The sequence below is a fragment of the Caloenas nicobarica genome, chromosome 12, assembly GCF_036013445.1.
Source record: "Caloenas nicobarica isolate bCalNic1 chromosome 12, bCalNic1.hap1, whole genome shotgun sequence".
Lineage (NCBI taxonomy): Eukaryota > Metazoa > Chordata > Aves > Columbiformes > Columbidae > Caloenas > Caloenas nicobarica.
In genome coordinates this window covers 11,924,423-11,995,852 of record NC_088256.1, presented here as the reverse complement: position 1 = coordinate 11,995,852, position 71,430 = coordinate 11,924,423, and the positions used below count along the sequence as shown (strand labels likewise).

Here is a 71,430-nt window from a genome sequence, read left to right as displayed (position 1 = left end):
CCCCAGCACATCGTCACATTCCGCACAGCAGAGTATAAAACCATCCTGCCCTTAGCAAAGCCAGTTATTCCATCACAGTCGATAAGCTGCACTTCAAGCAGTATAATTACAACTGCATTTGGCGCTTCCACTTCTGTCTGTATCACATCTCTTCACCACCCTTACCCACTGGCAAAATTCTCCAGTGAAGACTTGACCCGAATGAAAAGGCTGATATAAATACATCCGTAGGGTTCTGCCAGCAATTAGGAATAAGGGCGGGGGGAAATCCCTCTGAGGAATCTAACAAAGCCAGGAAATCTTTTTAAGCAGAACCAGCCTATCAGAATGACAGAGTTGACATTTAAGGTTGGACGGACAATAGCGACATGAAAAGTGTTAAATGACCTGTTCATCTCAACGGCATATTCATTAGGCTAGTTAGGGGGCTGTTTCAAAAGCCTGCAGTTTGGACCTAGCTTCTCCCATCACTGACCTTCTGTGTTAACATGCAATAGAGACAAAGAGGCTCAATTAACTCTTCTCTAACTGGTATAGTCAAAAGCTGTTTGCAAAGTTTTGATTTACAAGTACAAGATTTTTTTTTTTTTTTTTTTTTTTAAATCAAGAGTTTGGGTTCAGTAAACATGAGGAGGAATCCCTCCATATGAAACCCTACCAATCTTAAAACACGTGGAGTTTCCACGCATGGATTTCTGATGCCCACGGCCTGAGGCTGAATTCCAAGTCCTGTAACTATAGTGAAATATTTGTAATTGCTCACTGTGATCTCAGCCAGTGCATATATTTCCTCTTTAGCCTATGAAACAAAAAGAGTTATCTTAAATACGTGCTGAAAGTAGAAAATAAAATTAGCAATGTTGTTTAAGGAGCTTGCCGGCATGCAAGGTCAGAGAGACAGAGGTTAATCTGATACCAATTCAACTGTGGGAAACCTAATGCTGCAACAATTAAAATATTAGTCCAGATGAACAGGACACCCCCCAAAACACCTAATGGGGTGGCACAGGCTGTTATCTCCTGGAGCCATATCCCATTAAGCTGGCACCTCTGCAGGAGTAGGATACACTCCCAGTTGCATACACAAAATTAATTATTGTCAAATGCACTTCATGGAGACTGAGGTGAGAAATGCAAGTTGAAGTAATTGACAGTCATATTAGGCAGCAGTTCAAAACCTCCTTGCAGTATAACCACAGACAAGATCAACAGAAACTCATGATTACCTTCACAGGTGGGCTCCCCCTGCTTCTTGTCACGCTGTCCCTGCTCCTCTTGGCTTTCTTTTTTTCCTCCTTTCTCTCTCTTCTCCTCCTCCTGTTTTTGCTCCCCTTCACACTTTGGCCCAGCTCTTTCCCAGCACATGCTGCCGAGCTGCCCGGGGGGTTGCAGGCAGGAGGTCGCCCCTGCACACCTGCTCCAAGAGATTTGCCACCACCAGGTAGCACCTCCTACGCTGCCAGGCTCCTGGAAAATGCATGTCCCGTGCATACTGCCTCCTTTCATTTTCATCTCGTCTCTGCTCCCTCTTCTAACACAGCCTTCCTACCACAGCACACTTTCTTCAGGCATCTCCCTCCATGCTCAGCTACCACAGAACCATCTGCTTCCACGTATCTTCATTCTAAAGAGGCACTATCCCAAACCTTGTAACCTGCAAGCAACCTGGTGCATGAGAAATGAGCAAAACTCAGCTTCAGAAGGGCACTTCTGCTTCCGTTTTGCATGCAAAGAACCCCAGTCAAAAAAATTAAAGGTATTGAAGAAAAAAAAAAAAAGCATTTATCTAGCTACCCCACCAAGCTAAATATTATACTAGAAGTAGGAAGACAGGACAACAGGAAACAGTCTCTGCAAGTTTCCCATATCCTTCAGAGGAAATGGAATCTAGATGCAATTTTAAAGGAGAAGATTGTAAGTGTTTTCCTTGCACTTTAATTGGCAAGTAATCAAGACCACATTCAATGCAACACAAGTTCTTGCAATCACGCTGTGACAGCAGACCTAGAAACTCTATTAGGAATCCAATGCAATTACAACGCAACAGCAGTCCTGCAAAGGACTAGATAGAAAGGGAGGCATGGCCCCACATTAGACAGAAGCTGGTGATGACACAGCCAAGGTGTACTTCAGACACCACTGAAGTGACAGTAACGGAAGCAATCAGAAGAGCTGGCACTGGGGCAAGAAAGCTACCATTGGATATTGATTTCACAGTCCTGAAGTGTTGCTGTAGCCAGAGGTGCTTTCAGATCATTCAACAGCTGTCTCCAAAACTGTGAATACCCCTGTCCCACACTCAGCAATATCTGCACATGAGAGTGTATCTTTTTCTGTTTGGCCATCCTGCCTCTGTCCATGCTTCAAAACAGGACTAGGGCAGCACAGGGCACACAGACAAGAGGATACATGAAAACCACTCATGTTCAAATGAATAGAAGAGGAGAATGTTCTCCAAGAAGCATAATCGTGGTTCTACACTATCTCACAACATGTTTCTGAATGTGGCTTTGGGTCTGGCCATGGTTTTTCACTTTTAAAGACAGGCTGCCTGTCTCCAGATGCCCGTGTCACTGCTGAGATGGGGAGTGATGTACAAAGTCCCTGGCTAGAGAGAAGGAGGAGCAAGTTTCCACCACAAGAGCTGTGAACCGAGCACTCGGTATCTCCCGTGCCTGGTCAGGCTGCCAGGATGATCAGCTGTGGGAGGGCATCGTGCAGACCAGCAGTTCCACTGGCATCTTGGCTAGGTTGGAGGTCTGGGTGTAAGAAAACAAGGAGAGAGTTGGGTGTTTCCAGCCTGATGGGGAAACACGCTGTTAGCACAAGAGGGCTTTAAAAGAGCTAAAAATGTAGTTGTCAGAAAAGACATAAACAATATAGGTCCTACAAAGGCAGAAACTGAAGCAAGTTTTCTTAAGCTGTGACCAGCACTATGCTGCTGGGACATAAGGTTCCCAAAGCTGACTGTAAATCTGGGAAATGAATAGACCACCCATATGCATATAGACTCCCCAAAAGCAAAGGAAAAATGAAAATTGAAGTTATAAGTATTTATTGTTTAGGAGAACATTTAAATGGCTGAAAAAAAAAAAACCAACCAAACAAAAAAAAAAAAAAACAAAAAAAAAACACCCACACAAAACAACACCAGGGTGACACTGCACCAGATGATTCTTGGATTGTCCTCCATGGGTTAGGCAGACCTTCAGTTAAAGGGAAGCAAGAAACACTGGCTCAGGAAAGCCCTCAAAGTCCCTTAAGCTTCTGCCCCTCCATAACCTCTCTGTCTCCTATACTTTTTTTCTTCTCACAAATATGTTCAGAAAATATCATTTCCTTTTTGGTATCAGTTTGGTGCTATCACTTCACCATAGCAACAGCCAGCAAACAGCAGCTCCAACAACTGGAAGCTGTTGGCTGACTCAGGTAGGCTCTCCTGCAGCAGCAGGCTCGAGAGACTCCCTGCTTTTGAAAAATGATCAGTTCCATAATTCTAGATTTGATTCCACTGAAAGAGAATATACACAACTAACTAAATGCCGCCAATTAAACTATCAAGAAGGCAGGAATATTTTCAGTCACTGTGCTTTGTATGCAGCTACGCTGTAATTAAGGTATGACAGCAGATCCTGCAGACACACCAAGCTACTTTTAAAGTAACTGCCTCAAGTTCTGGAGACAGACATGGACAATGATCCTCACTGGGACAGCGGGGTCCATCCCAGGCAGTTCTCATGCATGCCCCTCTCTGCTGGCACGGGCCAAACTGCCTGAGCTACCAGAGCCTGGGACTGAGATTTTGTGAAAGACCACAAATCCAGGTGACTCCCAAGCAGTGCCCAGTGGTGAGGATGTATCTGAGCCAAGACACCAGAATGCGAACTGAAGCAGATGAGGGTCAGTCCCACTGCTAGACCATGGAGGTGTTACACTCAGAAGGATAGCAGGGAAATAAAGAAGTCAACAGGATGATGAAGCAATGAAGGAGAGGAAGTGGAGAGTTGCAATGCACAGTTGGGACTTAGAGGAATGTCTTAAAATTACTGAAAAGCATAGGAGAGTTGTAGACTCTCAAGGTATCCAGCTCAGGTTGGTGATGTAGATGGAATAATTTATTTGAAGGGAAATTTAATAATAAAGGGTGTAGATTTCTGCTAAGTGCTCCTGAGTCTTTCTTGCTTTACATTCATTAAACATCTGCTTTGTTAACATATTTAAGCCCTGTTTTGCATAGAACTGTAGGAACATTACAATGGGTGAATAGAAAATATATTTACAGTGAAATTGTTTTAAAAATTGTGTAACATGTGTGTGTACACATTCTTTATAAAGACACACATACATATACATACAAACATTAAGAGTCACTTTACAATTAAGTGAAGGTGAGCTTCCCACCAGAAATTTGCAACTATTTCAATTTTATTTTATGTTTCTTAACCCTTTTCAGGTTTAAAAGACATTGTCTATTGAGATCAGGGTGTGTATTGTATACATATCAAAGATTCCACCGAAGTCAATTTTTTTTTTAAATTACAAGTTCTCATATCAAGACAAAAGTGTTTGATAAAATTCCCCCAAAATGTCTCAGTTTTGTGCTTTTCCCTAGCTAAAAGTAGACACATTTCAAAGAAAAACAGCTTCAATCACAAAAGACAGACAAACATACTGAAAAGATTAAAACAAAATAAAAATCAAAAACCTGCCAACCTTCCTTCACTGTATCCTCAGAGACAGCACATTTTCAGGATATCAGCAGCAGCTCAGTATATCTGGCATTTAAAAATATCCAAATAACTCAGACGCTGCACAGCTCTTGTTGTTCTTTAATTTATAAACTAGTGACCAAATCCTGATCTCCAGTTACAAAACCCCACTGAATTCACTGGAATTTCATAGATTAAATTCCGGACAGAATTATACTTTTTGTTGCTTAATTTGCCCATAGTATATTGGTTGCTGGGAGATGATTTATTTCCCACCACTGCATAAACTGATGAGATAAAAATTTAGTAACTAAAAATGGTTTTCAGAATCCCATTTTCTTGGGAAAAAAGGTGTAATTATATGGAAATGGCAAAGTTATTTGGTCTCACTGTGAACATGGTGACTGTGGTCCCTAGGTCATCTTGTGCTCTTTCTGTCTTTCCATCAGCTCATTTGTTTTCCATGTGGCTGCTTGTATATACACAATTGTCTTTGGTTATCATATGCTGAACACGATTGTTACGTGCTCAGATTTATTCCCACATGAAAATTATTTGAAAACGGGTGGAATGAGGGGGAGAAACACAGCCATCATTTGAGGAACTCACACAGTAGAGCACTCAAGAGCTTCCTTTCAGATTTGCCTTCCCTGCCAAGAAAAGGCATTGTTGCAGTGACAGCCAAGAGGCGTGTGTTACAACAGGGAAATCATATGGGATGCAAAATTAAAATCTCAATCACAGGTGAAAAATCAAGGCAGTGGAGGAGCGTGTGTGCAGCGTTGCTCTTTTCTTCCTGCCTCCTGGAAAAAATTGCAAATGTCTTGTCCTTCCTGATGTGACACTGTAAAATGGCCAATGCCTAAAGCAGGACAGATGAGTGCCCTCCCAGCACTGCGTCCTTTCCCAGCACGGTGTGGCCTTGGGCTCTGCTTAGAGCAGGAGAACAGTGACTCTCCAGTCACTGGTTACCTCCAGTGCCTGCACTCCACCAGCCTGGGTCCCTGGTCCTGTCAGGTCTGCAACTCCAGACACCTGGCGTGTTTGTCACCGCTCAGAAGGAGCAGGGACTGCATTCGCAGCAGGGGCAGCAAGTGGAGCGCTACAGGTTCGGGGAAGAGTGGCTGGAAAGCTGCCTGCCAGAGAGGGATCCGGGGGTGTTGATTGATATCCAGCTGAATATGAGCCAGCAGTGTGCCCAGGTGGCCAAGAAGGCCAACAGCATCCTGGCTTGTATCAGGAACAGTGTGGCCAGCAGGACTAGAGAAGTGATTGTACCACTGTACTTGGTGCTGGCGAGGCTGCACCTTGAACACTGTGTTCAGTTTTGGGCCCCTCATCGTAAGGAGGACATTGAGGAACTAGAGAGAGTGTAGAGGATGTGACGAAGCTGGTGAGGGGGCTGGAGCACAAGTCTGATGAGGAGCGGCTGAGGCAACTGGGGCTGTTCAGCCCAGAGAACAGGAGGCTGAGAGGAGACCTTATCGCTGTCTGCAACTGCCTGAAAGGAGGGTGTAGCATGGAGGGGGTTGGTCTCTCCTCCCAAGTAACAAGTGATAGGACAAGAGGAAATGGCCTCAAGTTGCACCAGGGGAGGTTTAGACTGGATATTAGGAAAAAATTATTCACGGAAAGGGTTGTCTGGCATTGGAACAGGCTGCCCAGGGAAGTGGTGGAGTCACCATCCCTGAAGGGGTTTAAAAGGTGTTTAGACGAGGTTCTCAGGGACATGGTTTAGTGCTAGAGTTAGGTTAGGTTATGGTTTGACTCAATGATCCTGAGAGTCTCTTCCAATCGAAATGATTCCATGATTCTATGATTCTAGGTCACCTCTTCCACCATCATAGCAGCCCATGGCCCCTTCCAGTTACGGCAGACCTCTGGCAGCACAGCCAGACCTGCGAGAGGTCCTTATCAGCCCATCCCACCAAAGGAAGAGTGCGATTCCCCAATGCCCCAAGCCAGCGTGGCCACACTGGCAGCACCCTGCAGGACGGCTCGAGTGCCAGAGTGACTTGTACATCTTGTCACGGTCTCCACAGAGGAGTGCAGGGGCTAACACTGATGCTCAGCTGAGGATTCACATCATGCCCGATGACAATTTAAGACAAACCTGTCAAGCCAACACAGATCCAGATAGAAACCAGGTGAGTTTTCTCCACACACAGACCACTGTATTTCTCAATGGCAGATTATGCTCCTCAGATTCTTCTACTCTCAGCTACTCAGCATTTCTTCCCCATTGTACTAATTCTGGCCGACAACTCTCACTACTACTTACCCTCTTTGGATAATCACACCCTTACAGTACCTCTCACAGCCTAATGTTTTACAATGAAATCTGAGAAGGTCTGAATAATCCTAATAGCAGTTCGGCAGCAGCACTCGCACAATTATTATATTAAAGGTAAGTGTGCTCCTACCAGCCCTCCATTTAAATTTATAGTTATTGGTGCCATACAGCAACATGGTAAATGAAAGAAATCCCCCAGCCTTCATTTAAGAGGTTTATAGTAAATAAAAAGTGCCAAGGGCTGTGTGTTGGCCCCCAGTCTGTCAGCTCTCTGTGCAGGAGGGGGATTCAGGCCCCCTTTCCCAGGCACGTGTAAAATGCTGGGTGATATACAGCTCTGCTCTGCCAGGAGCACGGCTGCAGAGAAAGCCAGAGGAACTCAGGCCACCGGTCCTAATGAAACCTTCTCTGCAAATCCGGGCTGGCAAGGCTGAGGCAGAAGTCACCCATGGTCTCCTGCAGCCTGCTTTCCCAGTGACACCACAACATCTTGTCAGGGATTGGCGATTTCCCGGGTGCAAGGTAACATGGAGTTGAAATGGAGCTGAATCCCTGATTCATTCGGTACACAGCACCCTCACTGTATTGAACAAAGGCTGGCAACTCTGACAGATGTGACAAGTATCATCTGAATTATTTTTTCCACAAGGAGCACAGAGACTGAAGGCCACTCCGTTGTTTTGAATTTAGACTGCAGAGAAGACAGGTCTTCACTTCTGAGGTTTTAATTTCAGTAGCTGCACAAGTAACTTTAGAAAACACACCTTGGGTCTGACCCCAACTTTTACTGAAGTTAAAGGCCAAGATCCTGTGCAAGTTAACAGGAAGAAAGGTGTGATTCTGCTACGTAAAGCCAAGTATGTGGAGGATACTCAGCCCTATCCTGCTGCAAGGTTCATTGCTCCTGGGTGAAAACACCAAGGTGCCTGGTGCTTCTAGATGAAGCCACCTTGGCAACCTGCAGGTCCCCTTCTGCCCCTCGCCACAAGCCTCAGGGGGAAGAACAGCCAGTACAAGCCACACTGTCCCCAATTCATTGCATATGTGGAAGGCTTTGGAAGTACTGATCTGTGAGAACTGCTCATGGCTGCCCTTCCCAGACCAGATCTGAGAAGGGTCCTGCTGCTGAATCGATCAGCACAGGCACCAGAGAGGTCTCAGTCACCTTTACATTCCCTACATCACCTTGAGATTGCCCGCGTCATCTTTACGCTGCCCAGACCTACCTTCCTTCCTTGCCATGAGCCATGTCTCACCATCTCTACTCCTGACAGGGAAGGATGGGTGGATCCTTCAGTTTTTCATGTGAATGCACCTTTACTGAGCTGCTTCTCTGATGGCAATCACCCTTGCACTGCTACAGCATCTTGACTAAGAACACTTCCCACAGGCTCTACCACCCAGCCTGGCTGCAGCTGCTGGAAGGAATGTCTCAGAAACTGCCCTTACAAAGAGTTTGGCCACCAGGACCTGCTCAGCAGAGCCCCTGGCCCACATGGGAGCTCAGGAGCAGGTGAGCAGATGGTGAAATCAGCCAAGGGGAACTTGCTCGTTGTCATCAGGGAAGAAGATTCTGAGGATTCTCTCCCCCAAGATGTCCCATGCTGTTGCAGAGCAGCACGTGGGCCAACGAGGTCTGGCTCAGTGACAAGGAGCCAGAGGTGGGTTGAGGAGTCCATCAGTACTGGCTGAGAGAGAGAACCAGTGTGTCTGATCCCAGGAAGCTCAGTTTTACCACTAGTTTAGCAACTGCAGGAGGCCCCATACCCCTTGTTTTTGTCTGAAGCTGCTCCTGACCACGGCAGGTCAGGAGAGATGCTGGCCTCTCTTCACCACATCTCTGAGATGGTGTGACCAAGAGGACTAAGAGCCATCACGCACCCTGGGGCCAGTCTCTCCAGAGCAGTGGGGTTACTGGGACACCCTCAGGCTCTGCTGCAGCCCTCCCGTGATAGCTGGCACAATGAATACACACAAGTGGATACATTGCATTGGTGTGGGATGAATCATTCCAGCCGAGAGTAGGCACCCTAACAAAGAGGAATGAGTCTCTCCTGTTTTCCCCTCACATTCCCCCCCATCTGTTTCCTCCTTAAAATAAACAAACAAACAAGTGCATTGCTGGATGAACCTTGACCCTAAACAGCCCATATCCCTCACGGGTCTCTGCTGCTGTCCGACAAGACGTGTCTCCCCAGAGTTGTCTGACATGGCGCTCTGACCTGCCTCCCTAACCCCGGTGCATCTTTCCCCCTCACATCCCACACAGAGGATTTTGTCTGTTCCCCTAATTTGTTGGGATTTCACAGCAAGAAATGGATGTCGGTGTTTCTACGAAGGGGAAAAGAGTCACCAGCCATGCAACATCCAGTGACAGCTGCCAGCACAGCCAGCTGTAGCCGGCATCTCCCTGACAGATCACTCAATGTATTTCAAGACTTGTCCCATACTCAGAGAAACTCCCCCCTTCCTAAAAGGAGGCATGAAGCAAAACTGGCCAGCATCTCCCAAGGCATACTGGGGGTCAGTAGTGAATCTGCATGCAGGAAAGGGTCTGAAAAACTGCACTTGTAAATCCTTCAGTGGGAGAAGTTATAGTCCTCCCTCCCGCTGCTTACAGTGTCTTGAACGTCAGGGGCTTTACACTCCAGCAGCATGTTCCCAGTGTGCCTTGCATATCTGCTGAACTAAGGTAAAACCGGACACTGCAGAGCTGTGATTTATGTCACCAGGGTAAGGCGCTGCTGGAGAGGTCCCTCCCTGCTGCAGAAGGAATACGCACTCACTTCTTTCTCTCCTCACACACCCTGCCCTTGCGATCAATGCACAGTTGCAGAGGGGAAGCCTGTTATGAGATTGTCGCTGCTACTCCTCCTTTTGCAGTCTCCAGAAATGCCAAGGCACATGGCTACTCTGCTGCTCTGCAAAGGCGCTGGGGAGAAGAAAGGTCCTGGCCTCCCTACCGCATGGTGCCCCTGGACCTCCGTGCTTTGGAGCAGCACAGGCAGCTTCACCTTTCACAAGTGCTAACTGGATGCTTGAAGGGCTCCACCAGAGCTGGCCAGCTAGCCTGGCTACAAGAAGAGTTAACTCAGTGGAAGAAGGCAGAGGAATAAAAGGCATTCCTTTCTCCGTTTGTCAGGCAACAGGTCACACATGCTTGCAGATAGATCCCAAAGCCTGTCTCTATTCTCACATTTCCTTTCTTCCTTTTCCTGACACATCTTCTTGTGCACTTTGCTCAGCTTTCGAAGTAACACTCCTCCCTGCATGTTCTCCTTCCCACTCCTTGTCGCTGGAGTCCTGCTGCTGTCATCACACTCCCATCAGACTTCTCCTTTCAACTGTGCGTTTCCACGCTGTCTCTCCCAACTGTCACGTATGCTTCTAGTTCAAACATCTGTTCCTCCCCCTCCCAGGGAAGTTACTCCAAAACATGCTGCTTTCCGTCTGAATGGCAGGAAGGACGGATTTGGTTGTACACGCGGCGCTACACAACCATCCGTGCTGCAGAGTGAAAGCCTCCTCTTTCATGATTTGGTCACATCAATTCTCAGGGATGCAGGCTCACTCCCTACTTATTCTGCCAGGTTGAAAAGCAAGAAGCCTGTTTCTTGCATCCTACAGCCCAGTTGCTCAGAGCTGACATCCGCTGCTGGGCAGGGAAATGAAGGAGAGGGATACTTGCTCCCCTGCCCAGAAGGAAGGTCCACACAATCATTTTCTGTAATGGGGTAAATGGATATCCCTGCAAGAATGGCTCGACTCAGTGCTGATACAGGGAGGCCACATGTTTCGCAGTGCCAGCAAGGGACGTTTACAGGAGCAACGTGACTACCCAGCACCTAATAGCTAGTGATGCTCGATGGCCTCAACGGGCTTACACCATTGCATGGTGAAACTGAGACCGGTGCCGAATACAGACACAGGGGTTAACCCAGGCAGTATGCCCAGCAATATGTCCTGCACAGTCTGCGAGCATCTCGGGGCTCAGAAACAGAGCATGTTTCCAGGTTTCTGCAGCAGGTCACAGCAGCCCTACTGCCTGTGTGCCCAGCTCTGCTGGCAGCCCTTGAGCTGCCCAGCCTCCCTGGCACTGGGGAGGCCGTGAGGCAATCACTGGGGGGAAAAACAACTGGTCTCTGGCGTCCTCCTTGCTCTGTTCCCATGCACTAGCTGGAGGCAAGGCCCTGGTGCAGGAGCAGCATGCCTGAGCAGCATTGCTTTGTCTTTATGCTTGGACAGACAGAAACACCAAAATCTAGTTCTGCATAAATCCTCAGGGTAGAAAACAACATTCCAGTCTTTGGGTCCTTCCGTCTTTCTCCAAGTCATTTGGTGTCACTCAGCAGAGACAGCAACAGGAACTGTGAGGGGTCTCTGGTCACACCTCACCTAGCGATCCTCTTCCAGGTGAAGGGAGGACTGCAAGCCCATGTTGTACATCCACCATCCCACCAGCAACGGCTCCTTCAACACCTCAGCCATCCCTGTGAGGTGAGTATCAGTTGCAAGCATGTTCTTATTCAAGCGCACCACACACACAGCACGAGGCTGCTCACACCTCGGCAAGCCTCTGAGCAAGTGATACAGCTGGTCACGAGCCACTTGAGTCAAGGCAGGTGACGCGGTCGGTTCCACTATCAGTGCGGTCACTGAGAATCCCTCCCTTCATAGGGAAAACTGGTCTTTCGTGGGCTTCAGGCTCATCCCCAAACCAGGTGTCAGAACTTACAGAAGAAGGTTCAGAGGCTTTTTGCTACTGGTTGTTAAGTTCTGCCCATAGCTGCAACCCCAGTGAAGAAACTGAAATGTAGTTTCTACTCTATTCCCTGTTCAGCTGCTTATAAGTTTCTCAAACAGATTCCTATTCAGGGTGAAATGTTCAGTGCTTGGTCTCAGCTCAGAGATGATTTCCTTTATTTCCCCCTGCAGGAACTGTGAGCAAAATACTAAATGCATAGACTTGGAGTTTGGGGAGCACAAGCAATCAGATATTTCCCCCTTGTTCCCTCTGATACCATATGTTCCAATTGGAAATTTTACACTTGCATACTGGTAACTCGTAAATGTTGGAGATGATAGACTTCAAATGTTCTCCTTGAGAGGCAGAAAACAAACCCAGGTTTAACAAAATAATTGGTTCAATACTGTTAAGATGAATTTAAAGAATTCTGAAAATGCTTTTTCCTTCCCTGGTATCCCAGGAGGGACAAGTACACACGTTTTATTTTAATCTATGTGCTATGATTTTAAAGATAGCTGACACAAGGTGGTCTTTGTTAAGATGTATCTATTTGCTTTGAAATCCAAAGAAGTTCAGCACTTACAGGCTGCCAGAAATCACAGACCTATTATTCAAGGAACTTTTGAGCTCCACTATCAAAACCATCAGAAGTTTGTAAACAGAACATCTCCAGTTCAATGCATTTTTGTGCTCATTTGCAAACTCTGTGGTGGGATTGCTTGGAGCCTTATTCCCCTCAACCCCAAACTCACTCAAAACTAAAGGCAGAGAACCAGTGTTTGGAAATCCAGCCTTCCAGAAGCAATGGCACCCTAACCATCCTCACCCACAAGGTCAGCTAGGTCACCTTGCATGTCACACGCTTAGGTGTTTTCACTTCAAAGTCAGCCCTAGAAGCACCATGCAAGCTTTGGATAACCTATTTATACCCTACATGTTGGTATAAATACGTGGGTTGTGAGACACAGTCAATTACCTTTAAGCACAGGTACTTCCTGATCACAAGTGCTCCATCATCATTAAATTCATGGATGTACATAAATTGTTATATACATTTTTTTTCCAGGGGTAGATTTACTAAAGGAGTGTCAGGGGCAATATCCCTCTGTCCCATCTCCTGTTACCACCGCATGGCACAGATGTCCTTTTGCATGTGGCTGGCAAGTTCCTGAAGAGCTGCCCAGCCCATCTTAATTCCCCCACTCCATTCATAGTCCTGGTTACAGACAAGAGTCACTACGGACAGCTTACATGCATTTAACAGCTTGAGCAGCAGATCACTACCAAAACAGACCAGCACACCGTGGCATAATAAAACAGCATCTAAAATCACCCTGTCTGGGCAAGGAAGTCTCAAGACCTGAAACTCACCAAACACAAGGGCTGGCACACCATGCAGGGAGCAGACGATGGCTCTCTTCCAGTCCCGCTGACCAAAGCGACCCAGCAGCCACTTGGAACACAGCAAGAGACGAAACCTCTTTGGCAAGCAGCTCCCAGCCCGTTCTCTGACTCCACAGCACCTGGCATGGGCTGGCTTCACATCTAGAGCGCCTGAGTACTTTGATCCCTCAGATAGTTATGTACCTTAATGATTCATGATTGTTACTCAAGTCCCACCTGCAAGCCAGGAAGCCTCCCCACCAGCCTGCCAATGCTGCAGGACAGCTGTGGGCTCCCTTCCCTGGCCGGCAGGAGCTGCTTCCTTACACCAGTCTCACAACAGTGCTATGGAATTAATCTTGATTTATGGCAGTGGGAGGGAGAGAATAATCAAGTCCTGTGTCCTCACCTTCTGAGCTACTGGCACTGCTCTGATCTTCTTCATACTTTGAAGTGCTTTATTCTGCTCAGGTTTGTAGAATTACTTCTGTATCCTTAAGTGCTGGTCATTCTTTGCTGTAATTCCTTGCAGCGGCTTCTGGAAAGGTGTTTTTCTCCCTCCACTCCCCACAATAAATGAGTTTGTCACTTGAAATATACTACCAATGTGTTACACGTCCCACAGTGTTTGTGGTTATATCACAAGTGTTTGTTTATAGCACCATAATTCAGCAATACCTTGATTACAGGAGAGATGGTGTTGTAACTCACTGTGGCTAGAGAGAATATTATTTTTCTTTTCCTTTAATATAAATTGTTGATTTTCAGTCAATACGCTGCAAGAAAAAAAGTGCAGTTGTTGCCCTAGTAACCAGCTGCTTTGTAAACGATAAGATATTAGGAGCACAAGGTGTTAATTGTTCCAAGTGTTGCTCATGGTCAGGGATAAAAGCTAGAATGGGTGAGATCATGAGAAACATCTAGGAAGATAAGGTCAGCTGGTCTCTGCTTGGAGAAAGCCTAGACAACAGCAAGCAGAGAGGCAAAGCAAGAAGAAGTAATGCTGCCACCAGAGGAGCAGAATGATCTGAATTGTGGCTGTGTGTGAAAGCATCCCTGAGTGAAACCTCCAAGAACAACAATGAGAACACCACCACAGTTCTGGGAACCTGGCAGGTTTTACCAGACACGCTCAAAGTTCAGCATCTCCACCACCAGATGTAGCAGCTTTTCCTACAACTGCTCATTCCCATCTCCATTTCTCCTTCTGCTCCGTGTCCTGGCGTTCCATGTGCTGTGCTCCGGGAGACTCCTTTCCATATGCTTGCTATTCAGCATGAATTAAGGAGGTCTATCCTGCAGAAGGTGCCTCCACCTCTCTGCAGAGCATTTCCTCTGCCAGAGCAGGCCAGGATGGAGCACCCTTCCCTGTCACATACCCACCTGTGTTGCAACACAACTTCATTGCCCTGCTGAGCAGCCCTGGCTCTCAAGCTCCTTGCACAGCACACAACACAACACCTCCCTGGCTGCTCCTGCTCGCACTCGTCCTGGCCACGCTGTCTGCTGAGAGGCGGGAGCACCCGATTGCCTGGAGGGCAGACTGAACTCCACAAAGCATCTGTGTGTCTGCCCCAGCCTCCTGCGAGACAGAGCCCCTCAACTCCAGCAGGCTGCACGCCGGGGCTGGCAAAGCAGCACCAGAAGGGCTGCTTCTGCAGGAGGCCTCTAAGGGAGAAAGACTGCGTGAGGGCTTCTCCCCCACGTCTCTCCTCTCTCGAAGATAAAAACAAGCTGGCGAGACAGCAGCCTCATGCTCTGCAGCATCTGCCACCTCTCCCTTCCCTCCGCCCCCTCCCCAGTGCCTGCAAACATGAAGACTGCTAGATCTAAAAGAAAGTTTTCTACTTTAGCCCTTTTTAGTCATTTACCTGCTCTGGATGCCCACTGCAACCTGCCAGTATCTGCATTCCCTTAGGAAATAAAGGCAAGGAGCACAGAAAAAGCAACATATAAGCCAAGCCCCACCCAGGGGCAGGGTTATGCTAATCAGGGAGCCTGTGTCCCGGCACGGTACATGGATTACATATAGACGATAGCAACATATGGAGAGGAGGGCTCATGTCCAGCACGCCACTGCCCTCCCTGGCACACCCGGCCGGAGGGTTTCACGCCGTGCGTTAGCCGCGGGCGCTCAAGAACAGAGAAGTGAGGCCAAGCTCCTGCTTTGACCTGAACAGGAAAAGGATGGGATGCCAGGGTTGGTGCCCTCACGGGCTCCAGTTTCCAGGGCTACATTCCTGATGTCTCATTAACTTCTGGGGAGGGCTCTTCCCCCTGTTGTTTTTGTTTACTGACTCTTGGCATTTGTACCTGGTAATAAAGCCATAGACCACAGTAAGCCACACCACTAAGCCCTGTATACAATCTAGTGATGCTTTGTCACACTGACGATGAAGGCTACATCTAGCTACACAAACTTCACATAAAATTAGAGGTTTATTTTCTTTATCTTTCTCCCCAGAGCAGCTGCCCGTGACAATGCAGCCCTCGCTGCCCCAGCACAGCCTAACATAGATTTCTGCCACTGACCAGGGCTGGGATTTCTGCCATGCATCCTTTACAGTAAGAAAACACAGTCTGAGTGAATAAAGCTGAGAAACCATGACTTTTTCCAAGTGGAGATTGCCTGGGCAACACTTCACATAGCAGAGCTGCATTTAAATGGGGTCTGCGGGTAAGAGTGAAAAATAAAGATTAATGAGTTTGCTCGGGTAATTAGATAATAAAATTGAAGGCTCTGGAGTTTAGCCCAGGAATATAATCCAGTATATGTGCCTGGTCAGCCTGTTCCCTCTCCTACTGCTAGCACCACCGTCTTAGCCTAGCAAGGGGACCGGCCCTTCACATGGAGTCCAAGGACAGAAATGCATTTGGGTAGCACAGCCTGTGTACTAGCATAGGGTCGGAGGCCCTGGATCGCTCCTGCCCTCTGTCACTCTCCCTGCAGCTGGTTTGGGCCCCCAGGTGCAGGCAGGGCTGCAGGGAGGTGCTGCAGCTCCAGCAGAACAAACCCCATCCCAGGGAGGGTTTGCAGGAGGCTTTATGCTTGGTAGGAGAACAGGACAGGTGTTTAGGGGCCAGGAACCTGACTGACAGCTTGGGGGCTCTGCAGGGCTCATTTGGGCACAGGGCAAGTCATCCCATGGGTGGGTGTCAGAGAGACCTCTGCTCAGGGCCCACCGAGGCAGAGCTGGCTCAGGCTCAGACGTGTTTGGACAGAGCTGGGGCTACCTCACCTCGTCATGCCAGTAAATACTAACACGGCTATGTAGAGGGTGCTGCCTAAGGGTGGAAAGGGCAGCACAGCCAGTCTAAAAGAAAAGCTGAGGTTGGTTTTGCTTTCTGGAGCGACTGCTTTCCTACATTCAGCTTTCGAATTGATGCAGAACTGAAAAGTAAAGCAGAGGCAAGTTCTTTTGACTTGGAAAATCCTTCAAAAATAAAGCAAATCCATTTTGAAAGGCAGACTTTGTCAGCTGCCCTATTTTTAGGATTGACTCCTACAGGTCCTTCCTTCAATGATAGCAGTTTTGCCTGAGCAATGACTAGGGACTGCAGGATTTAGGCTTTTAATAAAGCAATTGTGTAATTAAAAATAAATGGGTCTCTAGTGTCACTATTTAAAAAAAAAAAAAAAAAAGAAAACTTAGATCAAATAAGGCATTTCTTTTTGGTTTAGCCTGCTTGGATCATGCAGAGCTTTAATGACGCAGTCACAAATGTTGTATTTAAAAGGCCTCTTAGTTGCTGAGAGGAGCCCCAGGAGAGGGCTATTAACTGCCCAAATTAGGCTATTTATTTTTGTGAGTTTTGCAAGTTTGAAAAAGAGAGGCACATTTTCACTTAGGAGAGTGATATTTCAAATAGGTCACAGGAAACTCTGGCAGGCGGGGAGCAAAGCAGAGCGTCGGTAGGAAAACATTAACCAGAGACATTTTGCAAGTGCAAGTCGACATTTGGATTCCTAATGACTTCTGAAGTCCATTCAAAAATCTTTCAGTGGATGTAACATAGGGGCAAGGTATGACAGCTGTGCAGGAGCCCTGGCCTAATCCTGAAAGCCCTTAAAACTGCAGAGCTGTGTCTGTGGGTGCTGCTGCGAGAGAACCCGGTGCTGTCAGCACAGCCGACAAGCTCGGCAGTAAGTGTTTGAAGGAGGTGGACTCTGCCTGTTGGCTAGGAGATAGCTGGTGCTTGCACAGATGACTGGTCAGGCCTGAAATTTCACTGCACCTTTGCCTCCTCCAGCTTTGATTTTGATTCTTCATCCAGAATTATCATTTTCCTCTAACATAATCGCAGCCCAGAGCAAATCAGGAGCGACTTCACTAAAGCCTGCAAAGCAAGCTGCATGCACACCTTGAGTCAGGCCCAATCCTTTTTACATGCATGAGGCTGGATGGGAAAGGTCCCTCCACACCACCTCAGTGGGCATGGTACATGCTCGCCAATAGCACGTCATTTCCTCCTTTCCATATGTGCAAACAGAAACAATTAACCTAAAGTCCGCTCAGAAATTGTTCACAATAAGTTACTTTGAAGGACTGGGACATCTCCCATTGACTTCAGCAGCTCAGGATGAAGCCACCCAGGAGCTAAAGAAGTCTTTGGGGCAACATTGGGCTGTTGCTGGGTCCTGCCCCTGCTCCAGCAGAGCCAGGGTCCCTTGAGCTGCTGCCACACAAGCCACAAGAGCACCACTGCATCTACACATGACGGAAAGGCTTTGCAGGATCCAGATCAAGATGAGAAAATAAGTTATATAAGATAATAAAAAGTGGTGTTCTTAGAAAGGAATGTCTAAGGGGTTCCCCTTGATGGATTGTAAATCCACCAGTCATAAAAGTCATAAACCAAAACCAACTAAAGAAAAAGTAACCACCCACCTATTAGGGCAATCTTTCTCTTCCTCAGCTGTCTTTTTTTCTTCCTATGTAAACCAGTTAATGGAGGACTCAGAGCACTGGTACGTCTGAGGCTGTGACTGTTGTCACGTCAGTGCTTTGGTCAGTGAATAACAAACCTCTGTCAGAACACCTTTCCATGACAATGCTGGGCTGGGCTGTCAGTACTATGTTCTCCTCCTCTGGCTGGGAAACCTGTGGAATTGCAGGTCTTTTCTGCCCAAGACTTCCACAGCACTGCAGATTTTTATGATGCAGAGAACCCGGCAATTTTTTGGATGAGAAGGAGGGAGCTGGCGCTGGAGTGAAGGGAGCTGAGAGGGAAATATGAATCATTCAACTTCACTGAAAACTTTGTCAGTCGATACACAAAAAGTCAAAAGTCAAACAGATCTATCCCTAACTTTATTCTTACCATAATTATTGTAGTCTGTCCTACTAACAGAAAACAACCCATCCCACCTTGCGCAAATCCTGACCAAAGCCAGGAGGGATCTCTGGCACAGTGAGGCCATGGGTTGGGCGATCAATGCCACTGTACACTTAGCAAGAGGAAAGCAGAGGCAGCCAGAGCCCCTCCAGCCATGCCATGGAACAAACCTCTGCCCCGACCTATGTCACCAGTAGCATGTGACAGGGCAGGCATTAAAGCATACTCTGTTTTGCAGAGGTCAGGAGGGAATTTATAGGGACAGTGAAAGGACAAACACATTGCTTGTCCATGTGGCATGAAAGGAGCTATAAATATTGTGATACTTGTCTCCAGGAACCCAAGACAACCTCTGCCCTGACTCACAACCACACACTGTCCCTTTGGACTTTACTGAAGCTATTCAGGTTGCAAGTCACCAGCTCCGCTGGCTCAGTTGTCTGTTATTCCCATTAAAAACACCCTAGCAAAAGCAGCCCTTTCCAAGGAGGTATGGGGGCTCCTTCTCTGTCTCAGACAAACCTGCTGAAGCTTCAGTTTTGGTCATCACGCAGTTGTATGGTGCTTGTTCTCCAGCCGGACCTTGTGCCTGCTCCAGCGTGGTAATGCCTCCAGATCTATTCCGTGTATTAGCTTAGCCCAGAAATATTTACTTAGCCGATAAAACTCCAGTGTTGCTCCTGTAGAAATAGTTTTCAAAGTATTAACAAGTACATAATATTAGTCAAAAACACTTCTCATGTGCCCTTAAATGTTTGGCATAGAAGAAGTGGTAGATGCCACAGGTCACAAAGCAAATTAAGTCCTTATGAGAAGTTAGCCATTAGATAAAGAAAAAGGATGAGGATGATCTGGGGGCACCATAAACCATAAACCACTTTTTCCTCCAGGACCTTGCAGCCCACAGCATGTATAATATGTGCAAGGTTACCGCTTAAAGCAACTAAATACGGATCCGAGTCCGGCAAGACACAAAGAAATAATTCATCCTTTTTCCACAGACAGGCACAAAGCAAATCACGCCATAGTGCAGTCCCAGGACAAATAAGTGTTTCTTGATCAATGCGCCTGCAAAACTGCCCCACCACCCACGCATCTGAGACGTGGCCTTCAGGAAGACCTGCATCGATGTGGGTCACTCTTGCTGTTCGTAAAACACCAGCTCCCCATCAAGGTGCCGGGGCACCTTGTCCCACTGCTCCCCTCCCCGGCACGGCCGTGGGCAGCAGCTCCCAGCTGATCCCAGTCACTAAATGGTGCTCCCAGTCCCATGCTGGAGGTGAGAGGGGAGGCTCCACCTGTGGCCAGGTTGCCTTCCCCAGCAAAGGGCAAAGACGTTCCTCATGGCAGTGAGGGGCTGGCAATGCCCACCGCAGAAACCTCTCCTTGGCCTGTTTTCTTTTTGTCTCTGTTTCCCCATTCAGGAAAAAGCTTCTGTCACAACAGCTGCTGATTCATTTTCTGACTTGGTGCCCAGTGTGCCAGACATAACATTTGTTTGCTGCCAGAGTGGTAAAAACAATGACTTACCAGCTCATTTTTCTTCAGCTGGTTATGTTTGGGAGAGGGGGAAGGAATGGGAGAAAGGAGTTTTAATTAAAATTTGATAAGGAGGAGAATAAATCCACTGAGATGCAAAGAGCAATGCTCTGCAAGGCAGGAGCAGGGACACCATCTAAAGGGGTGTGGGAACACCCATCACCAAACAAAGAAAAACAAAGGGGTCCATGGTCAATGATGAGGGACTCTGTGGTCACTTGCTGCCCTTCACCAACTTCTCCTTCTCTCTACGCTTTCCACCACTCAGGTGTCAACATCTTCCCAGACCAGTAACTCTCAGATCCAACACGATGCCTTCCACACTGAGAGAAGCTGCCCAAAGATGGCTCTGATGAGCACGGGAACGTATACTGGTCTTTGATCCTTCCCATCTTTCTTTCCTGACTTCTTCCTGGAATGAAGGAGGCCCTCCATCAACATTTATTTGCTTCTTAAAACACTGACTAGTAGACAGAATCCACATCCAACCCAGGTTTTGGAGGTGCTGAGGACAGCGGTGATTGGACTGAGACTTTTGCTTCCCTGTTAGACCTTACAGACAAAAGAGCCAAGTCTGGACCTGATGAGTGAAGTCTGACCTGTTAGACCCTCCAGTGTTTTTCTCAGTATTTGACAAGGTGCTTTAGACGCATGGGAATTAAGCTGATCCGTATTCCCTGACCTCAGTCATATGCCACGGGTCGTATTTGGAAATAGCTCACCAGGTCACTAACTCTCGTGACAAACACCCAAGGGAAGCTTAGATGCCAAGAAAGCAATGGCACATGTAGCCTGACCAGAGTAGTGTCCTACTGATAGTTAACAACAAATTAATTTCCTAGCAGACTGACCTATCTGCAACCAATACAGAGGAAACAGCACTCTGGCCCAGTTCTACTGGCCGAAATGGACAGACAACCTTATTAACTCACGTATTTAAATTCTCTAATCCTTCTATTACAAGTTAGTGTAGAACATAGCACAGTGAAGTGCCGATCCCCCACCTGAAGGCTTTCGCTCCACTGTCTTCAGATAACGGCCAAGTCAAGCTGCTGTCCTTCTCCAAGTGATTTATTCCCACGGGGTTTGTTTCAGTTCTTATTTGGAAAGGAATGGGAGTCAGTCAGAGCAAGGAGATGCAGAAGAGTCACGGTAACCAGTGCCAGGGTGAGGACCAGCTATGGAAGAACCATTATCCAAACACTGCTGTTATCATCAAGTCCGATGATAAAGAGGCTACATCATTCAGAGCACCAGAGGCTACAGGAGAGATTTTTAACGTAGCTGAAGAGCAGTCATTCCACAGGTCTCTGGCTAAGTGTCTGGTGAGATAATATGATTCAAACCAAGGACTCATCAAGGGCTACTTATCTAATGCCTGGTAGCCACTCCAAACATATGAGGAAGAAGAGCCTTACCTTTATTCTTAGGAAGCTTTTGTGTTCTTTGCCTTAAATGGTTGGTTACTCTCTTTGCTTGAGGGGAATATGATGAATGGCTATTTGGGAATGCAAAACCTAAGATCAAGAAGTCATTCTTGTTCACCAGAGAAAATGAAATAGACACTAGAAAACCTCTTAAGCAGGAATGAAGGATTTTCAAGAATGCCAAATGAGGCACCTAGTTACCACCAACAAGCCACCAAAAAAGCTGTCCACCTTCTTGGAATACTTTTGGAAATCCAATTCATTATGTCAACTTCTATTCAGAACCTGAAGGAAATAGTTTCATCACCATCCTCTCACTGAACAGGGAAGAAGGAATTTAAGAGACCTCCTTGTTTCTCCATTATTCTCTCTGCTACACAACTAAACTACTTTTTGCTTGACTTAATCTACCCGTATCATTTCATGAGGGCTTGTACAAACCATCCCTTGGATGACATTGTTAAATCACTTCACTATAGCAAAATATAAGTATTTAAGAAAATGTCCAGCTCAACCAACCATGTTCTGAGAACACCCACAAAGAAAAATTTTTCTCTCCCATGACCTCCTGCTATTTCAGATTTTACAGAATGCAATGCTGCACTGCAGAGCAATGCTCATGCTGTGGATCAACATATCTGACCATCCAGAGACACCCCACTCTTCTTGGCTACAACTAGACATGTAGTTTCTCAGCGCCTTTACAAATTAAGGCTCAAAACGAACACATTAAATTGCATTGCTGCATAAAGACCTTCATTTCCATGCTTTTATCTGCAAGAATGATATTGCCATTCTATACACTAGACCTGATTTTGTAATACTATGGTTCATCGGAAGTTTCTATGTTAATACCAAATCAGAAATAATACACATGTGATTCATAATAATCAAACTGAATGGCTGCACTGAATGTATTGTAAGAAATTCTGGTTAGGAAAGAAACTCATTAAAGAAATAGTGACTACTATTATCCCACTGCATATATTGTTCTACTGGAAAGTTTCCTTGAGTAGTTTCTTTAATTAGCAATTTGATATTTTGAAATAGTGTGATCTCCACCACATACAATTTATAGAACAGACTTGGCTGGCAATACAGAGGAAAACAAGCAATCTTTTCAGAGTTTGCATCTCTAGGGCATAGCTTGTCATTTTCTAGCTATTCAGCTGCTGTATATATGTGTATAACATGGTGACACTGCTCATGTGGGATTTTGATTCTTAAAAGTTACATAGATAAAGAGCTATTTTATTGGAACAGAATATATTGTTTTGGTGTTTTGTTTGAGAAAATCCACACAAAAATATTTGCATAACTTTGGTCTATTCAGACAGAAGGTGTTGACCCCAGCTGTGTTCTAGTGAATGAATCATTTATGTAGGAGCTCATTGCACAGAACGTATGGTATTTTATCTTTGCTGGTTTTCAGCCAAATACAGTCTGTAACAATTTTTCCCCTTTGCCACATTTGCCGCTTGATATCCTTTAAAATATAACAGTTCCAAGTGTGAGAAAGCAAAACAGATTCTGGGCCCGCTGTGGCTGAGAGCTCTCTGAGCGGACACTCTTGTGCTGGTACCAAGGCACCGTTGCTTTTGGAGAACATCCACTCCAGATCTGGGACCTCCTTGTGCTGAATGCTTTGAATCAATGTTGATTTAAAGTTCATTTAAATCTGCAAGTAACTGCAAAAGCCCAGGAGCAAGCACAGAAACTGGGATCCTCTTCATATACAAAACAGGAGCTTCCCTGAAGCAGAGGGACAAAATTCAACCACCTCAAACATCCCAAGCTCTGCACCTGTAGGAAAAACCTAGAGCAAGGGAGGACATTTCTGCTATAGCTCTACTACAACTATCCTCCAGGTACCACTTAAGTGGTGTTTTGGCAAGACATATTTCTACCCACAAGGGCAGGGAACAAGATTATTTCATTAAGTGATCGAGGCACTGCATGGCCAAAGCCACAATTACACTGGGTTTAATTTGAAACGGTAAGCAAAAGGTCAAACTCTCTCAACACTGATCTCCCGGGAGAGAAGAGATAAGGAGGAGTGCTAAGATTTCCACGCTCCCACATGAGTTGATAAGGTCTGAATGAACAGCCTCAACCGCAGGCTGCTTCCCTAAGTGTTTTTTATAGCTCACACTGGAAACCCTCATACCTCTCTTCACTGAATCACATAATTACGGTTTCCACAAGAAATTCAGAGCAGGATCTCCTCCCACAAAACTTCCTCTCACCTGCACTCCTTTCATCACCGAAGATGAGTGTTTGTCAGCGCTACCTCTGCTGCTGTAAGGGCTCACATGCAGCTCAATTTAGCACCCGATGGAGGTGAGAATATTCCCCCGTGTGCAAGCTTCTGAAATGCTTACCCGTGATTGTGTGTGGCTTGAACATCTCCATGAGGCACCATTCACCCAGGACACACTTGCAGTCTTGCTGTGTTCTCCTTGCTAACAAGGAACTGCCTTTACAACAGACAGTCTCCATCATTGGAAGGTTACCTTCCAGTTTCCCAGGAAAGCCTTGCTCAGATGAAGGTATTGCAGATGGGATGCAACCCCATTAATCTCTGCCATCCCAGCCTCCTCATGGCTGAGCTGATCTCCGTCACAGGAGGCTTCCTCTTCATTACACCCTTCCTCCCACGGGCAACAGAAACATAATAGCCCAGCTAAACCTGACCCTGGGTAAACACTGAACACAGACAAGACGCTGCTCTGAAAGTCATCTGTTAACTTGTCTTTCAGAAGCAAATTATTTCTGATGTTGAACACTTGCTCCATCCCCTCAAATCAGCAAGCTGGGGTTTATATGCAGCTCTGCAAGAAAGCTTTTCCTGAGAGAGTGACCCAAGAACTCACATTGACACATGTGCCAAAGTTACAGGCAGAGCTGAAAGCACCACTGTAATTATGGTTGGCTATTGTATAACTCCAGTTTTGGTGGCTCATAACTTCATCTCTAATTAATTGTTTGGGCTCAAAATTTCTCCAGCTGTGTTTGGCCTCAGGCTAAACTTTTTCATTTCAGCTGAAGTAGCTCAAGTCTTTCTGAAGAACATGTTTAAGCAAAAAGACTCTCTCTTGCCCCTGTTAAAAGGAGCTTTTTGTCATTTACTGAAATGCTCTCACATCTCCATGCTTCTAAAAGCCATACCGTAGAATACTGGCAGACTCGACTTCTGCGAAACACGTCTTTTAATATTCTCAGGGGGGAAAAAGGATCATAATTTGGCGGTATTCAGCCTAAGACTTTATATATATATATTTGCTCTTCACACACGTGCAGCAGAGATCCAGCAGCTACTCTGACCATCCTCAGTGCTGAGCAAGCTCAGTGCTCCACTGTGCCAGACATTCTGGTGAGGCAGCACGTGCAGCTTCCAACTGTGACCGAGGATGCTCCTGCAGGGTTTGATGGGGCTTTCATTGCAAATGTGCCCTTTGGTTGCAGGGTCTCTGTGGTACCAGGCCAGAAGAGAGCTGGGAGACAGTTCAAGCTGAGCGAGGGTACAGACACTACACCTCAGTGAACACCAGGGAAGCAGCTACTAAAAAGAGCCTGTGATCAGCCTATCTCCAGAGCAAGGTCTGACCTGCAGACAATGAAGATGACTTTAGGTGCACATGGAGCAGTGAAGACAAGGCAAAATATTCGAGAGTTGTTCAGAAAACAGCTGCTGTTTACTCTAGTAGAAGGTGAAGAAAATTAGTATGTAATTACTCATTAAGAAGAGCACAGCACAACTCAACAGGCCTGAACGCGATCTGTGTGAACAACCTTAACCTAACATTTCCTTCTTCTGTAATATCTGAACTTGAAACCTTATGACAGATTAAATATATTGTACCCACTTTCAGAAGGGCTGCACACCCAGTGACTTCTGGTCATGCAGAAAACAGGCAGAACAAACATCTCACTACAGAGAATAAACTCCAGAAACACAGGAAGACAAGTTTTGAAAAATCTGAATTAAAAAAATGCAAACTACTTCATTTAAGTCTATACCGACCCAACAGAGTCCAGAGACGTCATTAAGAAAAAAGAAAGCCCAGCACTCAACTGCCTGGGAGCTAACTGGGAAAGCAAAATAGGCCCACTCTAATGCAGAAATTAAAACACTTAGAGACAGTTCTTACTACTCTGTGAACATGAGTCAGTACAAGTGAAAATGGTGCACAGATGGGCCAGCGCAGAAGCAACAGAAGTGCTGTGATATTTACATGGGGGGAAAAAAAAAATCTTCCTTTACAAGTGTAAATATACCAGAGAAATCATCCGCTCGCAGCACAAACCAGAGCTTTGATGTAGCAAACACTCCCACCAGGGACAGCGCTGGCTCCGCCGGGAGGAGCAGGGATGGCAGACGCTGCATCTGGAAGCCAGGAGCTCCCAGCACTGAGCTTTCCCACGGAGTCGCAACACACAGAAACACCCCAGATGACATGCACCATTGTATAGTCTTTATAGAACCAGCAGCAAGGGTCCAAGCACTGTCCCAGGCTGTGGAGAGACACTCAGAAGGGAAGAACCATGGTGAGTGGTGGCTCTAACACCTGGCAACAGCGGCGTGAGAGCCCCACCAGCCCGGCCTCCAGATGCGTGCAGCCTCGGCTCCAGCAGACCAATGCAGCAGCTTAAACACATGGGAGTCAAAGCAGGTGTTGTTCTGCACAGAGTCAGGCAGGCGGCATTTTGGGGACTCTCCCAGAGCAGTGATAACCCATGGGGTCTTTCTTCCGCATCTCTCAGGCTGCCCCATCAGTGCAAGCTGCTCAGTTCACAGCGCAGCCACGGCCAATCCCACTTCTCCCCACCCGTCTTCCCCTCACCTGTAAAACGGCAGTAACAATATTTACACTTCTGCAGTTGGCTCAAGATGGGGGAATGAAAATTTAATTATCGCCAGTGCAATTCACCAAGGAACAGCTCATAGCCTGACTGTGGCAGGAACGGCAACAGAGTCCAAAATGCCGGCTGAGCTCCCGAAGCAGAGCTGCAGGAGATAGCACAACCCTCACCCCAGCGGTAAAAAGGTCTGACAGCTTTAAATGGGAAAGAAACAGCTTCTCCATCACTTAAGAACTTGTTTACAATGAATTATCACAGAATTTCATAATGGGTTTCCAAATGGGTCAACCAAACTCCTTCCTGTTTAGTGTCTCTGACCGCTGACTCCGCAGTGGCACATGCACTTGTGTTTTACAGGAAAACCATTTCTAAACAACAAAACCAACTTTCAGAACCTCTCACCTCCCCCAGGTCACTCTAACAACTTTTGAGAGTTTGCACTACATTGTCTCACTCTCAAAGACTTTTTTTTTTGTCCCTAGTGTTGTGTGAAAGACCAGAGCACAGCAGGAGAAATTAATTAACTGAGCAGACAGCAATTCAGCAATCAAATGAGCAAAATGAAAGAGTTATAGAGACTTACACTCGTAGTCACCCCTAAGTGTTTCAGATGACAACAGTAGGGAAAACACAGTCCAGACTGTCTTTTAGTGTTGATAATATTGCAAAATCTGCAGCGCTTACTAATTTCTCAGTGGAAATAAAACTTTTGACATTGGTTGGAATTCTGTCTGGGCATGAAAGCTGGCTGTTACACTACGGTCAAGCAACAAGAGTCTATTTTCATAGTAAGATCTTTAGCACAGAGATAGTTCCTCTCTGTGCCTGCCCAGAGCACCTGGACTGACAAGCAGAGGACAAAATTTTGGTCAAATTGCATTAGACCTGAACACATGGATGCACTCACTTGCTTCCTGCAAACACCTGTGCTAGCAGAGAGTCTATTCTGCCTTTGCTCTGGGTAGGTTTATACTTGGCAATCAGCTGCCCGGCATGTCAGCCCACGCTGCTGGAGAGCGTTTGCTCTCAGCATCTGAGTGGGCTTGTTATTGCCGCACGCATCCCTCCAGAATGCAGACTAGGACTGGATGAAACAAGGCTGTTAAATTCCCCCCAAATTGGGAAGACGTTAAAGAATATAGGAGGTGACGGGTGGAGTGAAGAGGGGAAGGAAAGCATTATGATCACAGCAACAGGGAAAGGAAAAGAGCTAAAACTAAGAAAACTAATTCAAAGCCTTACAAGCATAAAATGCAATCACTTCAAGCATGTGTCAAAATAGTGTCAGATATTTTTCTGTTCATTAAGTCAGCAGTTAAACACCCATCAGCTCTGCTTTCTGCTAGCCCTGGAGTTTTGCTACACCTGGAGATCCACTCTATGGCATCAGCAGGAGAAACAACTGTGGTTATAGGTAAATAATGCCGGGTAAGAGCGCATTGAGTGAACCCTTCCACACTGATTCGTGTTATGATGCCTGTCAGTAGGAGCCGGGTCACATATTCCATGCAGTAGAGACCAGCCTAAGAGCTGGGAGCACAGCACAACAAAAAAACTTAGAAAAAGGGCCTGAATTGTATAGATTTTTCCTCTTTTTAAGTCATACATTATAGCACTTAGTATATGTCCCCAGGGTTTGATAAAAAGAAAATTAGCCCCATAATACTGAGTTAAAAACACCAAATTCATATCTATCCAGCTGATGTGGTAGAGATTATCAGCCTGTAGTGAGCCTGAACAGCCCCAACAAGGGAAAAACTGTGCACTGGTCTCAGAAGAATTTGTCCATCTCCAGCACTTGGGTTTTTAACTCTCACATTTACAGGAGAGGCACAGAGAAAGTACCAGACGTATGAGCACTTTTCAATAGGGTTTTGAACCTGTAACAAAATTTAGTACAAAATCACTGCCCAACTGCAAAATTTTATGTCATGGTAAAAAAAAAAAAAAAAAATAACAGACACACAATTACTTAAGAACAATCCCAAACTTTTTGGATTTATAAGTGTTAGTTTCCTTTTTTGTACATAACTTCCATTACACCTGACGGAACTTTTCCATTACAGGTGGAATGATGAGTAAACAAGCAAAACCTAATTTACCGAAGAGGGCTAACATTGTACAAGACAATGCATAGTAGATTGAGACCATGGTAGTTTCCTAGGACTTAGTATTTAGAGGAAAGAATCTGGGGTTTTTTTGTGGTTTTGGCCTCAAAAGTCTTCCCAAGGGTCATGTACAATTTAGCTGTGCTAATAGGTTCAGGAGCCAAGAAGACACAGTCATCTCTCTTCTCCAAGGGCCAGCATCCAGGATTTGGCAACACACCCACTTTCCTCCCAAGCAGTATCAGCCCTGAGTCATAGCTGCTCTTTGCCAGTGCCCACTCCACCGTTGTACTAACCCAGCCACATAGACCACACCTGTCCAGTGCGAGGAAAAAAATCCAAGCAGACACCTTGATTGCCTGACACTACCTGTCCTGCACTCAAATTTCCACACTTCTCAGTCTGAATAAGGCTGCTTTATGCAGCATTTTACTACTGCAGGTAATATTGCACACTCTGAGCAACAGGCACAAAGATTTTGGTGAAAGAAAGTTTGTTTGTTTGAGAGTTTGGTTTTTTTATTTCCCTTAAAAAAAGAAAATCTCCCCATTCGTAACTATGAACATTCCTTGCCAGTCTTCAGTCAGCCAAAAAACACATGAGGTCTTTCTGAAAAAATTAAGTTCCGTGCAAGGAAGTTATTAACTGCTGGGAAAGGCAGGAAAGCTTTTTTACAGCTGTTCATTGATCCACTGAATGTCACCTTACACTCTGTAGCCCCTCTTGGATTCTGCAGACTTCTGGAGTAAGCTGAGAAAAAAAATAAAAACCTTGGCCAGAGCAGTTATGCTGCTTCATAAGACATGTTTTCTTTGGGTTTAGGCCTCGGATTCTCAGCCAGAAATTTCTATCCCTGGTGGAAATTTTTTAAAAAATGAAAACACCATGTTTTTCTGCTTTTCAGGAATCCAGAGAACAAGCATAAGTTTCTAATGCATTTGCGAAAGAGGTGAATTGACCCCAATGCCCCAGTGTCTTTCCATTTGAGACCACAGTTATTCTGAGAAAACAAAGTCCTGAATGTCTCTTCCCCCAAGTCCTGCTGCCAGCAGAGCTGCACCAGTGCGCTCCCAGCAACACGATGCTGGGAAGCGGGAGACGGAGCAGTCTGGTCACACCAGCTCCCGTTCGGCACCGGGGACCTCCAGGCAACCAGCAAAGCACATCCCTGTGCACGCTCCGGTCATGATCCTGCTGAAGGGGAGAGCCTGGCCCACCTGATATCGAGGTCCCCATGGCCAACAGTTGAGGGTGTTCACACGATGGCTTTAATGCCTCTCAGAAACCTTTCACACAGGCACCACGGCTTGTGTCAATTACTCTGGTTTCAAAGAGGTGTACTTAAGCCTTGTTTTAAGCAATTGGCTATCATCCCGGAGTAGACAAGGCCAGAATTAATTTTCCCTATTTAATTTACGATTCAACATTTTTATTCTACAACTCTACAGTGATGCTTGGGGACTGGCAGGTGCATTTAATCAGCACATAAAATCAGTCCTGTTTCTTCTCATTCCTGCACTCTCTAGCAGGAGCACACCATTCCTCACACCCAATCTGCTGCTTAGCTTTCTTTCCTCTTTCTCTTTTAAATGGCACAGACAGCTGATGAAGAGCCAGGCACTCACCTTGACCCAGACTCGGAGCTCCATCAGACTTTCTCAGCAGGAACAGTCAGGCTTGAAATGAGAGGTAATGCTTGGCAGGTGCTCCCGGAGGACCGGCCAAAAATAAATGCACTCTCCAGTTAATTTCCATCCGAGTACTACTAACATTTCTCCTTTAAGAGTGCAGCTAAAGCATTTGATTTACGCAAGGGGATGGGGTTCTGTACTTGTTTGCAGCAGCAGTGGCAGACCCAGCACACAACAGGGAATATTGAGACCCGTTTTAAGCAGCTATGGAAGGTGCCCACACTGCCCATACAGACAAGGGATCTTTTAGGGTGTGATTCATAGCGCTGTAATTAGGAACCTGCCTCTCACCTTTGATTATAGCAGGAGTCTAGACATCTAGTTTAGGCAGAGAAATGACATGCTTAAAATTAGCTTGTACAAATATCCCCCAATGCATCCGTTCTGCAAAGAACCAGACTGGAGGCTCTCTGGGAAGATGGTTACAGCAAGTAGTACTTGGCACTTGGCGGGAGGTGAGGAGCGGAGTAAGTCTGTTTACGGGGAGCTCTACTGAGCCGTGACTTTCACCCGGTGAGCCACAGCATGCTGCGGGCTGGGGAGGATCTGAGGACCCCCAGCAGCTTCCCTCTGCTCAGCTGCTGGAGTTGAAGGAGGGAAGTCTGACAGATCTCTGCTCTGGCACAGGACCAGGGCTGGCAGCACGGCGACCCACCAGCCCATTGCCGGGGAAAACTCGCTCCTGCCTTCTTGACGGTGATGCAGCTGTGACGGAGGAGACTGGAATATCCCCGAGTCCTTTAAGCAGAGGGCTGCTGGGGTGGTGCAGGCTGAGGACTGCTCGTATGTTGCCATCTCATACTACTGCTTGCTTTTTTTTTTTTTAAAGGAACCAAGACTTTAGAAAACAAGGTATTTGGCAAATTTGACCAGATGTGTTCCAGCTTCACAAGGGAATTTAAAAGACCTTCAAATTAGCAATTTTTTTTACTTAAAAATAATTGTTATATTTGGAAACAGGGCCATAAAACAACAATACTGCAGGCAGGAGGTGGACACAGGTGGAAATGTAATTCAGCCTCTTAAATTGCTCATTTTAAATTGTGTATAGTATTTTCATTTTCCATCACAGACAACCGTTTGGCAAGGCTACGTGTTGCTACGTGACAGCTCATTCTGCTTTTAAAACAGCAGCACTTCAGTAGCAGCTAAATTGATGCTTTTTATGTGTCCATCACTTACCAAGGGTAATTGATTAGTGCCTGCAAGGGGCTCTGAGATCTAACAGATTACATGTTCTGAGCCTGCTAAATTATTTTAATAGATTCAGGAAGAAAAAGATTCTAAATCAGATTTTTGTCTGACCCGGCATTACCTTTCCTGATCAGCGGTTTCCCTTCTCTTTAAACATATTTTTGTTCGGGCAGACAAAAGTGTGTTAAGCCCGGGGAGCAGATTTTTCAAAGGCAGCAAGAAGAGTTAAGCATGATACCTGTTAAAATATAACGGGAAGCAAGTATGTTTTCCCACTGAAAGTTTCTCTAATGGCGGTTTATTCTGCTGTTTAAAGACTACAGCTTCAACCTAGCTCAAGAGAAGAAAATAAAAAGGTCGTAGGCGCCTCGAGCTTGGAGGACAGCGATCCAAATGGACAACGGCACCGCAGTCCTGGACAACACAGCGTGTGCGAGGCTGCAGCCCCGGCACGGGCACATCCTCTGCGGAGCAACTGGAAGTGCTTAAATCTCGGCTGCCTGCCCTGAGCACAGCCCAACCCAGAATAGCCCGGGCTCCTGGGCACAGGTCAGGCGGTGCTGAGTCACTTGCTGGCCAGTCCCCAGGCTCTCCAGCTGCCTCGGCCTCCCTTAAAGGCACAACTGGTGCTCGTCGCACACAGCCCCGGCGCTGGCCGGGCACAGCCGCCCAGGGACGGCACCCTCGGGTGTCGGCGGGTTTGGCCAGATGAGCGGTTCCAACATGGATTCCCGGTTCGTACCGCCCCGTTTCCCTCCAGCTTCAGGGCACAGCGCTGCTGCCCTCCTGCCGATTACATGCTACATTCATACATTTCTTTGTAACTATGAATCAACTCACAAGCATTGGTGCGCGCCCCAGGCTCGCACGGAACGGCAAACAATATACTGTCATGGGTTGCATCAGCAGCTGCGATGCTCTCTCATGCCTTCAGGCTTGCTAAAGCTGATCTAACTCTAATATAATAGCCTTTTTACCCGCCTCCTCCCCCAACAATTACCAGAGGCTTGGAAAGCCATTGAAATGCAAATAGCTGATGGAGAGGTTATTGGGGAACCAGACTGGGAAGGTACAAACGTCCTGCTGGTTTCCTTCAGTTTGACTCGAACAGGACTGAAATCCTGAATCTCCCTCAATATAAAAAGGAAGTGAGGCAATATCGTGAATGCACGGACAGCTTTGTATAGCAGCTGAACTGCATCTTCCCCAGTTTAACTTCTCTGTAAACCGGGACCCCTATTACTGCCGTTAGTCGCTGCAGTAGCAGGGAGAATTGCACAGTTTATAAGCGTCTACAGCTCCAGTGACACGGTACGAGCGTGCAGAACTACACCAGTTTACTGAAATCCGCTCCCCAGAAGGTTTGTGGAAGGCAAGGCACTGGGAGTCGTGGAGCCTGCAATCTTCTGTGTGGCCACAGATGAAAATCAGCAGTAGAGCATCCCTCCCCCTGCTATCCCACCACAGCCTTCCACCCGGGCACTTCTGTAACTCCTCCACGGTCTGTTTGCTCACTATCTTTTCAAGCGATGTTCCCACCAAGGACAAAAAGCACAGTCCCGACACTCGGCTGGAGCCGCCGAGGCGCAGCGGTATCTCCCAACTGCTGTAAGCTGGAGTGGGACTAGGACAACCCAGACGCTTCTTCAGGCTTTCAGTCCCCACTAAGGCTTTAGGAATTCCTCCCAAATGTAGGCTGCATCCTCACCCCCTTTTTCTGTAGTAAAACAACGTATAAATATCAACAAAATAGATATTTACTGTATTATTAACAATTCCCTCCACCCCATTTAAAAGAGATGTAGAGAAGAGGGTCCAGCACTTTGGTGCACATGAACTACAAGGGGCAGCTTGTTTGCTTTGGCAAGAAGGTACCCGAGGGCAGATCTCATTGCAGCTTAAAGCTACGTAAGGGCTTTTATTAAGATGACAGAGCCAAACTCTTCTTGTCAGTGGCAGACAACACGACAGGGGGTGATGGCCAAAGAAGTGGTTAAGGAGGGTCGATTAGACCCAGGAGAATCTCCTTCACTGGACAGTGGGGCAGCACTACTGTAGGTCACCCAGAGAAGCTGGAGTGCCCCCATCCCTGCAGGTTTTCAACTCCCCACCAAAGCTGGTGTGACCTGCTGCCCGTGGGTCTCGCTCCGAGGGGGCGTTTGGACTAGAGACCTCCAGAGGTCGCTTCCAGCCAACATTTCTATGGCTCCGTAACCTCCGCATTAAATACTTGGCATTAAAGAATGAAATTGCAGCATCTGCCTCCCCTGCACTTCCGCGGAGCCCTATCCCGGGAGCGGGGCAGAGCACCCACGCCGGGCACCATCGCCCCATCTCGGCACCACTGCTGCCTCCCCGCCGGCACACGCGGTTCCAACAACCTCCGGGGTCCGGCACACACAGCTCCAACAGCTCCCGGGGGTCCTGCCCACCGGCACACACAGCTCCAACAGCTCCCGGGGGTCCTGCCCACCGGCACACACAGCTCCAACAGTTCCCGGGGGGCCTGCCCACCGGCACACACAGCTCCAACAGTTCCCGGGGGTTCTGCCCGCCGGCACACACAGCTCCAACGGTTCCCGGGGGTTCTGCCCGCCGGGCCTTCCCCGCTTCGTCCACCGCTACAGCGCATCCCATCCAGGCAGCAGCAACCTAAAGCCCCGCACATGATTCCTGCGCATCGCGTCATCGCCATTTGCAGCGCGGATTCTCTCCAGCGAGTAAATACAGGACTGAGCCCAGCAGCAGCCAGGGCACACGCCCTGCAGGATGCCGCGACGGAAAGAGGCGGGCAGGGCACGGAGCCGCCAAGCGCGCAGCCTCCAGTGCCGGAGCTCAGCGATCCGCCGGTGGCGGAGCTCCCGCTGGGCGCGGACCCCTCCAGCAGCTCCGCCGCTTGCCGGGCGCGCCCCCGCCCCGCCGGGGGGCCGGGGCCGGGCGAGAGCGCGGCCGGGCGGGGGCGGGAGGCGGTGCCGTGCGCCCGCCCCGCCCCGGCGGAGGGAGGCGGCCGTGCCCGCGGCAGACTCGCAGCCGCGCCGCGACATGGCCGGCCGGCGCCTCCTGGGGCTGCTCCTCGCCTTGGCCGCGCTACTGCGCGCAGGTAGGGGGGCCCGGCCACCGGCACCACGGGGCAGCGGGAGGGGGCGGCCCGGGGGGGGGTCCCGCGGGGCGCGGCGACGGGGGGGCGCGGGGCGGTTTGCGCATGATCGCGGCGCCGGGCCCGGCCCAGGCACGGCGGAGCCCCCCACTCCGTCCTCCCGGGGTCACCCCGCAGGATGCACCCCCGAAGGGAAATCCCGCAGAGCTTGTGGCCCCCACCTCGCTGTGGGGGCTCCCCAGGTTGGATGCATCCCCCGGTAGCATGCGGCCTTTCCCCGGGGGGGCTCACGGGGCTGGGGTGATGCACCCCCGAGGAGGGTCCCTAGCAGGGACCCCCAGGAGGATGCGCCGCCCGGGGGATCGCCCTTAGGGGGGCCTGCACCCCCGCGGGGCCCCACCCTGCGCAGAGCACCCCGACACTGCAGCGGATGGCGGGACGCCAGCCTGTGCACCAGGGCCCGGCCCGGCCCGAGCCGCTCCCGAGTCACCCCCGCTTCCCCCCGGACCCCCATGGCTGGGCTCTTGCCGGCCCCCGGTAGCGCCTCTCCCTTCTCCCCCCGCCCGGCGGCTGGGGATGCTCCTGCACCGGTATTTGACGGAGATGATGGCTCTTACCTGTCATTAGTTGACAATACCGGTGATTAAAGCATCTCAGAATGCAGCGTCTGCCTCTTTGTGGGAAAGTGTCACAACGGTGTTTAAAGAAAATAGTGCAGTGCTGCAGGTATAAAGCTCTGTAGCAGCCTGTGTCTTGAATAATCCAAAACAGAGGGAGTCACAGAGCTGTCACGAAAGCAGTTTGGTTTTCTCTCTGCTTACCGAGCTGTTGGATTAGATGATCCTCTGCGTGTCCCATATTTCTCGGGCTGCTGGTTGTATTCTCACTCTTTTTCAGTCCCACTGCTATTTCTGCAGATCAGAATAGCTTAACGGAGAAATCAGTCCCAGTTGGACAGGAACTACAAAGACAGGGAAAAAAAAACCCCAACAACATGCTTTTTGGGGGCAGGGAGGGCAGGAATTAAAATCGATGCAAAGTTTACCACAACTCTTTATTTCCTTTAAAAAAAGATACTCTTTAAAAGCTTTTTTTTCTTTTCTCTTCAAACAAACAAAGTCCTCTTAAAGGTTGTATAGGGGAAATAGACAGGAATTATGTAAAAGGGCTTGGGAAAGTTTTTCTAAAAAAATCTGCTGTTATCTCTGAGGCACTCATCAAACACAGATTGGTTAGAGGATATTCGCATCAAAATGAAGAGTGAACTGGGCCTCCAGCAGCGTTTGCTGTTGGATGGGACTAGATTTACTATGAGTCAGCCTGGAATTAGTCTTGGTTTGCGTTAGGTACTCACCTGCTTGTGCACCTGGAAGACTAACAGCATGGTACAGATTTGCTTATGTTCACCAGTTTAGCGTCTACATTTTTAATTGGTGGATATCAGCTTGACAGGCTGAGCTAAGAGACTGTGCATAAAGTCCTGATTTTAGATTGAAATTTAAAAAAAATCTGTTTAGTCAGCCATAAAGCTATTTGCATTCTGTGTTATTTGCAACGTGGGCAGAGAAAAATGCTGTTCGGTTTCATTTTGGAGTGCTGGGCTGCAGGGTCCAGCTCTTAAATATATCTGGCTGTGTTTGTATCAAAATGAATTTCACTGAAACATTCATAAATCATTCCCACCAGTGCAAGGCTTCACAGGTAATTGAACAACATTAAGTTCAGCTCCTGTCTGAGCTGCTTTAAATTGTCTCTCCATGGAAATAACTATATAAAGGTAAGCGGGCTCTGCACTTGCAGCCTGTCGTGCTCAGAGCCCTGCTGACACTGAATGCATAGAGACAAGGTACCTGGTGTGCGAATTCAGCCTTTATACGTGGCCTCAGATTCATCCTCCAGTGTTTCGGTATTTTGGTGGTGGCTCTCCTGACCCACGGGTGGTTTCCTGCTCCTCCCTCTGTCTCTCTCCCAGACGTTTTGGAGCAGCTTTGCAGTGCCCTGACAGAGGCTTGGAGAGCCCTTCCTCACCCGAGCACCGAACCGGCCCCCCGGGTACCAGGGTGGCCTCCTCCCGTCATCCCGTGCCCACAGGAAAACAGCACGTGGTGGTGAGGAGGTGGGTTTCCAAGGCAGGGCTTCCTGCCCCAGCAGCAACAGAAATCAGATTTCTTCATTGCCTCTATTCGCTGGCGCTTTTTTTGGCTCCTTGTTCCAAAACAGTCTTTCCAGCGCTGCCAACGGTGTATTGCAGACAGCTCAGTCTCTTGCAAGCTTGGAGGTTTACAAATTACCAGGAACCAAAGATGGCAAACTAGACAACAAAGTTGGTACGTAGCCTGATTTCTGCAGCTGAGGTCCGGATCCACCGTTGACGGAAGAATAATGTGCAGCTCGGCTGTGGCTGCCCAGTAAATCGGGAACAAAACCGCTTTTTAATTGAAAAAGTATGGTAGGTTTTGCGCTTCTCTTTGGTCAAATTCCAGTGCATTTGCCTTCATACGTGACTGTGCTTCAGCACCCGGTGTGCTATCGGCCACAGCCGTGCTGCATCCATCCGAGCCGCCGTGCGCCCGTCTGGCTGAGGGTGCAATGCTGGAACTGCCCACAAGGCACTCAGGTGTGTTCCAGTGCTGCCAAACTCCAGCGTATTCCCCCAGTGCAGTGGGGGGCAGAAGCATTATGAGATTCTGAGGCGGTGGAGGAAACCACATGCCCTGCAGAGCCTTTTTGCTGCAGCCAGAGTCAAGCATTCCCTATGCTAGTGCGTTGCATGATGTTTTAAATGCGCAGGTCTGTGGCTTTTCCAGAAAGTAGTTAAGTTTGAGTCTGAGGTTAGCCACCTGTTTGTGCAAAATGATAAGGAAAACAGTCAAATAAGGAGCTTTCTACAGTCATTTTTTTCCTCTCTCATGTCTTCACTCCTGTGGTAAGCCAGACAGAAAGGCACTGATGTGTTTTCCTGGAAAGATGGCAAATTTGACATATGAGGTCAGTGTTCTTGCGGGGAGCATGAGGTTACCTTTTACAAGCCAGGCAGAAGAGGCGTATCCAGATTTTATGCTTTATGTTCTGTGAGAAAAGCTTGATTACAAACCGGCAATGAGAATATTTGGGCACGTCCTCCAGAGTTGCAGTATCGGCAGTCACAGGCGACTCTTCATGTTGTCATCCCTTGCCTTAATAGACAGCGTCTCACAGATCGCCTCTCCTCTCAAGTGTGACTACAATAACCCACCAGCAATTGCAATAATTACTTAAATGTGAAAGTAATATTAGACAGTATAATTAGCTATTTATAACTGTTGCACAGATGGCTGCAGTCACTGCAGGCAGCTCCTCTGCACGGTCTCCGCACAGTGGTGCCCAACAGAGAGCGCAAGGAAAGCAGAAAGGAGCCAGTTCTTTTCCAGATGTTCTTCCAGGTGCCCAGTCTCTGTTTTGCAGCAGGCAGTGGTGGACACAGCTGGCACAAGAGGCGGTGCTGGTGCCAGGTCACCTGCCGGCTCTTTGCCCATCACTTGCCAGGGTTGCTCATCACGGTTATGCAGGGAGGAATTACTTGGAGTAGAAGCTACAGCCTTGGTTTGGGATTGCTGTCGAAAGTGAAGGAGATAGCAGCGTTGAGTAAAGCATTTATCTGCACTAAAAATCTTAGTTACAATACATTGTTATGTTATTGAATTTACAATTACTAGGTATCAGCAGTGAGTCAAAGTAATACATTTAAAGAATAATTTTTACTTTGATAGTGTCTTTAACGCATATGACAAAGTGGGAGAAGATAAATTGGTTTTCTTACAACTTATCTCTGACCTTGGAACAAATATGCATTAATTAAATGTGCCATGCCCATATATTTATGTACAGAGCTTTGTAAAAAATTAAGTTCCATGCTTCTGCTTATATTTTGGAACTTTTTCTTCTACCAGCCTAGAGATAGCTGTGCTTGGAAACGGCCACTTAACTCTTGGGTTTTTTGCCCTCTACAAAAATGTAATTTTTTCCTTACAACTGTTGCAACCATTTCAGCCCTTAAAGCACATAAAACAGAAGAGTCTATTGATCTCCAGTGTTGACTAGAGTAAACGTTTAGGACTGCTCAGTTTAAAACCAAATTTGTTTCTCCTTGGAAAAATATTTCCTGGAGGTTTAAGGCATTGACTTGACAATTAACTAAAGGAGAACCTGGGGTTTTATTAGACAGTGCTTCTGAAGCCACTCTAATAACAAAACGTATGTTTAACAAACTACATAGCTCTCGCAAAGAGAAAACCTTTGTGATAATTCCTTTGTAATCTGATTGACTGATATAATTCACAACTGGTGGAAGAACTTGAATAGAGGAAAATGGGAGAAGATGAATGTGGCATATCAAAACACAGAACATGAAAGGACTTTTAGAAAAGGAAACTTCAAAGTTGTAGATCCAGATGCTGGAGTCACTGGCTGTGATTTGAGATGTGAACACAAGAACATATTTGCCGAGTGAACAGTGCTTTTGAGACGAAAACAGAGCCCAAATATAATCCCGTTAGCCACTGCAAAGTGAGAGGCAAATGCTTTCTGTACACTTGCAGGGATTTCAGTTGAACAGCTCACCCCTGTGAAAAGCTCACCCCACTTGTGCGATGTGAATAAAGTTAATGCTAATACATATTTACAAAATTGTCTTGTAGTCACTCCAAAATCCTTTTTCGTTGCTTTCCAACATTGTCTGGAAAACACAGAAGATTACTGCAGTGGGAGTGCCAGGGCACAGGCAGAAATCTGATGCTGAGTGCAAGCTCCTCTTCCCCGAGATTCCAAGCCACATGAGCAGCATCTTCAAGGAAGGAGCGGGCCAGGTCTGCTGTAGGGATTCAGTGCTGGCAGGGCATGTATGTGTAGAAAAGCCAAAGAAAGCAAAAACTGGAGGCATTGGCAAGAATTTGGTGGCGGCAGCTCAGACAGGGAGGAGGGACACTGCAAACAGCATTATTGGGCTGTTGGAGGGCTCTGCAGGTGAGGGCGACGTGGCTGGCACAGGGCTGTCTCCAGCAAACAGGGATCTGGGGAGATTTTCCTTGCCCTTTGAAACGCTCCCTTTGACCATGCGCAAAGAAATCTGGATAGGAAGAACTTGTCAAAGTCGGAAGAATTGTACTGAAATCCCGCCTCAGAAGGACAAGCTCCTGCTTGGGTGTTTCAGGGTAACCGCATTGTGTGCTCTGGGATGCAAGAGCTAAACAAGCGAAAGAGGGTTCCAGATGCAGCTGTGGGTGACAAAGGAGGTGCTTGTGCTGCAGAAGGGACCTTAGATACAAGATAAGATTTTGAACAGCACATTAATCTGTGACCATAAAGCATCATCTGCTGATAAACATGCTTTTGGGGTAGGAGCTTAGGGAAAATTGTGTCTCTCTATATCAGAGCTCTATATGACTGATACAGGATGAAAGCAAGCAGCTTGGTGGAACACGTCTCTGTGATGACCAGCCACCTCCATTCAGGTGTCCTTATATTGCGAGACTTGAGTCATCTTCCCAGACAACACAATCTGAACAAAGCTAATTCCAGACTGCATCTATGTCATTTGGAGCCAAAACCTCCCCAGGTCCCATCCTGCCATTCCTCTCAGAGACTTGCATAATTTCTACTACAAAGCCCAAGCATATGTATGCTCTTGTGCCATGAAGAGGTAGAAAGACCAAGAATTGGCAAAACCTTCCCCTTGCCCAGCACATTTTCCCACCCTGGAAATTCTTTTGACCAGAGAAATCCCCATACAACCTGATGTCATCACAACTCCGGGCTGAAGTGGTTGCAGCCCCCTAAAGCCAAACCATCCAAGGCGGCATGTACAGCTGGCCCTGAGCATCCCCTTCTCCCCCAGGCAAAGCCTGGCTTTACTGACCCTGAACAGGGCTGGTTTCTAACCCAGGTGCGGGTGTTCAGCCTGGCCGCACTCGCCAGGCATCAGCTGCTGCTGCTGGTGACAGACTGTCTCACGCACTGTCAGGAGACACTGAGCGGGTGCCATGCAGTTTGTAATTATTTGCCAGGAAACCAGAATTCGTTATTTCCAAAAAATGATAGGACAGCACTAAACTTTGAGCTCGCTGTTTTTAAAAGTGCACACTGCTCCCAATATGTGTCTTTAGCCTCATGCAGAAAATAGAGCATTTTTAAGTGAGGTTAAACCATATGTTTGGGGAAAAAAAAAAGGCATGTCTCCCTTCTTTTTTTGTAACAATGGTCTTAACTGAGTGAATTATTTAAGTACTTTTGCAGGGGAGATCTCAGAGCCATAACACTTGAATTAAAGTGACAGTTTACAAACTGTTGGTTTTGTAAACGTTGATGCTGTTTCTCCCACAAGTAGGGTCAGAGAGCACGAGAGACCTGTTGGTGGATTTCCCTCTGAACTTCATGTGCTCCTATTTTTGTGTTTAAATTATTTCATGCCACATCAATAGCAAATGGTGCTCTGGTTTTAAGGCACCTGTTGCCCTAGTGATGGGAGGCAAAACCGGGTAGCTGTGCACCACCATCTAGAAGAATTTTTTATCTCAGGATTTAACAGCTGCCTTTCATGACTTAAAAATGACCTTTTAAATTATAGTAATGAAATTATTTTTTTAAATAAAGTTAATTTCTATAACAAGAACTTTCAGAATTTGTCCTGATAAATTGTCATTGTCTTAACATTAAACACTTTTAACCCCTGGCAGAAGTATTTCAGTAGACCTTTCCCACCCACATGACAGAGGAGGTGGGTGAGGCTGTGCTGGGCACAGGCAGCAAGCAGCAGGGGGCATGCACACCCCAAACTCTGCTTCCCAGGGGACTTCTCCAAACTCCTCTATCAAAGCAAGGAGCCAAACCCACCTTATTGAAAATGAGCCGATACAAAATCCGAAGGGTTTGACACAGCTTCCTTTGCCGTGGGTGAGCCAAGAGGGGTGGTGGTGTGGCCACCAGGCTGGCCATGGTCAGTGGCTAACAATCACTGCCAGTTCCTGCACCACCTGCCCAAAATGCAGCCCCTGCCTCCCTGTTGTTCTCCATGCTGGAAGCCCCTTCCCGCAGCAGGACGTAGCGGTCCTGGGTCTGCGATGCTCCAGGGAGCAGCGGAGCCACCTCGCCCAAAGCCAGGTGAGCCCCGTGCATCCCAGCGCAGCCGATGTGAGGAGGGTGCAGACAGCGAGCAGGAGAGGCTGGATCCTAAACAACTCCCCGCCCTGATCCAAATAGCCAGTATTTGCAGGGTGAGGGGCTGTGGAAAGGCAAGCAGGCGGTTGCAGGGGCTGTGCCGCAGCAGTGGCCCTGCATTGCAGGCTGCGGTGACAGGGACAGACAAATGCCTTCAGCCAGAGGAGAGGGCTGTAGCCTCCCACGCCCTCCCAGGGCCTTGCTCTATCTGTCAGCATCACCCAAGTCTTCATTTCCAGTGCTGCTCTGCTTCCGATTTTAAGTAGCACAGTACAAGAGCAGCGCATCCCAAGTGATGAGCCAGCATTTTTACCGTGTGATTCCCTATTTACCTACTTTTAACTACAGCATCTTCTCTTGATCTTTATCTGATGAGAGCAATCTCTCTCCATCGGGAATCAGGTGCTAAGCATTTAATCTCCTGCTTCAGTTTTCTTTGGGCTCCTGCATCACTGGTTTTATTATCAATTGTTTCACACTGTCTTATGGACAAAATGCTTTCATGCCACAATTTGTTGTCTTGTTGATAAACAGGTGTCTGGCTCTGGGCAAATTCGTAGTCATTACTTAATGCAGAAGCAGAAATCAAGTGGCTATTGTGAATGTGCCTTGTAATGTTTCTGGCTGGACTGCATGCAGGAAAACGTGAAAGCACCCTAGTTTTCAGTCCTGCACCCACAGTCGTAGGAGGAAAAGGAACTTGCAGTGGTTTTTGTCCTTCAGTAGGGATCACAAAGCGAGTTGGAGCCCGTGTTTCCCACCCTGCGCCTGCTGATGCTGGGCAAAGGGCAGGGGCAGCACAGCTGGACACAGGCGGTGCCGAGGCTGCCCCCAAAGTGGTTCCAGCTGGGATCCTGCCTCCCGCTCCTGCCTTTCCCTGGCAGGGCTGGCTCCCGGCATCGCCGCACGGGGCTGTGGCGCTCTGCCCTCTGCTGCAGGGAAACCAGCCCAGTTCCTGCTCAGCAACAGGGTCACAGCACCTCATGTCTCCCCTTCCCTTGCTGCAGAACCAGTAATCCAGTTCTCCAGCAGACCCCTGCATGCTGGGGGGGGACAAACCCAAGTCCTGGATGACATTATTGGTTCTTCTGTGACCTGAGAAAATCACCTTTAAAATCTGTGCAGCAGGGTCAGTGCTAATTTCCTCTCTGCCACTTGCAAAGTGGTTGGGGTGTGGAAATAAAAAAAATGACACCATCCACATCCTTTCCCCCTTCATGTATAATAAATTGTTCTTCCTTTAAAAAAAATACAAAAACAAACACTAAAAGAGTGACAAGAAGAAAGAGCTCCTTTTCCCATCAGATACACCTTTGAATTATTGAGGGTTACCTGGGGCATTTTTCCAAAGTCACAGAGAGGGTCAGAGATTTTCTTCCTAGGCTCAGCAGCAGAGCACCCAGGAGGGCTGGGACAGGGTGGTATCCTCATCACAGGTACAGCTGAGCTCAGGCACTCCCCAGGAAGAGAGGAACCGTAAACACTTGTGCTCAAAACCTTCCAGCCTTTTGTTCCTGATGCAATTGATCTGGGACTAATTGAAAGCGGGTTTTGGCAACGCTGCAGCAGAGACCTCTTTGACATAAACTTCAAAGAACGATTGTCTTATTAAAAGTAGCTTAGGAAACGTCACCCACTCCATGCACACAGGCATCAGAGAGCCTTGGAAACCTTGAAAGCTTTGAGTGCTGATACTAAAGAAAACCATTTTGATTGGCATCTTGTCTTCCCAGAACAAGGCTACCTGCTTTCCTACCATCCTGGGGTGGAAGAAGACGTGGTGAAATGTTTGTTTCTCGTGGGGTCAGGGAGGGGATGATGCTGTGGAGCTAGAGACAGGGCAGACCCCATCAGTGGCTGCTGGTCTAATGCATCCTGTGGGAAAACCTGATATGAAGCCTTTTCTAGCTCCAGTAGCGCTGCCCTGGATGGGTCTTTGCTTTTCACTCTGAGCTGTTGCTGCTGGCACCTGGAGGTGTTCATCTGTCCGTGGTGGGGGGTACTGCTCTGACCAATGCTTTTGGGGAGCCTGGGGCACACAAGCGGGTTGGGGAGCTTCTGGTCTCCTGCACAGCTGAGGGCTCCAGCCCAGCCTGAGGCTTTGCAGCCTCCCTGGGACCAGACGCTTTCATTCAGCAGATCAAGCCCTTGGCTGTCCCTGCACCGAGGTTGCTGCTGAGGGTGGTGTAGTTCGTGGAGCTGTGCAGTCACAGTCCTCCGTGGGGTTGTACCCACAGGCTGGGGTGCGAACCGCGCTGAAGGACACACAGGGACCCTTGGCTGTGCTGCAAGCACTGGGGCTGCAGCCACCAGCCTGCAGGGACAGGACGGTCCCCTGGGCACTGGGACTCCTCCACGGCCTCACTGCTGTCACACTGACTCCTGTCACATCGCGTGGCAGTGTCTGATGCAACGTGACACGTGTCGTGCGCCCCTCGCTTCCCCCTCCCCAGCCTTGCATGCGTGCAGTCCCGGGCTGCCACCCCCCAAAACAGATGTGTGGCTGACCAGAGGCGCTCCATGCGTCACCCCAGGATTAGGACATCTCTAGCTGAGCCAGCTGGTGCTTGCAGCCCCTCCCGCTCGTAGCTTTAACATGGCGATGTACTGACACCGGCAGAGAAGTGAAACATGCAAAACCCCTGTGTTTTCCTCCAACAGTAAATTTGCTCCTGCACGTCTCAGTCCCTAAGTGTGTGGAGAAAGACCCCTTTGCCGTGCTCCTGCGTCCTCAAGCTAGCAACCCCGTGCTGGTTTGGAAAGCAAAATCCACTGGCTAGGACCGAACCACTCTATTAATCTCTCATCTCATTTTTTTAAATAAAACATGGAAATACAGTAATCACCACTGGTTTGAGTCAGTGAGACTGAGAGCAGGTGAAAGAGAAATGTTGTGAAGAAGGAGAAAGTTGGGATGAGAATTTAGCGTGAAGAAATACCCCTGGATTTAGGGGTGCTTTGTGCCCTTCGGGAGCTGGCTGGCGGTCATGGAGGCTGGTAGGTTTGGTGGTTGGAGCTGCCATCGCTCCAAGAAAGGCATTGCTGGGGGAAGAGCAGTCCAGGTGTGGTTGTTGGCAAAGAGGAAACAAACGTGTTTCCTCTGGGGTTTTAAATCTTGCTGTGGAGGAAGGAGAAAAGCTGCACGAGATGGCAGTGGATGAGAAACTTCTCCCGGCTGTGTTTTGTGCCTGGTCTCTGCAAACCTGCCGGCGGCTCCCGGTGCGGTGACAAAGGCTGAGCCACCAGCTGCTCCCTGGGGACGTGGGACACCGCAGGGTGTGCGCGACAGCGTTGCTTCTTCGAGTGTTTTGGGAACAACCTGGAGGTCTGTCTTCCACCTGAGGTGGGGAGAAGATGCATTGGGACCTTTGGGCAGCCCTTGGTGTGGTGCAGGGTGGAGGGATACAAGTGTCCCTCCAGCATTCGGTGCCTGGCGGAGCAGCTTCCAGCAAGGACTTGCCTTCTCCTGTTCATCGGGACAGTGGCCTTTCTGGCCTGGTCACAGATACTGGTGCTAATGGGTGTCTGCTGAGAAGAAGTCTGGAGCCCAGCAGACCCAGGCTGGTTTTGCTGGTCACATTTTCCTTGCTACCTCCGTCACTCTTGCTGGGTGCTGAGCGTATCAGATGCTGCTACCAAATAATTTAAATTATTCCTAGTAATCCTTGCAATCAAATTACAACAGACATCTACTTTTCATCCAGCTGCCCCAGTGCACAGAAACACAGGATTTTCCTGTGGCTTAAAATGCAGAATTTTCTTGTGGATTAAAAACGCAAGCGTGGTGCATTGCTCGGAGCTGCAGACAGCACTGCTCGCGCCGGGGCTGCGCTGCCCATCCTGGCCGTGCTGGTGTGCCCGGCTTTTAGGCATTTCTGTTAATAGGTTTCAAACATAACCACCATTAGTCCCTCCACAAAAGAGAAAGTCTTCATTATGCAAATTCTCATCTTAAAGCTTTATTCATGTGCTTCCTGGCAGGCTTGCCTTTAATCTCAAGAGCAAGATTGCTTGGAATTACCATATACCCTTGTTAATTGCATAAGAAAAAAAAAATCCGCAGAGGTTGTTTTTGCCATAATCAAGAGTGATTTTGATTAGTACTTCTGGAAATCAAAATGTTTCGCTGGGAATGTAGAATGAGGACGGCAGCGTTGCCGCGTCCCCTGCGAGGTGCAGGGGCCGCCCCAGGTGGGGGCTGTGTCCCGCCGCTCTCAGTGCCGGTGCCGGTGCCCAGACCAGGGCTGTGTGCCCCCCGCATCAGCCACCGACCTGCTGCCGCCCTGCCTGCCCTCGCCCCGGCCGGCTGCCGCTGCCGTGTTTGTGCAGGGACAGCCCGGAGGAAGTTCAGAGTCTGCCTTTCAAAGCAGAGCTGACTTGAGGAGGAGGACTGTGTTCAGGAGACAGCCTGGGCACGTCTCTGGAGAGAAGTCCGGCTGCTCCAGACTGTCCTTACCCGCCTGGCTTGCCAGAGCTGCTCCCAGAGAACATCTGCAATGCCCCAGCTTCAAAAAGCTCTGCTCTCCCTGTGCACATAGGACTGTCCCTTGGCCAGCAAGAACTCAAGATTTGCAAGCAACTTGGCACTTACAAGTACATTTACTACGTGTTTGGCAGGCGGCTGGGGTCAGCGCCCAGGCAGCGGTGGTGGAGAACATCAGCAAGTCTCAAGCTCTGGTCTGTGCTGACCAGGATCGCTGTTCCAACTGGTGTTGTTGTGCCATTCCCTGCTCCAGGGGAGGTCCCCGGGGACCCCTGGCGGCACCCCAGCTGCTGCAGACCAGCCCTGTGCCCACAGAGGAGCGGCTGTGTGCTCCCCGCAGACCTTTGAGGCTGTTATCTTTGCTGAGACAGTGGGAAACACCACTGCGAGGAGCAGCCCAGCACGGGCAGCGTGAAAACCCTCCGTCCCCAGCGCCCTGCCCAGAGGTGCCAGCATGGCCGTGGGTGCCGTGCACAGGGAACCGCCTGCCTGTGCCGACACCATAACTCAGAGCCAAAAAGATGAGGTTGGTCACTGGGGAGACCCTGGTGCTTTCGGTGACCTCGGCACGTGCTTTCCCCCTGCTCTCCCACCCGCTGCCTGCTGCGTCACTCCTAAGGTAGATGTGTGAAAGTCAGGCAGTTTGAATTACTTTCCACTGCCCTTGTACCTGCTTTGTATTCTCCCGTAATCTCCCAGGCTGTCAATCTCGTACCATCGTGAGCTCTCAATTCCCAGGGAAGCTAAACACATATATATTGCACAAAGAGATCCGTGGGCTGGCACTAAAAATGGAATACACCTCGTTCTGAGTGCTGCAGACGGCCTCACAATATACTGGGTGTGAATTATGATACTGTAATTCAAGCTTTGTCAAACAGTGGGGCTTAATTAGAATATATATATAATTGTAAAAACTAAAAAGCTGACGAGTACAATTGTGTGTTTGAGCTGCCTACTACAGAAAATAATGAGGAGAGAATACATTCAGGCACAAAACCTTTCTACCTTCAAAGAGCAGCTAGCTCTGATTAAAAATACCACCGGCAAAGCAGGGGGACTCGGTGAAAGACCTCTGTTTTACAGCCTCCATCCAGCGCAGCTGCAGCCTTGGGGTCCCCCCACCTCCACGCTCTGGCATTGGGGGATTCACGTTGGGTACCATGCAGCGTCCCAGCTCAGTTTCTTTTTATTGCCATATTGAAGAAAAATACAGAAGACGCACTTTGTTTGCCTATTTTCCCCCTCACCATAGACCTGCAGCCCCACAGATGCTCCAGCGCTGGTACATGACTGCTCCCCTCTCCTCCCAGCTGTCCTTGGGGACGTGCCTTTGCTCCCAGCAGCCAGAAACAAGAGTCTTGCCAAGGACCCAGTGCAACAGCAGAGAAAAAATCCCAACAAACTAGTCATCAATGCCGGCGAAGATCCTGTACTGCTCCCTGCCACCGAGCAATCAGTGGAGGATGATTTTGTGTATCAGTGGTTATATAGTCCCATACCAGGCTGCTGGCAGCGTGGGTACATCCAATGGGGCAGCTGAAATGTCGGGGTTTGCAGGACCTCGACCGCTGAGCGTGCGTCACAGACACACACCTCCGCAACTCTCAGCGGGATGCTTGTGAGCTGTAGTACGTAGACATGTGCCTCAGCTTCTCCTGGAGAGTATAAACCCTTAATATAAAAATACTGTGTGCTGCGCTTGGAATCCCATCAGAGGATGGGCTTTGGGAGTCCAGGAGACCCAGTCCTCCAGCAATCGCAGAGCGGGACCGGGGCCTCAGGGGCAAAATTATTTGCATGAGATAGTGCAGGGAGCAGCAGCACTGCCTCCCGAAAAGCTGTGTTTGCAAGGTAAACATGCATACCAAGTGCTGGTTGGGTTTTAAGCATCTGGCTTGAAGTGCCAGGTTTGTTACCACTCAGGAACTGAAAAAAAGAATGTGGAAGGAGGTGTTCAGCTCTTATCTGCCGGAGCAAGCAGGCAAGTTTGTGTGCCTTTGACAGGAGTGCTTGGTCATTGATCCATAAAAGGTGTAATACGTCTCTATAACACCCTTTGCATGAAATAAAGATGTTGTCAGCTTCAATTAACTGGCAATCTATTATTAATCCTTGCCAATGCCAGGGGATTCCTAGGTTTAAATTGCCCTGGAAAAGGATCTCCGTTTGCTGTGGGCAGCGGTGGGAAAGCCCTGGGAAATGGGCTGTGCCAAGCACCACAGCTCCTGGAGAAGGTTTTACCGGGTGATTTCAGTGTGTCAACACTTCCCTAACCTTTACCCGAGCTCCATGGGTGCCTCTCCCCAGCGGGGGAATCCCCAGGACACAGCTGCAGCCCAGGACACATTAGCGGCTGCTGGTTTACATCAGCTCTGCGAGGATGGGGTGCCCTGAGCACCTTTCATGCCTCGAGACCCGTTGGCGTGCCAGCTGGCTCATGGGAGGCTGATTTTGGAAGCAGCACCCTCCTCCCATCCTGCGGGGAGAGATGCAGAGGGCACCCACCACCAAACCGGAGCAAGTGTAAGGGCTGCTCAGCCGGCAAGTCCGGTGACCCCCCAAAGCCAGGGGGCTGCACACACCCCTGGGGCCACCCGCTCCCCCTCGCTCGGGATTTGGGCTCCTGTGTCAGAGGCGGAGCACAGGAAGGATGCGCTGTCAGCGGGGCCGGCATGCAGCAAATCAACACCCTTAACATATTTTATCAAAGAGAGCAGAGCGAGCGGGGGTAGGGAGGGGATGGCTCCTGGCATACCAATGCCAGTCTCGATGCCACCACCGCATCCGTGCTGCCAGCTCGCCCTGCCTGCTGCGGAGGCTGCGGGAACTGAAACGAGACACAGCAACAGCGTGTTTCCCCCAGACAGGTTTGTAGTGATTCTCATCCCGCGAGAGACACGCCGTGGTTTCCCCTTTCCACCTTTTTTTAAACACGGTTTAAAATAGAAAGACAAGAATGACAGAGCCTCTGAGATTCCTGAAAACCCAGTAAAGGCTGGGGAAAAAGCTGTGCTGGGAAAGGGAACCTGCATAAAATTACCGGACTTGCAAGCTTGGGACGTTCAGCCACAGCACTAACGAGCTTGTGGGGTCTCAGCAGGGATGTGCTGGTGGTTCAGCAACACCCTGTGCAAGCGCGGGAACTGGGCTCCACCTGCAACAGGACATCGCCCGCGGCCGGCCGTTCATCCGGGCTCACACGGGAAGCATTGGCATCCTTCATCTTGATCAGAAACGCAGCCTTGGGCTGGGACATCTATTACTTACACATCCCCCCAAGCAGCAGCTTAACGCTGAGTGCTTTGCCAGGAGAGAGAAGTCCATAGCAACTTTGCAGGCACAGACCCTGCATTTAAATCACCCTCAGGTTTGCTGAGCACACGTTTAAATAGACGGCAAATGAAACGAGATGTGATGTGTGAGTAAGTGAAACCGGAGCTGGAGGTGTTGCAGTACTTAGTGACCACTCTTGGTAGAAGTTTTTCACTGAAATGCTGATACCTGCTTTCTGATGGACTGGTGCCTTCCTGTTGTTATTGTCCTTGTCAGTAAAGCTTTAAATTTATTCATGAAGCATGCTGGAGCTCAGGTGGCAATAGCTAAATCCATTTAGCAGTCGGAATAAGAGGAAAGCCATTTTAATGTTCTCTTGCAGTGCTGCAGTACTTAGCAAACCCAAAGGATATTAATTACTCAGCATGCTCTGAGATGTAAAAGTGTGAATTTATCAAGACAAACACATTCAGAACTAGGGTAAGTCAACAGTAATTAATGCCATGCAAAAAAAAATAGAAGACGGAGAAAGGAAGGATTAGCTGGCCCTATCGCAGGAGAACATGGTGTAGCGCCGAGTCGTCCCTGGGATATTATAAAGTGACTGGAGTTGTGGTGAGGCATCTCTAACGAAAAATCTGCCTGTGCCTGTCAGGTGTATCCCTGGGATGGGGGTTTGGTCCTGGTTTGCATTATCAAGGCAGAATGATGCAGGCGGTCTCTGAAATGCTAAACTGTGCTTGGCAGCCAGCAGCATTTTCATACGAACCCTTTGATGTTGGAAGGCACTTCCAAGAAAAGGTGCACAGGGCTTTTTTGTTTTTCACCGGATTTGTCTGTGCCGTCCCAATGTTTTCATGGTGTTTAGCAAACGTATAATCGTGAGCACAGCCACAGATGAGTGGCAGCTTGAGAGACGAATTGGTAGGCTCTCCTTGACAAATTTAAGCATAGCATGTGTTTTTATACTGTATCCATTAGTGCAGACAAATGGAAAATCCAGAGATGACTGCTCTGCAATTTAACAGTCACAGCATTCGGAGAAGGCTGATGTCTTCCTCATCACTGACGGTAGGTCAGGTTCAGAAAAAAGTGGAAAGCCCTCTAAAAACTAAAGCAATTTGAGCAAACAAGTCTAGCTGTGCTGTAGTTAAAGGCAGTTGACTTTGTGCAGAATGAGTACAACCCATGCTAATTCTTTGTCTCCAGGTCATGGGGATGACACAGATGACTTCAATCTAGAAGATGCCCTGTATGACCTCACCACCAAGCGACGTAAGTCACGTTTATTTGTTCTTTTAAAGAGGAGAAAACAAACAGATTTTAGTAGGTGCCATTTGTTCTTTTGGGATCTGATGCTGGTGGGAGGGTGGTGGAGTATACGGTGTACCTCATTGTGTGCCTGGGGAGGTGCAGTGTCTGGGCTTGCCAACCGGTGGGACTGGGGATAGTCCTGGAGAAGCTGGTTGCTGACCTTGTGCCCTTCGCTTTTTGATTTCTGTGAGCAAACCTCGGAGGCACACCGGTGCTTTGATGTAGCAGCAGCACCAACCATGTGTTTTTGGCTTCCTCGTCTGTCATAGTAACACCTGCCATCAAACATGCCCCTGTTTGCCTGGAGGATAACGCATGAACCGCTCTCCTTCTCCACCTGGGGAAGTCCACCTGCTGAGCCTGGCCAGGCAGGGCAGCACTGCGTCCTTCCCTGGTCCCGCTGCAAAACGGCGCCCAGTGGAAGCAAACAGCGCTTTGGGCTGTTGCTTTGCTTTCCTTAATTTCAAGTATAACCCATCAGTTAAAGGAAACTCATTCCTGAATGGGGTGCATTGCTGATGGCATGTTGGTATTTAATATTTGGCTTTGATATATACAGTTTTTATGTAAGTCGGGGCCGGGCTGTGTCGCTGAGGGCACAGCGGTGCCTGGCAGAGCTCAGCCGCAGGCCTGGCAGAAGCAGCAGCGAGGTCAGGGGGCCGGCGGGGGGTTTGCACCACCCTGCAGGAGGAAATTCAGTGGAACGGCTCTCATTTTACACCCAAAAGAGATAACCCAACCGTCAGCACAGCAGCTGATGGGAGGAGGCTCATGTCCCTCCCGGGGCACATCGCACGCCTGTCCCCAGCGCTCAGGGCTGAGCCCAAGGCGGGTCTGCCCCTGGACACGTCGCTGCTCCCTGTCACTGCCAGGCCACAGAGGCGCTGCGGTGGAGCTGCAAACACCAGCGCGCAGTACCTGTCACTGCCCATCCCTCCCCGTGTGGGTCATGGTGACCATCCCCAGACCCAGTGCCTGGCCGGGCAGTAGTGGGGGGCACTCTGCGAGTGATGCCAGCCCCTGCAATCGCACAAAATATGCCTGAAACTGGTTAAGTGAAAGCTAAAAAAAGTTTTGAAACCTCTCACTTTATAGTCTAACAACACACAGATACTTGTACTGTTTTGCATTGGAGTTTACATGGAGTAGAGTCTGGATGCTCCGTGCATCTCTCCTGCAGCACGCCGGGTTCAGCAGGAGGGGGATAGGATAGACCACAGGATATCAGACTTGGTCACAGGTCTGAGTGATCTCATCTAGGATTTTGCAAGCCCTTTAATACAGTATGTGGAGACACCTGGTTAGAAATGCCAAACAGCCACCTCCTGCAGAGGGAAAGCAGCGTTTCCCCAGGCTGGAGTCCCAGCTGTGAGAGCAGGGGAAGTGACAGCGCTGCCCCTCAGCCTCCCCTGGCTGCTGCATCCCACCTTGGACTTCATCAGATCTGCCCCGGAATAAAAGCAAACAAAGGTTCTGGCGTCAGGTCACATCAAACCGTAGTGGCACACTGGAAATAGAGCCCAGCAGAAGTACTCCAGTATTCAGAGGTGCAAATGGAAATTAATGGGAATAGAGCAGCTACAACTCTTGCTCATAATTTATTCATATATGCGGCAATGCTAGCCACTATTAATAGATAGTGGTTTACAAGGGAAAACAAAACAAAACACAAACGAACTCAATCCCCCTGAAGGCTGACTGGAGCTTGTTTTAGCCCAGGAGCAGCTGGGGGAGCTGAATCTGAGCACTGAGGTGTCACCAAAATTCCTCCAGCTGATGGGAAACCTCCCATATAAAAGGCAGCCCTGGAAATTATCTGTTGTTTAACTAGCCAACCAGGCAGGGAACAACAAAATATTGGCAGCTTACTCTTGTTTTCCATGCTGTTCTGTACAGCATCTGTCCTTGCTCTGTTTGCTGCTGTCTCTGGGAGTCTGAATTCGGAGAAGTGTATTACAGCACTCGGCTTTCTGCCCGGTGGGACGCTGCCTGTGCGGAGCCAGCTGCTCCCCGCGGAGCTCCGGGCCCGACCCTGCCCGGGGCCGCTCACCCTGCTGCACGGGCAGCCCCTCTCCCGGGGCCACATGCTGCGTGCGCGGGGGTTTCGTGGCTCTGGGCTCCAAGTTGACAAACACAGCCCAGTGATGGTCAGCTATAAAGCTCATGGTGAGATCTTTGCTATTTATTCTCAAAGCACAAGTGAGACATTTTCAGTGATGCCCACAACTAACGTTTTCCTCCCTGTTTTGTCACAGCCACTCCCAAGGGACCCAGAAAGCCAGCAGATGGGACAGGTGAGACCTTGTGTGCATGTCTTTTAAGCACAGCGTGGGGTTTGCTTCCCATGGGCGTTTAAACCATGCGAGCCCTGCCGTGTGCTGCGCCTGTGCTGGTGGGTGCTGCAGCCTTAGCAGAGGCTTTGGGACACCTTCACTTGCCCGTAGGAAAGCTGGTGCGCATACGTGCGCTCCTCCCAGATGGCCAAAGTAAATGCAATATTGATATTTCTGTCCTTGCTGAAGACAAGTGGCATTGGAGCATTTATGGCCAAGGCTGAATTTCACACACTTTTTGTAGTATCCCAACGGAAAAGACACAAATCACTGCTCAGCCACACAAGGGCTTTTGTTTCTGCCTGCATGGCACATGCTAGCTGTTCTTCCAGGAGGGAGCCCAGAGGATATTTTCCTTCCTTTTTTTACTCCAAGATATCCCCAGCCCCCATGGAAAAGCTCATTCTGGTGACATTTCCCCATCCAGGCGAAAACATCTCTCCAACTGCTTGTGCCTGTCAGATGTGCTGGCTGGCTCCACAGCATCTGCCCCGGCTGAGGAAGCTCCCTTAAATTCACCTGAGTTTCATTGCCAGCAGCTCCTCTGGCTCCGTTCTGGCCAAACATACCTACTTAAATATAGTATGGTCACAAGAGCCGAGGGTTGCTCAACCCTGCGAGAGGAGCCTAAAATAAACTGCAGCAGGGGAGTGCTCGGCAGTGAACCCGCTCGCCCTTGCATGAAGATCTTGGCACAAATTTAAGCAAATCTGACTGTCCAGCTCCTTGGCTGCTGTACTCTTTGCTAGGGATAAGAAAAGCCAAGTGCCTAAAGCACGTGCAGGGCTTCAGCATTTGGATCACAGCCCAAATGAGAGCCCTTTCAATCCAATAAATTTTCCCTGGGAAATGGACACATGCTGAGTCTGAGGCTTTGTTTCGGTGAGTTTCTTCTTCTCTGCAGAGTGCTTTTTGGATGAGCTATTTCACCCAGGGGCTCCTGCAGTGGGTTCCTGTGTCCTGGCCCCGTTTGCTCAGCCCAGGGTCACTCACAGGCAACTGTGCAGGGAGCGGATGGGTCCCAGCCACCAGCTCAGTCCCTGCAGCACCTTCTCATCTGCACCATCTGTTGGGAGGTGCCACAGGACAGCGACAGGTCTCCCCCAAAACACATTGTTTTGGGGTCGCTCGGACTAGGGGCGAGCGACAGCCACAGCTCAGATGGGGAGGGTTAAATGATGGCCAGGGTGATCTAAAGGCTCTGCGATACAGTTGTGATTGAGCAGCGGAGCAGCTGGATGCCCTTTTCAGCTCCGCACTGACACGGGTGCCAGCGACCCCCAGCAATGGTTCAACGTCACTGGTACAGCACCCGCAGGGGATGTGTGCCAAAAGCCTCACACCATCCCCACCAAACGATGGGGGTTTTAATGGTCCTTTCTCTCCTGCAACAGGCTTTGATCTGGCTGATTACTTTGACACTCCTCTGGAGACCACCACCAAACCAGCCAAGCCCACTCCGAAGCCCTTCCCCAGGCCGGGGAAGCCAGGTACTGCAGAGCTCCCTGCGCCCAGGGGGTTGTGAGTGTGCTCGCCTTTGGGCTCCGGATGGGGGAAAATGCTCCCCAAAGTAACCGGGAGCCATCCTAGCAGTCAGGAGGCTGGAAATGGGTGTAGACAAAAGAGCTCTGACCAGTTTTGGTGCCCACCAACAGGTGACTTTAAAAGGTGACCACCTCCTCCTGCTCCGCTGTGGTAGGAGCGCGCAGAGCCGATCTCCAGGCTCTCACTGAGGGTGGGCACCAGCGTTTCACCATCCCCCCTCCCTCACTGCCCACGCACCCCTGCCTGAGCCATACTGGGGGGCTTCACCAAGCAGCATTTGTAAAAATTTTTAGCCAGGACAGAGCTGTTAGCTGTTGTTAGGTGGAGATTTCATCAATGAAGTGGCACCTGGTCCTGCTCCTTTGTGCTGTGGGTGGACTGCGGGGGTGACACGGGGCTGCGCTCACGGTGGCAGAGCTCTCATGAGCGTGGTGTGCGCCCTGCCGGCAGCATGTTTGGGTGCATGTTCCTGGCAGCCCTGCTTGTCCCCTTCTCAAATTGAAGCTCCGTGGACACATGCCATGGTGCAGGGGATCCCTGCAAAGACGGCTGCCACCCACACCAAGGGCTGGAGCATCCCCAGGGCACTGAGGGGCAGGGGGTGCCCCCGGTGTCAGGGGCAGCTGAAGCTGTGGAGGGACCGGAGCACTGAACGGCCCCAGCGCAACCCCAGTCTCCCTGTGGGGAGGGGATCCCCTCCCCATGCTCTTCCAAATGCATGTTTCAGAGGGTAACGTCACGTTGGTCTCATTTTTTTCCCCTCCCTTCAGACAACAGCTTTTGGGACGTCATCCGCACCACCACAACCAAGCAGCCAAAAACTACAAAGGCCCCCCGCAAGCCTAACCCAGGTGAGCATGAGCTCCCCAGCCCCCCCGGCTTTGTCCTGGCTCTGCTGCCAGTGCAGCCAAAGGCTTCGGGATGCGCGGTGACGGCAGCGCTGCCCCTTGCCCGGTACTTCCAGCCTCTAGGCTGTTTGTTCACATGAGACACTGAAGGGAAAAAAAAAAAAAAAAAGAGACCCCTGGGGGTCTTGGTGGCTCCCGGACCGTTTTGCATTCCTCTGCCTGTTTTCAGGCTGTGGGCTTGCCATCCTCCCCAGCACAGCACACAGCCCAGCTGTGCCAGGGTTCACTGGCACACTGTCCCACAGGCTCAGGGCACGCTGTCAGGCAGGCACTTTGCTCCCTGCTCCAGCAGTTTTGGCAAAAGGCACTCTGAGGCTTAAAAAAAATACCAAACCACAAACCAAACAATTTGGGATCGTAATAAACTCGGGTGCAAGCTGGTGGGAGGGCTGAGGAGCTCAGGTTGGCTCCGTGCCGTGGTTTTAGCCTCCTTTTGGCAAAGGCAATAGCTGCTCTGTCAGAGCCGGGCTGCTCAGGGTACCAACTCGGGGGTTCATGGAGGAAAAGAAAACCAAGTGACCAAACCGCTGGCCACTCCAGCCAGCACGGCAGTGCGGCATCGCCGCCTCTGTCCCCTCTGCTGGCTGGGCCCTTGGGAGCACCTGTTTGGCTCTGACCTTTTCTACCTGACTTGATTTAACCGATTGCCCGGTGCTCGAGCCACAGCGTGAGGCTGTTCCGCAGAAGAACATGACATTTCTCCCCACAGCAGCACAGGGGCATGGAACGAGATGGGTTTGGAAGATCAGCCATGATGCCATATAGCGAAACCAGGAGACACTTGCGTCAGAGGCTTCATCTCTTTCACTGGCACTTTTCTCTGGCAAAGCTGAGCATTTCCTTGATTAACTGATTAAGTGCTGAGATCCCTGGTCAGTGGCCAGCACTGCTAACCCTCCATGTTGTTTTACAGCAAAGTATCCTGGGGATTTGGACTTGGCTGATGCCCTTGATGATAAGAACGATAGAAAAGATGGTGGGAGACCGGACATAAGGCCAGGTGAAGGTACGTCAACCTCCTCTCTCCATCCTGCTTGCCACCAGCCACACTGTCCCTCGGGACCTGCAGGAGATCCTCGCCATCCCCCGTCCCCTCCTGGGAACAGGCTCTCAGTGCCAGACACTGTTCCTGCTGGGCGACGGGGTGAGGAGAAGCAGAGGCGCTGCCTTGCCCGCAGCCCGGCCTGCCGCCAGCACCCCTGCCCTGCCGCCAGCACCCCTGCCCTGCCGCCAGCACCCCTGCCCTGCCGCCAGCACCCCCTGCCCACAGCCAGCACCCCCTGCCCTGCCGCCAGCACCCCTGCCCTGCAGCCAGCACCCCTGCCCTGCCGCCAGCACCCCTGCCCTGCCGCCAGCACCCCCTGCCCTGCCGCCAGCACCCCTGCCCTGCCACCAGCACCCCTGCCCTGCAGCCAGCACCCCTGCCCTGCCGCCAGCACCCCTGCCCGCAGCCAGCACCCCTGCCCTGCCGCCAGCACCCCTGCCCTGCAGCCAGCACCCCTGCCCTGCCGCCAGCACCCCTGCCCTGCCGCCAGCACCCCTGCCCACAGCCAGCACCCCCTGCCCTGCCGCCAGCACCCCCTGCCCTGCAGCCAGCACCCCTGCCCTGCCACCAGCACCCCTGCCCTGCAGCCAGCACCCCTGCCCTGCCGCCAGCACCCCTGCCCTGCAGCCAGCACCCCTGCCCTGCAGCCAGCACCCCCTGCCCGCAGCCAGCACCCCTGCCCTGCCGCCAGCACCCCTGCCCACAGCCAGCACCCCTGCCCTGCCGCCAGCACCCCTGCCCTGCAGCCAGCACCCCCTGCCCTGCCGCCAGCACCCCTGCCCACAGCCAGCACCCCCTGCCCTGCCGCCAGCACCCCTGCCCTGCAGCCAGCACCCCCTGCCCGCAGCCAGCACCCCTGCCCACAGCCAGCACCCCTGCCCTGCAGCCAGCACCCCCTGCCCTGCCGCCAGCACCCCTGCCCTGCCGCCAGCACCCCTGCCCTGCCGCCAGCACCCCTGCCCACAGCCAGCACCCCCTGCCCTGCCGCCAGCACCCCTGCCCTGCCTCCAGCACCCCTGCCCTGCCGCCAGCACCCCTGCCCTGCCGCCAGCACCCCCTGCCCTGCCGCCAGCACCCCTGCCCACAGCCAGCACCCCTGCCCTGCCGCCAGCACCCCTGCCCTGCCGCCAGCACCCCTGCCCTGCCGCCAGCACCCCCTGCCCTGCCGCCAGCACCCCTGCCCTGCCGCCAGCACCCCCTGCCCTGCCGCCAGCACCCCTGCCCTGCCGCCAGCACCCCCTGCCCTGCAGCCAGCACCCCTGCCCTGCCACCAGCACCCCTGCCCTGCAGCCAGCACCCCTGCCCTGCAGCCAGCACCCCCTGCCCACAGCCAGCACCCCTGCCCACAGCCAGCACCCCTGCCCTGCAGCCAGCACCCCCTGCCCTGCCGCCAGCACCCCTGCCCTGCCGCCAGCACCCCTGCCCACAGCCAGCACCCCCTGCCCTGCCGCCAGCACCCCTGCCCTGCCTCCAGCACCCCTGCCCTGCCGCCAGCACCCCTGCCCTGCCGCCAGCACCCCCTGCCCTGCCGCCAGCACCCCTGCCCTGCCGCCAGCACCCCTGCCCTGCCGCCAGCACCCCCTGCCCTGCCGCCAGCACCCCTGCCCTGCCGCCAGCACCCCCTGCCCTGCCGCCAGCACCCCTGCCCTGCCGCCAGCACCCCCTGCCCTGCCGCCAGCACCCCTGCCCTGCCGCCAGCACCCCCTGCCCTGCCGCCAGCACCCCTGCCCTGCCGCCAGCACCCCTGCCCTGCCGCCAGCACCCCCTGCCCTGCCGCCAGCACCCCTGCCCTGCCGCCAGCACCCCCTGCCCTGCCGCCAGCACCCCTGCCCTGCCGCCAGCACCCCCTGCCCTGCCGCCAGCACCCCTGCCCTGCCGCCAGCACCCCTGCCCTGCCGCCAGCACCCCTGCCCACAGCCAGCACCCCTGCCCTGCCGCCAGCACCCCTGCCCTGCCGCCAGCACCCCTGCCCTGCCCGTGCAGCCCCTTCCTCCGGCGCCAAAGGGAGGGAAGGTCCTCGGCAGAGAGGGGCTTTGCCTAACGACACGCTGCCTGTCTGCGGGTTGCTTTCCCAGGGTCTCTTCTGACCCATTAAACTGCAGTGATTGTGTTAAGTTCCCCCTCGTCCCTGTACCTGACAGCTGTTTAACCGAGGGCATGTGCTGTTGGGGTTCGCAGTCATTGCCAAGACATAAATCTAGGGCAGGCTTAAGTCCTGGCATAGCATACGCTATGGGCTGGGAGATTTTTTTTTCCACCTCTAAAATACTCCGGTGAATGAATCATTTGTCTACAAGGATTGTTCCCTTGAGCACTTGAGCTAGAAAACAGACTTTGCACGGCTAGTTTATTGATGTCGAGATGGCCATATACCCTGCTCACACATGTAATGAATAGTCAGATATTTTATTAGATTGTATTAACTAGGTGACTTGTCTGCACTTTGATACCATGAGCTTGTTCGGGTTTCAGACTCCTGCAGGAAAGGTTGAGGCGTTGAGCCACTGGAACGTGGCACTGGTCACAAACCAGCACGTGCATTCCCCTGCAGTGCTGCACCCTGGACTGCCTGGGACCCCTCCAGGTTCTGGCATAGTCTTTATTTTTTGTTGTTTTTTTTCCTTTTTTACACTCATTACTAAGCCCATAAATCTGTTTTTTGTGGTAATCTAGTCCACAAGGCAGTCTCTTCCAGGCTATTAAGGCAAAGGTAACCCTTCCCAAGGCGCGGCATCAGAGAAGGAGCCTTTTGCTGGCTTGGCTCAGTGTTGGGTCTCTTCTCCCATCACACTCCTTGCTGCATCCCCAGGCTCCCTCTGGGACCAGAGCCGAGAGTTCAACAGCTCATTCAACAGCTCATTCAGCTGCTGGTTCCCAGACTGTGTTTCTCTGCGCTTATCCTGCATGAATTAAATGTTCCCACTACAACCCTGTCCGAGATAACTTTTTCGCCTGTACCAAGATGTGCCAGTGCTCAGTTCTTCCACTGGGGCTTCTCCGTCCCTCCGGGAAGGAGGAGAGTCCCCTCCCTGCCCGCAGGAGGAAGCTGGCGCTTCTTCCTTTCTCCTGCTCTGCCAGCTGAGGCTGAGCCACCAGAACATTTCATGAACTCATAAATATGTCAGTCATTTCAGTTAAAAAAAAAAAAGTATTTAAACTTTGATTCAGGGGTATTTCTTTCAGGCTAGACTTAAAGTCAATTATTACCTCTTTTATGAGCTTAAAATAAGTTGGAGTTAAACATTTTGTTAACATCTGGTAATTGGGAGAGAAGCAGAACTGCTTATTAACTGGTGCCTGTTCTCGCTGGGGACAGAGTAGCCAGCTGACTGGGAGCCGCTGGTTCAGACGGGTGTGCAGACCCTGCTCTCGGCCCTGCTGCACAGAAAGCCCCACACGGCTCTTGAAAATAGACAGAGAGTCTTAGAGGAAATACTCAAATAGGGTAGCCTCCTTCTGCCCAGCAGAGAAGAATTTCCCCAGGAGTGGGAGTTTGCAGGAGGCCAGTCCCATCCTGGGTGCGTGATGCTCACAGGTGACCCCTGCCCAGAATTGCCCAAAAGTCCCATTTCCAAGCCCTGCCCATCCAAACACGCTCAGTTTTTGGGATCCCTCTCATCCCAAGCAAGGTATGCACTATTTTTCCTTCCTGTTGTGTTGTTTTCTAGGCAGCTCTGGCTGCGTTTGCCCTCCCAGGAAGGTGGCTTCACTGCTTTTCTAGGTGACTTTGGTTTTATGCAGGTTGAGAGAGCAAGTCCCCCCGCTGCCACTGAGCACACGTGAAGCCCGTGGCCTTTCCCAGTGGGACCATGTCTGCCTTTGGGTGCCAACTACGTTCTGTTCTTATTATTTTTAAAGCATTTTCAGATGACGACCTGGCCAGCATTGTGGACGGTGGTGGCTACAGCCCAGACAAGAAGAAAGGTAAGCGGTGACCTACGTACATTTGTTTGCTTTAACAGTTCCATCTTGGGCAATAATCACCATACCAGCCAAACTCCTACAAACCACCCTGTGCAGAGCAACGTTCTCCTTCTCGACGGGGCGTGCATGTGGGGAAAGGAGGTCTCAGCTGTGGGGCCAGGGAAACACACAGTTTTTGGCCTCCATGGTCATACCTTGTGCCAGCGGTTGGAGTTGCTTATTTTTGACCTCCCGGAGGCTCTGCAGCTCCAGCTGCCACCAGGGCAGATGGGACCCACATCTCCCCGTCCATCTTGAAAGGAGATGCCCCTCCCTGTGCCATGAGGGGGCATAAACCTTCATTTGCCTTCTGCCACGCAACCATTGATGGTTTAAACACGGAGGAAAACCAGCAACAATTGGATAAGCCTGCACATTCACAAGGATCCACAGCATTAAATATTAAAAGCAGCCAAGCAAGAGATGAACACCACAAGCCCAATCAACATTTAATGAATCTCTGTGCCAAGGACAAACCACATCAGAGGCATTAATACAATGCTGACCTGCTTCCATAAATTCAGGATGTAAGTGGCTCGGTAAGGACTGCAGCTTCCAGCAGAAGCAGCTTCTCCTCACAGCCCGGTTTCTCCAGGGAAAGTGATTTTAAAATAGACTTCAAGCCAAGTGAAGATTCCCTGACATTATGGAGCTTAACTAGTCACCTCCCTGTGATGGCACAAGCGTGCCATCTAACTATCCAACAACATTTCATGTACCCGCTCTTTACACCGAGAGCGGCGCAAGACGGGGATGAGGTTCGCTATCTGCAGGCAGAGGCGTCCCCTGCAGAGGCTCCCCCCGAGCACACATGGTGGGACAGCGGAGCAGCTTCAGACCACTCCGAGAAGCAACGAGGAACCACCCTGGCAGCCAGGCAGAGGTGTGGGGAGCAGGGACACAGCACGCCAAGGGGACATGTGCCCTGGGGCTGCCCTGCCCGGCACAGTGCGGGGCAGAGGGGCCGCTGACAGGCTTGTATCTCTTGCAGGTTCTGGGGGCAGCAGCGACAATGACTACGGCGGAGGTAGGTACCGCCGGGGCAGCGGTGGGATGGGGTGGGATGGGTGGTGTGTGTGCCCCCCTGCACAGCATCCGCTCTCTGCGCCCCACAGGCGGAGTGGCAGAGACGGGGACAATCGCCGGCATCGCCAGCGGCCTGGCCATGGCGCTCATCGGGGCTGTCACCAGCTACATCTCCTACCAGCAGAAGAAGTTCTGCTTCAGCATCCAGCGTAAGTGTCCCCCTCTCCCCGCAAGCACCTTGAGGGCACAGAGCAAGCACCCACCTATTTGTCCCCTGAACCCTGCTGTGATTTTCCAGCCTGGAGACAAGAGGGGGTGTCAGGCATCCAGTGACCTAGAGCTGGCAGAGCCACCCCAGCCGTGGGTTACTGAGCCCTCCAGCCCCATCAGGCATTGCACAGGCAGGAACCCCCCAGCAGCGACAGCCCCAGGACCTGCTGCCCCCCCCGAGGCTGCACACAGCCCTCCACATGCACCCACTGACCATCACGGCCAAAGACCAAGCCAACACCAAACAGGGTAAAAATACATGTAAAAATACATCCCACCCCAAAACAACCAAACAAAACCAAACCCCTAAATTCTCAGCGAGAGGCAAAAACTCACCAGGCAGCAGCGAGGGAAGCACAGCAAGTGTCTGCAGCTCTGGCAGCCATGAGTGGTACAGCCCAGCCCACCCTTCTGCAGGTGTGCAGCAATCACTGCAATTAAGTGCAAATTAAGCAGCAAAGGTTCCTATTCCCAGAAAGTGCCTTTTGCATGAGCTGCCCCATAAAGTTGCTTGATGTAAGTGTTGCAGGAGGTGTCCCAACGATCTCACCCCACGGCACTGGACTGGCCATGGTGGGCTCCTGCAACCCATTTTGGGGTGGTTGCAAACAGCTGGAAAAAGCTCTTTCCAGATTAATCAAATGAAATCTCCTGCCAGTCTACTTTGCTCTGAGGGAAGGGTGTTCAAGGCTGGAAATTTCTGCTGGAATCATGCTATTTTCCCAGTTCTGCTTGAAACAAGCAGGAGCATTTTGGTAAATTAGATCAGCAGGAAAAGTCAAATGAATGTGATGGAATGAAACACCCTTGTATATTCCCCCCACTTAAATGATATTTTGGCAAGAATAAATAATTAAAAAAAAAAGAGTAAAGGCTTTGATGAGAGGGAAGCTGAGACACACAAAGCCCTAGCAAGGCTGCAGGAAATTAAAGTTAATTATAAAGGAGGATTAGTTTAAGCCATCAGACATGGCATGCTGGGCTAATGTCAGGCCTTAGATGCATTGCAATGCATGACAGAAATCTAAGAGCCGTCAGCCACTGCAAAAGTGGCTTTTTATTGAAAAACATAAATTGCATTTGGTGTTATCCCAGCAAAACACGTCTTGGGGGAGGCAGTGGTGGTGCGTGATGACCACTTGCTCGAAGTACGGAGGAACAGGCTCAGCTTTTTTCCTTGCCCAGCCATCCTTCTGTGGTGAGGCTGCGGATCCATTGCTTGTTTTTGAGTCGCTTCTGACGAGCATTTGCTGGTTCCACTAAAGGATGTGTACATCTTTAGCCCACTCTTCTCCTTACACCGCGTCTCCCACTTGCTAGCCCTGCCCTCGGCTGCTGCTCAGCCTCTCAGGTCCCTCTGCCCTGGGCCTGCGCTGAGCCTGCAGTGTCTGTGCTGGTGTGGGGGTTCATGGAGTTGTTTTAGCCAGTTGCAGAAACATTTATTTGCTCCCGCACCTTGGGGGCAGCAGCTGCCCCATTGCTGTACGAGGCCTCGGCCGTGGCGCCGTTGCCTGCCTGCTTCCCTGTGAGGTACAGATGAGCCCCGTCAAAGCCGGGTGCTGCGGCATAGAGAAGTCCCTGCCACACTTCTCACTGCATTTAGAGGTGTAAACAAGTTCAGATGCCTAAGAAATGTGCGTTGCGTGGCTGCAGAGTGGATTACCTCAGCCTTCCCTTGCAAACCAGCACGGCCCCCTCCCCTTCCCTGCTCCCCCCCTGTTGGGATGCAAAAGGACAGCACTCCCACCTCTGCCTCTCTCCACAGAGGTTCTTTAGAGGAGCTGTAGGGGACGGCTGAGGTACGTGGCACACCCCAGACACTCTTAACTCAATTTTCTGCAGCTCTGAGCCGGGCCAGGGCCTGCGGTGCCGGCCCGTTCCCCTTGCAGTGCCTCTTGCTGTCACCTTGCAGCCACCTGCCTGCCTGGCAGTGCCCAGCCTTGCCCCTCAGCCTGCGCTGCACTTGTCACAAACATTGGAAACCCCTTTGCATTTAAATAAGTGACTTATTCAGGATTTGACACCCCACTGGGATCCTGCTTCATCACCACGGCCCTGCTCTAAACTGCTTCTTGCAGCTCTGCGTAACTTAGATTTAATGAGAACAAAACCATCTATCTACGCTGAGACGCAGCCCCACTGCACAGCAGTCCCGTCCCAAAGATGTACGTACGCCCCGCACTTCTAGCTGAGCGCCCGAGCACAGTAATGAGCCCGGCTGCCTCGCGTGATAAAGATGAAGCAAGACTCAGAATAAAGGGCTGCTGCTAGAAGCTGTGCCCTCTAGGCAAGCCTCTGCAGTCACTTTAAAATCCAGCAATGCTTTCTCAGCACTGTTTATGGTTTACTGATGTTTCTATACTGCTGTTAATGCAGAGGGGGTTGCAAAAAAGGAGTCTTAGCTTTTACAGCAGATAGGCCCATTTCCAGAGTTTTTAAGGCATCAAAGCAAATTTTACTTTCTACCCTCCCATCTCACTGTCTTTATCGTTGCTTCTCAGAGGGACTTAACGCGGAATATGTGAAAGGAGAAAACATGGAAGCTGTCGTAAGCGAGGAACCCCAAGGTGAGAACCTTGCATTCCTTACCCTGCCTGTGTCTGGCCACAAAAGCAGCTTTACTGAGGGACATTCTTAAGTCCTCCATGCTGTACTGAGTTTCCGTGCTTCTTTGATGAAGACACCACTTAGGCGATGCTGCAGCTTTTTGTGAAACACCCACCACAGTGTTTTTCTCCCTTTATTGCACAAAAAAGAAAGCCGTGGTAAGAGACCAAGGAGCTCATGCTTCAAATGCCGGCAGTTAATATTCAGCTTTCATGTTTTCAGCCATCAGGAGTGTCTTATACAAGAAAAGCATGATCCTTCTTTCAGCGGCAGATAATCAAGGCTGCTGCAAATGCTCTTCCCATGTCACATCCAACCAACCAGTGCCAGGTACCCATTGCTTGCACTCTGGTTCCATTGTGTGCTGTTCTGCTAATGGTTTGTTTTGTTTTGTTTTTTCTTTCTTCCTAGTTAAATATTCGGTACAGGAAACACAGTCAGCTGAACCACCAAAACAAGACAGTGTGAAGATGTAAATCATGACCTGGGGCTAGAAAAGAATCAGTCAGCAGCAAACAGAGATCTTACATGCTTGTAATTTAGCTTTTTGTTTAATTTGACTCCAAAGCTGTTTAATGTATACTTAGGATTGAACTGGCTTCTTAATGCTCTAGACTTTAGGGTTAGAGTGGTGGTATGTGTTTATTTTTTGTAAAGAGGTGTATGTTTACATTTAAGTAATATTGTAGATTTGATGTCCAGTTGTATGCAAACCAACAGCAGGTGCGTCACTAATGGTCAATTTTCAATTAAGGGACGAGATCTTTTGCAAGGAGCAGCAGAGCTGACAGGTATGAGGACAGCGAAGTGCCTGTAAATAGCGATCCAAAGCAAACTGGTCACAGCCCTTTGTAAAGCACCTCCAGCCAACTTCTGCCGTCAGCTACGGGAATGTCACGTCCAATGGCAGTGATGAAAACTGCACATTTCCTGAGGGTAGATTGTGGGCCTTAGTGTAGCTACACCTAAAACTGAAGTGCCTGTGGGTTGGCCCCGGGGCTGAGGCAGGCGACTCCCTGCTCGGAAGCCAGGAGTTGAGGATGCTTCACCGCCACACAGCGCTGGGCTTCTAACCACATAAAGGGACCTGATTTTCATGCCAAGTCATAAGTACAGGTCACAGCAGTGTGCGCAGTGTTTACTTTTAGCAAATACCATTTGGATGCTTGGCTATGCTAGAGACGAGAACGGAGCTGAAGCTGCCAAGTGATACAGTCTGTCCGTGTGACATGAGATATCTACATTGTCACTGAAAAGAAAACTGTGTGTTTGGATGCTTTCAAGGACAAGGTCAGATCTCATTCACACTAGAAAAATTTGCAAATTTAACCAGAAAGAAAATAAAGTATGTATCCATTAAGACCTGTAACACTCACTACCACAAGTCAAGCTGAGCAAAGTGCAGTCCCCCCACCTTTTCCTTTTATCATGAATGCAACTATTGAGCGCACTCCCTGGCACCTGAGGCAGAAAAAGGATCTAAAGCTTTGTCCTTTGTGTCACCAACTAACCTTCAAAGAAGGCAGAATCTCCTGAGAGGATGGGTCCTCCAGCACTGTCCCACAGGGGGTTCCTGCAGCTTTCTGGGAAGCATCAGGCTCAGCAGGACACGGCGCTGCAGCCACCACAGCTCCCCGGCCCCGCACGGTGCTCACACAGCCCTCTTCAACATCCTGGTACCAGTATCGAGACCTGACCTTCGCTATCGTGCAAGAATTTGTGTTCATATTTTTTATCCCTCCCCAATCCTTTTCTTGTCACTACTAAAATGTGGATACTGCCACTTTCCGTTACATTTATCCAAATCAATGATGGCTTAAAAAGCGTGCTCTCAAGTGAAAGAAAATTCGCTTTACATGGCATAAGAGGTACTCACTATTTATATATAAACCTGAAATGTGTGCATTTTGTACTGTTTTGCGAATCTCATATTTTGTGAAAGTATATTAAAAAAAAAAAAAAGCCTTTCAGTTTGATGTACAAATTCGCAGCTTTCAGGTAGACACGACTTACAGACGGCCTTGCCAGGAGGTGAATCAGCCTGGGAGCATTGCTGCCTAACAGCTCCATTTGAAAGGAAATTGCCTAGTAACATGGTTAAGTATTTTGCAATAGCTGCACAATTCTTTATGCTCTTTTTAACACTTGTGTTTTTAAAGCCTTATACTAGCACAACAGCTACAGTGTTTTATGAAGGAGATGAGTTCTAGGGATATATGGTGCCTCATGTGTATTCAGAACACTTAGGCTACAACAATACTGCTATGAACTACCGCTGCTTTGTTTTATGAATTGTGCTTGGATTAGAAAACAAAATATTTAATTATTAGCTGCTCGGAGACTGGAAGCAGAGGAAATAAGAGATGGGATGCAGTCTGTGTTTGCTTTTGATGGAGGAAGCGAGGTCTGCAGGATTCCGATCATCACGTGCAGCAGCTCAGATGCCGACGAAGCCACGCGGCCGAGCTTGTGTATCTCTGTTCCCAAACACCGTCGCCTGTTTTTCTTTTCTAGCCAAACACATTTGAAAGCTGTAGCATGAAAAATGTTTTTAGAAACTTACTGTGGAGGAAGTGCCACAACATGGCATCGATGAACACGAGGAGCCGTTTTCCTGGATTAGATCACCTGGTGGTAGTTCCAGTTGTGTTGCCAATGACCATGTTTTCTGGAGCTGTAGATCATCGTTTTTATTGCATTTCTCTTACCCTGCCCTCCTGTTTGTCTCATGGACAGTGCAATGGAGGGTCCAGCATTGCTTAGAGAATGTAGCACCTGCCCCTCCTTTGGGAAACCCTTACACTAGAACACAGGAGAAACATGTGTCTTAATTCACAAATACTGCAGTTTAAAAAAAAAAAAAAAAGCTGTTTCACCGAAAAAAACACCCAGCTTTTAGAACTCAGAAATTACTCCTTTCCCCAAGGCCTTTCCTATGATTTTGGTGAATACTTAATGCCTTAGTGTAATTTCTAGGTATGTGGAAAACCGTAAATGCACAGTGAAAAGGAGCACTTTTTCAAAAATTTACAGTAACAGAATTCAAGATCTTTTTTCTCTAGGATTTCAAATAGGAAAATAATGACAAATACTGCAGTAAAGAAATTAAACTTGGTCTTCTCTTCAAAACTGGACAAAAGTCGAAGTCTCAATGTGCTAAATGACTATATAGGCTCAAATTGCTTTTTTATTGCAGTCTGTCTCCTCCATCTGAACTGTCAGACCAGTCTCTGAGAAACAGGGGGTTTATACATCATCTATATTGTGGGCGTTACAGCAACTGAGAGGATTCCTGTGTCTTTTGGTAGTAATGATCCAGGTTCTGAAATAACTGACCCAGCACTGATCTGTCTAACTACTTTCACTTGATTAGTATCTATTGTTTTAAATCTCGATATGGAATTTTTAAAAATCCTGTACTTAGGTTCTGCATACATGGTATGAACTTTCTCATCCTTTATAAAAAAGGCCATAAAACATGAGTCCAAAACCTATATATACAGCTGCCCTGAGGGTTTATGTACTACCTGTGCTATGAGCTCTTTTTCTTACCACACCTCACTTCTTCAGCTTAACTAAAGCTATTTTTAATAAAATGATTCAGAAAAGGCTTCTCAATTACAGAGAAAACAGAGAATTGAAAGAATTTAACTAGCTCTTTTCCTGTTGTTTATTCTATTAATTACTTGCATTTTCCTTTGGCAATACTGCAGTGGTTTGTTTTAGATTCTCAGTTGAGAATACTCTGACATGAATTTCAGATATTTTGGCACTATAACTCAGTCATTTTCATACAACCCCACTAAGGAACCCTTACAAGTGCTATATTGTCATGCCTAACTACTCGTTTGTTGTGATAAAATGGAATTAGTCTATAATACCATTTCAAATTCTGAAAAAGTAAGATGAGTCGACAGGCTAAGGCTTTAAAAATTTGCTTCTGCAACAAAGGAGGTTCAGAAATAAATGAAGTTCAGGAACAACAGTATTGTGAAATTAGAGAATCCTTTGTTTTGAGTGAAGTCCTTGAGTGAAGGCATATTGTTTGCTGATGCAGAAGCAATCTATACCAAATAAAGGTTGAATGTTATGCTATGAAAATATTAATTTTGCTAATGTGCATGTAAGGATCACGGGGCTAAAAACCAGAATTTGACTACCATTGGAAAACACCAAATAAAACAAATTGACTAGTAAGAAACAGATTTGATTTTTGTGGGGCTTTTTGTTTGTTTGTTTGTTTTTTCATGTTGGAAGTAAACTGCAAATCATAGAATTACAGCATCATTTAGTTTGGAAAAGACCTTTAAGATCATCAAGTCCAACTATTAAGCCAGCACTGCCAAGTCCACCACCAACCCAGGTCCCTAAGGACCTCATCTCTATGTCTTTTAAACCCCTCCAGGGATGGCGACTCCACCACTGCCCTGGGCAGCCTGTTCCGATGCCTGATAACCCTTTCCGGGAAGAATTTTTTCCTGATATCCAATCTGAACCTTCCCTGGCACAACTTGAAGCCATTTCCTCTCATCCTATCACTTGTTGCTTGGGAGAACAGACCAACCCCCTCCATGCTCCAACCTCCTTTCAGGCAGTTGCAGACAGCGATCAGGTCTCCCCTCAGCCTCCAGTTCTCCAGGCTGAACAGCCCCAGTTCCCTCAGCAGCTCATCAGACTTGTGCTCCAGGCCCCTCACCACCTTTGTACATAACCTCCTCTATAACTACACTAAGGACTTCACTTAAAAAACAACAAACCAAAACCAAACCAAACAAAACCAAAACCCACCACAAAACAACAAAACAAAACAAACCCACAACAAACCAAACCAACCAACCAACAAACCAAAAAAAACCCCACAAAGCCAAAACCAAAATGGACTTTGTGAGAAAACAAGTATAATTATTAAGACTTTAATTTAATGGTAAAAATGAAGGACGTGCGCACATACATGCAGATGCTCTCCTGGTTCCCCAGCAGCTAAACTCTTGGCAGTGCCCTGTGTCCTGCACTCAGCACAGCTGGATTTTGGTCCTTTTTGCTGCCCTGGGTTTCCTGCAGGTTTGTTTTGTTTTGTTTTAATTTCATGTCCAGTAGATGAATCTCCCATGCAGTGCAAACTAAGCTTTTGACTTTTGTATAATGATGCAGTGCTTAGTCTCACAGTCAAAAAAAAGGTGGTTTATATTTCAAACTAGCTAATTCTAACTCATACTTCTTATAGAAATAAAATTCTTTCTTCCCAAGTAAACAAGACCTGACAGTAAAAAGATCTCCAATAACCAGTTAGTTCAGCAGATGTGATCTCTCAGCAGATGGACACTCCTTTTTCCTTTTTAACATAAATGTTTCACACGGGGAATGCTCTAAATTGCCCGGTTTTACTTTGTCCTTTACTGTGGGGTTCAATGAATGGGAGTTGTTGATTCCATATTTCCAGCTTTTAGAGAACCAGCCGTAAAACATAAACCGCATGAATTAGTACAGCTTTTCTCAGAAAATAAGAGAAAAAACCAGACACTTCTTTTTTAAAGCTCTAACTCCTTGAGAGGAAGGCTGCCTACGCAGGGAACAAAACCAAGCAGATAGGAGTGTTTACCAGCTTTAAAAGCCGCCTTCCATTTTAGTGGAACAAAAAAAGATTTCTTTTATCTACAAGGGATTAAAAAGTGTATTACAGCTCTGAAACAGGACTAAAATGGCAAAGTATCTGCTGGTGATGTTTCATTTAACTTACTTTACAGTCAAATAATGTTTCAGCTGGTTACCAATGCTTTAGCGCATTCTAGGACAAGAAAATCCTACAGGTCAAACTTAACTGCTCACTGCCTTTGCACATTCTCTTTATACTCACCAGAGTCGAAACCAAAAACAAAAGCAAAAGAAGGTCCAGCTTTTGAATCAGAAGTTAATAGTTCTGTTCAAGGTGCATCAGACAGGGAACAGGGTTCTGCTCTTTCCTCAACCAGTTCAGTACTGCCTTATTAAAAATAAAAGAAGTCAGATATAGTTGTTAAATCAACAGGAAAAAATCTGATTATCAGGAATCAGACTGAGTACAAAGACAGTCACCTCTTCAATGCAAAACTATGCTTGTAACTAGCATATACGAGCTATCTAATACCTTTGAACATTTCCATGCTCTGTACATACAGAAACCTCCACTGTGCCCATACACACCACAGCAGGACCCTTCCCCACTGCTCTCCCTTCAGATCAGCAAAGACTCACTAAGCTACAGTGAAACTTGTGGATAACCAGCCAGTCAGTTGAAATAACTGGTATTCTATACAAAACTGAATTCTTAGATTCCAGCTCTAGGAATCCAAGCTTTAAAAATCTCAGAATGCCCAAGCTAATCCAGTCATCACTTTTTCAATAATTATAGAGAAAATGCTGTGATTATTAGCAGCAATAGAGGAAAACTTCAAAAGATTTTCTTTAGCACTGCATTTTAGAGATAATGTGTTTTACTTTAATATACAGTTAAAATGTCAAGGAAATCTAGAGTATGGAAGAGTTTAACTCAATAGCAGCTCAACATTTTGGCAATGTAAAATTCACTGCTGGCATACTGTTCAGCAGAACCATTTTCACAGCAAAACATCTTTTGTCTTTTTGTAAAAAGCCTAAGGTTGATTAAGAGATGAAACATTGCAAGCCTCCCTCAACTTCGTTCTTGTAGGTGAGCATCTGTTATCAAAAGCATTCACTGTAATAAAAAGGACATGCTGAGATACCCCGTGCTGCACAGTAAACGTGTGAGCCTGGGTACAGCACATCAGCTCACCCGACTCATTAACTATACGCTACATCTATCAGTGCAGAGAAACAGGAAAGTGCCGTCACGTATTAAGAACAAATGCACAGTAATAAATGAATGCTCACAGACACTGTCGTGGTTTAACCTGAGCTGGCAATACAACCACAATAGCCGCTCACTCACCCCCACCCTTACCCCCCCAATAGGAGAGAGAATCAAAAGGGAAGGGAGAAACTTGGATTGAGATAAACACAGTTTAATAAAATAACAAAACACTAATACACTACTAGTAAATATATATATAAAAATAGAAATAAA

At 49.1% G+C, this 71,430-nt stretch overlaps 1 protein-coding gene across 1 annotated transcript; it reads left to right on the top strand.

The window, feature by feature from the left end:
• The first annotated feature begins 34,207 nt into the window (after positions 1-34,207).
• CD99L2 (CD99 molecule like 2) lies at positions 34,208-68,550 on the top strand. The gene is made up of 11 exons (XM_065643542.1): positions 34,208-34,391; positions 50,548-50,613; positions 52,908-52,946; positions 54,380-54,475; positions 55,301-55,381; positions 56,352-56,444; positions 60,342-60,407; positions 61,438-61,473; positions 61,562-61,681; positions 64,244-64,309; positions 64,761-68,550. The coding sequence occupies exons 1-11, from the start codon at positions 34,334-34,336 to the stop codon at positions 64,823-64,825; spliced, it is 786 nt and encodes a 261-aa protein (XP_065499614.1). The 5' UTR covers positions 34,208-34,333; the 3' UTR covers positions 64,826-68,550.
• Positions 68,551-71,430: the final 2,880 nt, after the last annotated feature.

Bases quoted from the DNA above. Each gene is read 5' to 3' on its own strand.
- CD99L2 (XM_065643542.1), top strand. From the start codon at position 34,334: ATGGCCGGCCGGCGCCTCCTGGGGCTGCTCCTCGCCTTGGCCGCGCTA. The intron at 55,382-56,351 runs GTGAGCATGAGC...GTTGTTTTACAG, and splicing joins CCCCCGCAAGCCTAACCCAG to CAAAGTATCCTGGGGATTTG. The intron at 61,474-61,561 runs GTAGGTACCGCC...TGCGCCCCACAG, and splicing joins CGACAATGACTACGGCGGAG to GCGGAGTGGCAGAGACGGGG.